This window comes from Metopolophium dirhodum, chromosome 2, assembly GCF_019925205.1.
Source record: "Metopolophium dirhodum isolate CAU chromosome 2, ASM1992520v1, whole genome shotgun sequence".
Classification (NCBI taxonomy): Eukaryota; Metazoa; Arthropoda; class Insecta; order Hemiptera; family Aphididae; genus Metopolophium; species Metopolophium dirhodum.
The window spans coordinates 7,865,733-7,926,680 of NC_083561.1; the positions used below are offsets into that span (position 1 = coordinate 7,865,733).

Consider the following 60,948-nt stretch of genomic DNA (forward strand, 5'->3'; position numbering starts at 1 on the left):
ACCAATGTAAATTTAGTTCACATACACATACGTCATACATAGGTTTTTCAAATAGAACATTGTATTAGTATTATTATTTAATACATTTGCCGATTATTGAACAAGAAAATATAAATTATTAATTTTTTTTTAGTCATTGTTATTATTTCGAAATTCAATGTCAAGCGTGGACTCGTGAGTTCCTTCTTAGCTCTTTCTGTACAACGCAATCAGTTTCATCAGAGTGCAAATATTCTTCACATACATTATTTAGATACCTACTACTTTAGTATAATATATTCAGTAAACACTAATATTTTATTGTAATTTAACAAGTAAATATATGGAAATTTATAGTTTATTCACTGAATAAATTTATAAAAATAATTTGTATGATAAACAGTTGAACTATTCTTTCAAACTTAACGAATGAAATATTTAATTGAAATATAGGTGCAAATATATTCTTTATCAATTATTAAGAGACTACAGTGATGATCTGCAGATTATAGCCCTTTGGGATACGAAGGCTTATGTTTAACATAAATGTTTGGTTGAGATTATTTAGAATGTTCGTTTTATTTCTATAATATTAAAAACTAAAAAATGTTTCATTATTTTTATATTTCAGTAAGTTGGAGCGGTCACTATAGTACCTATAGGTACATAAATATGTATCTAATGAAGTAAAAATGATTAATTTTGTTTGACAACAGAGTATACTGTATTTTATTTACCGAGGAAACAGCGAAACACTTAAACTAAAGTAAAGCAGAGCACAAAAAATTGAATTCAAAATTATACCAAATAACAAAATATAAGAAAGGAAACACAAAATTTTCACGTATTACGATCGACACACGAAAAAAGGTGAGTCATACGAAAATCATCAATTATAATTATAGTTTGTCCCGGAAAAAATTAGGGCACGTCCTTCAGATATAGGCTTGTCCAGGAATAGAAACACCCAAAACACACCACTCGAAACATTTTTCTTACCAGACGACCGACAAACGCCGTTGCCAATAAAAACGACACGCCAATGAGATTATTTGCGCAACGCACAAATTGTTACAACGAAGTTGTTATCGTTATTATTTACCTAAATATAAACATATAATGTTATATTGTAGTATACAGATTGCACCGCGGTGGCGTGGTTCTGCAGCCTACGTGTCCTTCGTCTCTATCCTCCGCATAAAAAAAAAGAAATAAAAATACAGTAATAAACCAAAAACAAGCACATTTTTCTGACTTAATTAGACGGTTCTTGACACACGACAGCGTACCTAACATTATTGTGAGTGAAATATTGTATATTATAATATTATGTGGTCCGAGTGGTTAGGTGTTCTCTAGTAGATAAAACAATCGCGTCTGAGGAGATCCTCCACTGCCGCCGTATTGGCAATCATCGCTCGCGACGCAGCCATACAACTGAAATCGGGTCATCCGGGCGGGCGCGCGAGTTGTATGAAATAAAACGTTTAGCACGACTACAAAAACTACACTACACGGTCTGTTGGCACAATATTATTATTATAATGTATTCTTCTGTCGGTAAAAATTAATTACTGTTTTACCGAAATGACGAAAAATAGCCCATGCGATTATATTATTCATAGATTCAGGACATAGCATATATGATAGAGTCGACCATTTTTAAATATAATACCGCATAATAATTATATCGTAATTTGTATTTAAATTGTCGAAACTATAAGCGTAGAAAAACGTTAATGTCTTCTATACAGTCGTATTATAGCATTGTCATTTCTAATACAATGCAAAAACCTTTATTTATGGATTTTGGCCCGTACACAATACACAGACGAGCAAAACCATAATAATATGCTGTAGGTAGGTATAGTCGTTTGACTATTTGAGTGCTGACGAGCGGGCAGGGGATTTATTCAGCTGTAAAAGTAGATGACCTATAAACTTACTCGTTAAGACTATCTTGTTATATTATATAATGAGTTCCAAAATCCTCAAAATATGTTCGCTATTTATAGTAAGAAGTTTATTTTCAAATTGTGTGTGTCACAAATAGTGAGACTGGTTTGGTTAAATTACTATGTGATCCCCGCAAGTTATAAAAGACGAACAAATATTACTAATTATTAGTATTAATACATAAAATACATATAAAATAAAATAATAAATGCATAAAAATGTATAAATACGTTCATGAATTGATTAAAGTGTTGTAATAAATGATAATATCGATGATATTAAATATTTAAATTATTTCTTACTCCTTACATAATTAAAATTCATCTTAATTTAGGTTAAAAAATTTAAAATAGTATATTCTGAGGAGTAGTGGATATGATGTGAGCATTAAAAAATAGAATATTAGAATATTTATTCGAGAATATTAAACTCAATTTATACATTATAAATGAATACTGTAACACAATAACTGATTTAAATTTAAATATAAGTTACATATCATTTAAGTATAAATTATTTTTATAAAATTGGTAAATATTTTTAGTTACAAGCCCCACAAAGTTATCAATAACTATAAAATGAATAAAGAATAACTTAAATAATAAAATATTGTCATCTAACATACTATGTATTAATATAAAAAGAAAAATAATGATCAAGCGAAAGTTGAGTGCTACATATAATTCTGTGGGAATATATTATTTTAAAGCATATTATCATAATATTATACTTTCGCCTTGGCTCAGTTAACTACTTCAGTATCGGCAGTAAAAATTAATACATTTTACGATACATTAAATAATATAACGGAACGTGTAAAGTGTGAGACTCAACCAGTGGTTAATTTTTGTCTCAAAAAACGTCAACACAGAAAAAAGTCTGAGAGAAAGAGGTAAACGTAAAAATATATAAAAAAAACAAAGTGAATTATAAATAAAAAAATAATAATCGAACATTTTTTATACGAGTTTTTATAAACTAAAATATACCAAAGTTATCATAAGTCCAATAAATGTTATCAAATAATGCTGTTTATAAATATAATATGTATGACCTTGGCAAACGTTAGTTTGACTTGTGGTCAATGTTTTCTAATGTTACATTTTTAGTATCGTATCCTATGCCAACAAAATGTATACTCACTAAACAGCTGAAAGAGTTCGTCATTTGTTTTGTTCTGAATCTGGTATACATAACTATAAGTTGTATTCTGTTAAGCAAACCAGATGACTTAATACATGATTTAATAGTCGTACACATTATACTCAGCCAAGAACGTTTTGTTCAGTTACACCGTGAACATGTTTCTTTAGTTCAGGGGCGTATTCAGGTGGTGATGAGGGGGATAAATCCCCCCCCCCCAGAGCCATTATAATATACATAAACCACTCACCACTTTACTTGAAAATTTAGTATTTTGTGTGTAAAAAAAATTATTTTCCGCCCCACGACGAATTCCTATTACGCCACTGTTTCAGTACTATCAACATCCAGTAACTGATGTAGTTATGTGCCGTGTGTACAATATAATATTGTGTATACTTCAGCACCTACCTATATGGTGTGTGATTTTTAGATGACATTTGGATTAATTAACTTGACAATAAGTTTAAAATTTAAATTTAATCTATAACAGGAATTTCATTTCTGTTTTATTTATATTATTTATATATTTTTATCAATATGGACGTTAGCATTAAGTCGTGCTCTTTATATACACGCTGCCTCGAACTTGCTGCAGGTCTTATTTTTTTCCCTCACACGGCCAATACTCGACAATAACAAACATTGTTCTCTATTCAGTCGTTGAATACAACAGTACTTATGCACTTATTTATTGATTTCGTAAACGACATAAACGCAGTTCATAATATGATACTGTACGATCACGTTTCGTTTTAATATAACACTTCCACGTGCAATTGCTAAAAACGATTCCACGCAGTACCCGTTGAAAATCGTGCGTGACATTGTGTACCATATTATTATACCATGTGTTAATGTTTACCTATATATTTTTGATTACAACTCTAGAACGACCCTGAATAAAGATGTAAAATAACATACAAACACTGTTTACCTAGATTCGATAAAAGAATATTTTTTTTTTCTTATTTCCAGTTACAATGATGAGTTGGAACAACGAATAAATTATATCTTACTTATTGCTGTTCGTATTCTATTCTAGTAGGTATACTAATGTGTACTGTCATGTTCCCAGACTTCTTATAAATTATAATATATTAATATATTTAAACACTTCACAAAATGATTATTGATTATTATTCAATATTCGTTATTGTTTTTCGATAAAATAATGAATATCTAGATAGCCAGATAGGTTAAAATATAGCCAATGGATAATGACTATTATTCATACATTATTTTTTATTAAATTGTCTAAGCAAACATTTATTAACAATTTGCTGAAAGGTATTATAGCACCTAACAATTTATAATATATAGGTACTACGCCTTAGAAGTAACAATAACTATAATCATAATTTTATTTCAAAAATATAAAATATAGCTATAAACCTTTAGCACTTAAGAGGATGTCAGCGCACTATTGGTTTTCTCTCTCTGGCCCACGCGCAATATAGACAAAACGCATTTGTGCAGAATCGTTTTTTCTATGTTTTTAAGTAATCTTAGAGTAAAATCACCCATTACAAAAAAGATAGAGATAATATTTTTGAGGGAATGTCATATCAATTTCTCTAAATATTGTTTCAAAACAATTTAAACATCATTTAAACTTACAACATTTTTTTGTTTATTTTGAAACTCAAATACAAAGTTAAATAACAATACAATCTAAAATCGATATGACATTCCCTCAAAAATATTATTCTCTATCTTTTTTGTAATGGGTGATTTTACTCTAAGATTACTTGAAAACATAGAAAAAAACGATTATGCGCAAATGCGTTTTGTCTATGTTGCGCGTGGGTCAAAGAGAGAAAACAAATAGTGCGCTGACATCCTCTTAATAGGTGTATAATAATATTTCAAAATTGAAAATTTATTAAATAAATAATTTATAATATCTTATTAAGTGTATGTAAAATACAATATTTAGTTAGATACTTATTACATTCATAAAAAATGCAGGAAATTAATCAATTAGAAGTTCTTTGAGGAAAATTATATTATAGAATATACACTACGTGGGTTTTTTTTTTATAAACGATCTACTGTCTATAAAAAACATGATTTCCATTTATAACTTATAAGGAATGGAAATAAAAATCACAATGCATTTGGCCAAAATATAGGAAAATGTAAGTATAATAATATTATGTTCAAATAGCTACATTACTTGCCTTATTATTGTTCATTTATTATATTTAAAAATAAAATAATTTATTACAAATATGAATACTTTTGAATACGCAATTCAAATTTGTTCAAATCAAACCATTGTTATTTGTTTTACTTTTTAACTAGCTTGATGTGATTACTAATAACTAATGAGTAATGACGGTTAATTGTCCTATTTAGTAGTAAGTACAGAATAAATTATAAAATTTGACGATAGCTAAACTATTATGTAAAAGTTGTAAATGCGATTTGTAATCTATATTAAAGGTATCCGAAAAGATGAAATTATATATTACGGCACTCGGTTGATATTTTAATAACTGCCCTACTTTAACGACCACAATGAACAAATGAAAGGAAAACCACTTCGTGTTCAATATAGTACACAATAATTTTAACTATTTAGCAATGATTTAAAATAAATTCAGTTTCAACAATTATTAATTGAATGTATTAGCAATAACAAATTTATTTTATAATCTAAGTCTAACTTAAAACACAGATTTTCCGTCATTTAATGCACCTAGCCTATGCCTATGATATACATTTTTTATTTAAAACCGGTATTTTATAATTTTACACTAGGTCAACGCACATCCACAATATGTATTCTCTACACGGGTAATGATTTTATACTGCCATCCAATTATTAATTATAGAAGGTGAGATAATAATTTGTAGGTACCTATTATTTTATTAGTCTGTAAGCAAATTTCATTCGAAAACGTGCAATTTATGCTGAAACACTTCAATATTTCATAATTGTGTAGGTATCTAAAATTCGAATATTAATTAAATTATGTAGATATACCACATGGATTTAACACTAACCTACTTTAAAAATGATTTTAAAATAGCTATATACCTGCAGAAAATGCCTGATTGAAGAATATGTTATATAATATTAATTAGATTTCTAAGTTTAATAATAATATTATATGACTTTTCGTGCTTGTAAATTAGTTGTTGTCTAAATAAGACAATCTTAAGCATAGATTAATAGCTTAGGTACCACTATTTGAATGACTTATTAGTAGAAATATGTATATTACACAAAAAAGTAACTGCGTTTTTTAAAATTCAATTACATTACGAAAATAATAAATACAAATTATAACACTAAACTTAGCCCCTACAAACATTTTAACAGCCCCCCACCCCCCCCCCCCCCCCAAAAAAAAAAATATTCAATTGTTATCTAAAATATTAATTAACTTTTTAAATTGTTTTTTTTTGGAAAAAAATAAAACTAATTTTTATTTAAAGTTTATAATTATTTTATACTGCCTATGATAAATATGATAAATACTAAATATCATTAGCAGTATGCCTATATTTGTTTTTAAGGAAACGATTTATGACAGTACATTAGTACGATTATTATACGTAATTTTAAAGTATATGCATTGCACTATAATGTATAAACAGAACCTATATTATTATAACGAAAAATGAAACTTGAGTCACTAAATATTTTTTAGATTCTGAGCGATGAATGTATTGATTTTACAATGATGTGTGTTTTTTTTAAATTTTTTTTTTTTTTGTCTGCAGTCATCACCTTTTAGGACAGTAAAAGTGCTTGGATTTTCTTCAACAGTAACATTTCTAGTTAGTACTTTGGGGAGTCAAAAGTAAAAATTTCCCAGTAGTTTTCAAAAGCGACATGAAAAACAAAAGAAAAATTATGGGAAAACTGGAATTTTTACACAAAATCTGTTTTCGAGAAAATCGATTTTTTTTTTCTACAAATATCAATAAAATTTTATTTGTTGGGTAAAAAAGTTTGAAAATTTAATACAAGACTCCTAATATATTGTTACAATGATATTTGAAAAATATTAAAAATCCTAAGTCACAGTTTTAATTTTTTTTAATTTTTTTTTTTTTATTGGTCTTGAAATTTATAAAATTTCTGCTTAGACAACTTGGTCATTAGCATGTTACTATAAATAATAGATACATAATATTTATAGTGGGTAACAGATCAAAGAATTAAAAAAAAAAGATACAGTAGAAACAGTTTTAGATTAGTTCGTTTGGTAATTTGTACACGAAAAATGTCTACAAGAAAGTCAAATTAAATTTTTATTTTGATATTTACTCGATTTATCGTGTAACGATTTTCTTATTTTGTTGTAATTAAAAAACGTATGACTGTAGATACTTGAAAATTTCACTGAATGTTTGTATTAGCATTTTCCATACACAATAAAATGTTGAAAATAATTTGACTATTTACGGACATTGTCAGTTCTAAATTTTTTTAGTTTTTTTTTCTTTAAATATCAATAAAATTTTATTTGTTGGGTAGAAAAGCGTGAAAATTTTATGCAAGGCTCCTGATATATTGTTACAATAGAAGTTGAAAAATATTGAAAATACATAGGCACAATTTTTTTATAAGCATTTAAAGTTCAAATTTTGACAAAATTTATCAAATTTAAAATGTAATAATTATTATGTAGTTAAAAATGTATAAAATGTTCAACTTTTGTTGCTAAGGATTGAAAATTTAGATCAAAGTTCAAAGTAAATAAGTAAATATATAAATTACTTTATTCACAATAATATCATCAAATATACTTAGTAATATCATATAGGCTGACTGACCGTTTTCGTTCAGAATCGTTTTTCTTATACCATGATATTATATCATTGAATTCAAATTTAATACTATCCATTACAGTGACCCACTTGTAACCTACTGTACAGCAGAGTGACATCCACTTACCCACCTTTTTTAAATTTATTTTTATATATTATTAAGTGTATATATATATATGGGGATGGGGGGGGCAACGCCTCACAGGTTACTTTTCATGTAATATTAGGGGTTACAGCCCCCCAATATTTTAGCCCTATAGTTACGCCACTGCAAAAATGGCAATGAAATGGTTCTATTTTAGAATAATTATTATAGATAGAATTTCGTGATTCAAATATAACACAATAATATTCAGTACACATACCTAAGTTAGTTTATTCGATAAGCACGAAGTCGTGTGAATCACGTTACAATCATAAAATTTGATGTACAGATTGCAACAAAATATCCTTTGACCTTACGTTGACATTTTACCCGTTACAACAAAAAAAAAATCGCCGTTAAAGTGTTTTAATTTCACGTATAATAGTAGTATACTACAAATAAATTAAATAATTATATAATGACTGTGTTATTTTACTTCTCTTAGTTCAGGGTCATCTCTAACAATGATTTTGAGAGCGCAAATAACTCATGTATATACGTCATGCACGACTTTTAACGTTATATACTATGTTATATTAAGTGTATCATCGATGGTAGTATAATACGTGATAATGACGCCAGATTTTTAGATTTTTTTTAAACAAAAATATATTATTATGTTTCATTATCACCGAGAACTGTTCACATAATAGGTATATACTATAATAGTATTATATATATTATATACTATAAAGTATATAAGTATATTATATATTATATACTATCAAGTATATAAGTATATTATAAATTACACTATACTGCGTATAGCCGTATAGGTACAACCGTTAAAACTGCAGTAGGTAGCTTGGTATATAGGGTCTAACTGTCTAAGACTAACCAGCTACATATTTTTATTTTTTATCGTATTACTTTGTCAATAGGGTGAAAAATTAAATAATTCATAGATCAAAAAACTAAATTATGAAAAATGTGTAAAAAATACTTGAAAAGTCAACTTCTAATTTTTAATAAAAAATGTAATTTCCTATATTTTTTTTTGCAAATTCATCAATTATATCGTCCGCATAAATTTGTAATGTGTTGTGAATGGATAACATTGCCAATCCATGCAATCTGCCAGCAATTAAAATTCTTATTCAGCCATTTAGGACAATATCTAATCAATTTCCCTTAAAACATTACAAACAGTCAACAAATTACGATAGTTAATAAAAATTTAAAAATGCATAAAACTCATAAAATACATTCCACATCCCCATATAATATTTTTAAAAAATAAACGGAGAGATCACTTTACTGATGAGTGAAAAGAATAAATTTAGTGTATCATCTCGTCCTTATGTATAGCCAGTATAACTGTAATATCTGTACGACTGTACATATATAGGTAACTATAGTGTGATGTGTTGCGGTGAATTCAATGATAAGTTATATACATAAAACGATGTTGAACAAAGGATACGTGTGGATTAATTTCTAAGGAAAATTTATATTATATAATATGTATAGGATTGTTTTCTTAATTTGGTAGGTTGAACGAATTGTTGCCAAGTCACTACCAACGTATATACCGTATAATGGTGAGATTACTTTCATGGTATAAATAGCTTAACATTTGTCTAAATATTTATAAATTTAATTGTGTATAGAAAATTATAATATCAATAATATTAATGTTACATTTCAACTTACTACGATTAATATTTTTTGAATTACAACAAAATAACTTCTTTTTTTTATTAAATTAAAGTTTTCTGACATGGAAGATGATCAATGATTTTTTTGACATTATTCAACAATATATATAACAATAATTATTTACAAACAATTACAACAATTTAGATAACTGAAAAGGTTCATTTCCCCAGCTCCACCATATTGGAATTTGAAATTTTTTTCATTCGATTGTGCTACGCGTTAGCGCCATTTGTTCCACTTGGTGCCGAGTTTGTGCCAAGTCCCTAACTAACTTCGTTAGATATTTTCCGCCCTAAAGTGAGCATTTTAATGCTGCTCTTCTTTACCGATATTTATTTAATTTTGTTGCCTTCGATTTCTTTTAAATTGTATGCCGTCCTAAATCAATGCATGACTTGCTTGTGCCTAAGCGACGGGCCTGTCCCTAACTCAATGAAATCGAATTTTAAGTTTAAGGAAATGATGGGATTCCAGTTTATTATAGGAATAATATAGTAATAGACAGAGCTGGGGAAATGGAACTGAACTGAAAAGTAAACCGATGCGAAGATATTGATTACAATAATTGATATAAAATACCTATATATTATATAATGATAAATTGATAATAATAAGAATAATTTAATAATAACAAAAGAAGTAAAATATGTGGTACTAATAATAAAAATTAGAATATTAGATAAAAGTAGGTATACCTAGCTATATAGTTGTTTTTCATTTTTATTAGGTATTGTTACCTATTGTGTAAGAACATTACGGGGGCGTCCTCGTTTGAGCCGACAGAGAGTAGACTGTTGCTTAGGTGATAATATTGGGTACTGCTTATTAGTTATTTCCATCAGTCATTTAAACGATTACAATTTGAAAATGAATAGATTAAAGAAAACAAAATGGTTTAAGTTTTGAGTATATTGAAACCATAATGACTAACGAGTATCAATAATAATCAATAGAATATTTAGATTGGGGGACGGAGTGGCCGAGCGGACTAAGGCGTCGGCTGCGGGCGGAATTTTTCTTCGGGCAAGTCACGGTGTCCGGAGAACAAGTGCCGCCATCCCCCACCCGTGCATGGCAGATACCTACGGGTGCCCAAATTAAAAATTCTGCCAAAACAAACACCACACGTGTAAACAATTTTACAGTACCCTCCCCTACAGTACCACAGGCTAATGACCTAGTAATCGAAGCCTTAACCCTAATAAAAAAAAAAATTTTAAAATATATTTGTTATGTTTATAGTCTATAATTTTTTTTAACCAGTTTGTTATACTAAAAACTATTTTAAATTACGTTATGTGTATATTATATAGTTGGGTTTAGATGTTTTAGTCCAACTATGGACGTATACAATTAATTTTGATACATATAACGAGTGGGGTGTGTACAGTGTATATTATTATTTTGTACATTTTATATAGCTTTACACAGTTAACTATAATAAAGGTTAAATAATTAAATTGTATAATTTAAAATTGTAGGTACTATACAAACTATTGATCACACCTGTAGTGTGCGAAATAATGTGGGCTGCTTTTACGCGTCTGATTGTAAAACGGATTTCGGCGTTTCACTGCCACATCGGCAAATAAAATAACAAAAACACAGACAAATAATAACATATAAAAAATACGCACCACGCCCGCTGTTCACGAAGGTCGCGGTCATTGCGGCGCAACTTCATCGTTCGTCCCGATATGGAAACTTGCTTCCCCTCGACAGTCAGCACCAACTATCGCCACATCCTTTGTCACGCGAGTCAAGTCTGAGAATTCAAATTTTTTCCGTTAAATTCCGAGTCATACGGGTACAGTCCACCTACGAGTAACAACGTTTTATTGGCGCGTTTAGTGCAGCCAAGTTATGTCATAAATAGTGTGCGGTTATTATTTTATTTTTTAAGAGGTCAATCAATAGTCAATAGTTCCGTTAACTATAAGACACTCTTACTGGCTCCAGGGCACTTTCGGTAAGTATATATATTTATATGCAAAAGGTCATCGAGATTATAAAACAATACAATTGCAAAAACGTGCAATAAAGTATTTCACTCCCTAAGGTTTATATCGATAGTTGAACAAATCAAGCGTATAACAAACAGCCAATAGGTCGTATTATAGGCTTCATTAATTTAAACTTTTATTCGATTTTTTTATGTTTAGTAATAGTTTTAATAAGAAATAATTACCTTAAGACATTTACTTTACGGTAAATGTATAGTTTGTTTATATTTAACTTTCAGGAATACTGAATACTGATATATGTAGTGATATCGGTACCTACTGCATATATATTATAACCATAATCTTACACATTTATGTAATATTGAAATACATAATATATATGTAATATGTTTCATGTAATGATGTATAATATAATACATGTATAGTGTATACCCTACTTTATGTCACTAAGTTTTTTATTCTACTTGAAATTACAGAACAATGCTCATACGTAATATATATATTGATTAGGTATTTAATTTATTGCTATCGTATTGCTAAATTATACAATTGTCTATAAAACAACAAATTATTTATTTTTTTTTATGAAAAACTAATATCTTCTAAAAAGGATATTTATCTAGCTTTAACTATTTTTTAAAGTGTTTTCGAAAAATGTGATGCCATAGATAGAGATAATATGTCTATAGTTGGATCTTCTATATTTCGTAATTTAAATAACGGTTTTATAATATCCACTATCTAACATAAAATTATCAGGAAAAATACCTTGTCTTAGATATAAGTTAAGTAGTAGTTATATGTTCAGCATTAAATTAAGTTGGTATAAGTTTTAAAAGTTAACGGGTATTTTTATCGAAATCACATGTTGTTTTGTCTTAAATTTTTTTCTATTATACTTAAAAGTTAAGACTTCTGATTATTCTATCTGCTTATAATAAGGAACATATAGATAAATCCTATTAGCTACTATGTCATTAATACAAATTGACTTGATGTTTTTATATTAGTCATAGACTCAGAACGGATAGCCCACATGATTGTTTTTAAATGTATTACCAAGAACTTAACCAACATTTACAAAATAATCATGTAATACATTAGGTAGGTATGTAACTATGTAAGTATCATTATGTGATAAAAATATGATTACATTTTTAATTTATTTCTATCTTCTTCATACAAATGTTTAAATCATTGATTATAAATAGGTACCTACTAGTATTTTATTCTCATAAATCCTTTTGTTTTTAAATAAAAATATTTACCTATCTAAAAAGGAAAGTTAGGAACAATAAAAATTGAATCGACCAAATGAGTCATAACCATGCGATATGCACTATATTGTATAAGATATATATAGTAAATATACTAACAAAAAAGAGTTTTAGTACCTAGTACCTATATATTATGTACGACGTACCTACATTATAGTCTATAACTATAATAAGACTTATAATGGATTGAAATCGAGGTCTATACAGATTTTTTTTATAAAGTAATACTATTAAATGTTAAGACCTAAGACTATTATTATAATAAGTTAAGTATAAGGAGTAGATAAAATATTTTAATATGTGAAGTGGTGAAATGTTAATGGTTTAATACTATAGGTATATGATGAAGATAAAATTCGAAAGTCGAAAGCGTATTGTGATGCGGGAATATGTCATAATAATTAACCAGTTACTTAAGATTCATTTGAATTTAGTTTAAAGTGTTTAAAAATTAAACTAATAAGTTATATTAGATACCTAGAGCCATTTTTCGAGGGCATACGACAGTAATATCAATAAGTTTCTTATTCACTTTGTTTAATGTTATAAGTCGATGGTGTGGAGGTGGACTGGCATTCCAGAATGTGGTAGGTATTCTCTTCACCTATAAGTGCATGTACATTGTACACGATCACTTTATTGTTACAAAAATAGATGACTCGTTTGCCTTTGCATGTTAGTGTCATTTATAATGTCAGTAATCAAAAAGAAAAATAAATATAATTTATCAGTATACCTACCTAGTACCTACACCTAGCAGTTACCATGCACATTGCACCGTGGAATGATTGTGTAAAATTGTTGATTTAATATGAAGCTCCTTTAATAATTATGTGATGATTTATGAGGTCCAAAATTAAAATACGCAGATATATTATTTTACATTAAATTGTTAGTTTATTTATTTAAAGATGACAATAAAACTTTATGTATGAAATTTTAATATCTTAGTCTAAAGTCTGTATACACTATATACAGTATACACTCTACAAGTATATTCTAGATCTAGAATATTGTGTATTAGTGTTTCTGTGTTAATGGCTTACTATTATATTAATTTCAACTATGCGTCTATACACCATAAAGTTAAAATTATAAAATATTAAGTTCGACAATTACGGAAGTACATTGTATATTAATAAATTACTCTTCAAAATTTGTTTCATTGAATCAGTTAACGTTATACTGACACATTGTTAAGTGTCAATTTAATATCTATAGTGAATAAGTAACTGTATACTTTTGTGGTTTAATTGAAAACATATAAGTATTGAAAATCAGATAATTTCAATATAATATGAAGCGTTATTATAATAATATTATGTTTGGACGACCGGTTGTAAATACGATACTCGACAAGTAGGCGCGTGGGCAATATTCGATGACTGTGGGTTTGCAAAATGGAAAAAAGGTTCTCCTACGTCTCAACTTGTTGATCGTTACATTATTTTTTTACCAGGAGAAAGTCAGCTGTTAGCGTAATAGATCCAATGTAGGTATCAATTATTTTGGCATACATAGCCGGGCGACCAATGACCCGCATGGAGGTAGGTACTGGTTATAAGAATTAAATATTTTCATCATACAATTATGAATTAATTGATACAAGACTATTTAGTCTATTGCAGACTTCAGGGTTACGAAGTTTCAGGAATTGAATGTAAAAATGGTGAGAAGTAAATTAAACTGCTTGCGAATTTCCATGACGACTTTGAATTTGAAATTAATCATAAGAACAGAATAATGATTATACATATACATTTCACTTGAATATTTTATGTTATTTATAATATACCACTCACAATAAAACTGTAAACATAGCATTAATTTATGCGATGAGAAAAGTTTCACACTAATCGTATTTTTATTTATAAATATTTATTGGTATCTACTTAATTTTGTTTAGATGTGTATTGTATATTATATCTATTAGATTTTCTTCGTATAATTAATTTCATTACAAAATAGCTTATTCATGTATTATTCGTCTAAAAAAACCAAATATAGGTACAAATAAACTATAGGTAACTAAGTATTATTTAATAAATTTATTTCAAGTTCGTATGTAATTTATAAAAATCTTAACCTCTTTAGCTCTTTATATCGTGTCTTGTATAGTACCTATCAATATATTATGTTATTAATATGATAATATTATATTCTCTTTGCGACTTGTATTGGTTTTATAATTTATGAACATGCTAATTGAAAATAAAAAACACAAATATCCCGCTAAGAGTAATAAAACGATTAGTTGTATAACTTATATTACATATTAGTCGAGATATTGTAGGCTTTAACTATGTTTTAATATTTATATTATTCTAAGATACATTTGAATGTGTAAAATAACAAATACTAATTATATAAAACAATTTAAAGGAATTAAATAAATATTTTCAAGACAACTACTACCTTTTTTTATTTTAGAGTACCTATATATATTATACCTAAGCGAGAAGAGAAAACTATCGATAGTAATTTACGTTTTACAATGATATTGTAGTAGGTTGAGTTTGTCAACACTATTTCTAGTTGAACAATTTGGACGGCTTGGGGGTATATTCGAAATGTTTTTTCGGGGATATTTTAATGATATTAATTTGGGGCTCAGGTGCTCAGCATAGGTGAAACTACAGGCCAGTCCAGGCCAGTGATACCATGGCCTGACCTAATGTATTGACTGGATAACATACACTGACATAGTACAATTTAAAATTTAAATTAATAGCTAATTTTGTAATAAGAATTGTTTTCATATTTATCATTTTGGCCTGTACTTACTAATAAAACTGTCTGTTTTCGCTAATGGGGCTCAGAGTCATTTTACTGTCATTTTACAATAATATACCTATTGGTATTATTTAATTATGAATATGCCAAATAAAGTGTACAAACAAAGAATAAAAAAATAAGGAAAAGTACTTATTTAATAAAAAAAAAGAAACTTACCTAGTGACAAAATAAATTTCCCAAAAACTGTTGTCTTGACAATTTTTTAAAAAAATGGTGATAATGTGATATCACAACAAAAACACTTTGTTGAACTCCGTGTAAAAAACAGCATAGTAAAAAAATAGATCTTTAAGCACGTGATATCATAAATAAATGCTAAGTAAATTGAATTTAAGTACATTTATTTTGTTTCAATAATTTATTTACTTGGCGAGAAATTATATATGTAAATATATAAATATCATAATGTACATTTCTTCTCAAAATAATTTCTCACCAAGTAAATAAATTATTGAAACAAAATAAGTGTACTTTAATTCAATTTATTTGGCATTTATTTATGAATTATGATATCACATCTTTAAAGTGCTTAAAGATCTGTTTTTTTTTACCTAGCTGTTTTTTACACGCAATTTGACGAAGTGTTTTTGTTGTGATAAATAATATAGGTACCTATAATCATTAATCAATATTCAATAATACATTAACAATATAAGTAATTAGAATTTATTACTTACTATTTCGGTTATTTTTCATTGTTATTGACTTTATACAATATTAATAATATTATGATTTCTGAATTATAGTTTATGATTATGATATTAGTTCTCAAAAATGTGCCATAGTATAGTTATTAATTTGCATTGTTTTATAATATGGGTAAGTAGGTAGGTATATAATTTCCCTATACGTACCTACCTCCTAACAAGAAGCAACCGACATTTATTTTTATAAACAGTAAGGTACCTTAAGAACTTCACTAACGTACACTAGATGTATCTATACAATTTTAGTTTTGTCACTTTTGTGTGACTTTGTCCTTAGCCTCTTCGGCTGTTCCGTTGTTTTCGCCCATGTAAATTATAATTAAAATTGTCCCGTATTTTAAAAAAGTAAGCCTCAGATCCCTAAAATATGTATAATATTGCCTATTGGCTATTGGTGTTCCGGTATTCGTAGTCGAACGGTAATATTGTTACGTCTTGTCGTTGTTGAGTATTCGGTGTTGACAAGCCACGGACGGACGCAAACGACACGAGGTGTTTCGATCGACGGTGGCGCTGCGAGCGGCCAGGATCGACCGCGCGGTCGATAATACAATATTATTATGATATAACAAAATCGCGCGGTGGTAGGGATTGCGCGAAGAACAAAAGAACAGAGTGTGCTTCACGATCGCGGACCTCTCGTCGTCGCTTGCTGTACTACTACAGCAAGTAGTCCGTCTGTTCAGCGCGCGGGCTTAGGGTCGCGCATACACGAGAAAAATACCAACGAAAATAATTTATGGATCTTCGAAATCGTTATATTATATCCAAAGCATTTATATAAATAATTTCGGAGTACCTAGTGTACATTATTGTTGTCTATTAACTTACTATTATTTCGTTTTTTTTCTTCCGTTCGCGTATTTCGTTTTGATGTACAACGGCAGTCAGCGGCGCACAAAGTCTACCAGAACAGAATTCTTTCGCAGTGCCGGGACTCGTGCAGGGGACTGAGGATACAAAGTCAAGGTCAGGCCGAGTTTTCAAACCAAATAAAAAACAAATAAATATGTTTAAACACACTTCATAATATAATTTAATTATTTTAACTATACTTCCATAACACTGACTGTTATTACAAATTGTCGATGGCTTTAAGTGTGCGTCATTCCCTGAGGGACAGGTTGAGCTAGGCTATTTAGGGTTAAATTCGTCCACAGGATACTACGAGAGATTCGATCCTCCAGGGCTATAATATACGTGAATGATAGATATTACAAACAGTGGCGCGGTGAGTAATATTTTTAGTATGGGCAAAACGATTTTATTTTTAATCATATTATTAACTGTTTATCTATTCAGTTTAAAATATTATAATTTATAATGTATAGACTTAATCTTTTTTAATCATATGAACATATAGGTACTTTGTCATATACAATGCGGTATAGACCGTGTCGACTGTAGATGACTCTGTAGTCTGTACAATAATGCTATATTGCTATTATAACAATAATATTACAATTCATAAGTGCAGTCGCTACTGCGACGTTATAAACGTACATTAATATTAAGACAATAATTAGCCAAATTTCTATTAATAAATTGTACAACATTGTAGCTTTTATCATTTATTTAATAAACGGGTCGTAAACTATATATACCTATAATATTACTTCAGTTTACTTATGCAAAAGGAAAATTGAAAATGCGATAGGCTTAACACGACAACACGTACGTTATAATACTATTCGTCGTAGATGGTTGCGCGTGGGGGAAGAGGACGAACCACCGCCGCCGCCTCCGCCACTGGGTCACCCGCCGGCCATCACCACCACCACCACCTCCTCTCCCCTATGGTTCAGCTGTTTTTTATTTACAAACACGACAACGGGCCCGACGGAACAATAACAATAATAACTACACGACCCGCTCCGGTGCGTGCGAGCGCTTGGACTGGTAGGTGGTGAGGGGGAGGGCGGTGGCGAGCGAGTAGTATTATTACGTCGTAATTCGATTACGCGTACAACTTATACTATAATGTAACACACCGCCGCGGTTTTCGAGGTCGACGAGATTGAAAAACTTTACGAAAAAACCTAATATGTTATTATACATTTATTATTTTATATTTGTTTATATTTGTTTATATTATTATAATTTATTTATTAGTAATTATTCATTAGTATGATGACACTCCATTGCTGTCGGACACCGAGTTACCGTCCCCCAAAAATAAAAACAAAGTTGTTGCCAACCATTTCTAAATAATTTCAATAAATATCACCGCATCAGCATCGCGACCCCCGGTAACCGTTCGGTTCGTGGTCAGGACTTTGCACGGGCACCGCGATTTTACGTGGACGTACATTCGAGAGAACGATTTTTACCCACCACATCTAGACTAATACTTGTCCCCAATTGTCTACCCACAAATTAGAATACCTACCGTTTCGTTTCTCCAAGAATACCGACCAGATGATATAGGTTAATACTTTTAAGTTATAATATACTTAATATGGATCAGATCGAGGATTTATCTACACAAAACGTCGGTTTGCGTCGTAGATCGTTTTTAATTTAACCACGCGGCATTAACAATATTAATATTATGTAGAGGTCGACAATCGTTGCGCAACTGTTTTACGATGAATTGATGAACAAATAATAAAACATTGTGAATATTAATAGATTTTTGTAACTATTACGTTACCAATGGATAAAATAGTAGGAGTGCGTTATTTACATGTTTTGCAACTAATTTATTTGGATATAATGAAAATCACTACTAAAACGTGTTAATTGTTGTTAATGTGTTATTATAATTTAATTTTTTGATTTTATATTCGCGTTTAATCAACACACAAAAACATTACAAAATAATAAAACAATATACTTAATTATTGTTTCGACTAAGTGCCTATTTATAGTTGATAATAATTAATAATTAATATTCAAGAATTCAGTTGTTCGTATAAGATAAAATAAAATAAATACGCAGTTATGAATTTAAAAAAAAATACACTGCAGTAAAAAATTGTAAAAAACTACTTTACTATATTTACGTAATTTCGGTAGATTTCGTAAGAACAGGATTATTTTACGGTGTTGGTAATATTTGTTACCAGCTAGGTATTATATTATTATGTTACTATGTAATATGTTACAATATCGTAATGCTCTTGCAGCTTAGTAGCACATTATTATTTTTAATGTAAAAATATGAACGTATTGATACCTACTTTCATTATCAGGTTTTTATAAAAATGTATTATGGTACAAATTAAATAAAAAGGACATTATTAACATACATTTTAACGTTAGGTGTAATTATACCAACAACAAATAATAGGTAAGCTTAAATAAATATAGTTATTAAAGCACGTCTAAAATATTAAATTGTAAATGAAAACATTTGCAGAATTGTGTATAGAAGCAACAAAAAACCAAAATTTACCTTTAGAAACCATCTCTAATACCTATGTTATCACAATTCATTTTAAATTTAAGTTCATAATAAGTCCACTCAATTAATTAATTTCTTCCGCTTTTAATGTATTCTTGTTTCCTATAATTTATTATCTTCATTATCAGCTCTTATAATTCCTTCATTGATTTAATTTTAAATATAATCTTTCAGATACAATATTGTAACCTTTCGCAATGTTATATTGTTCTGTTATGTAATAACTAATAATAATATTAATTGTAATAGCTATAAATTATAATAGTATTTATTAGTAGGCAGTAGGTAGCAAATAAAATTAAAATAATAGCAATTAGTATGTTAAAACTCAAAATTATAGTTATTAGTATTATGCTGTAAACATCCCAATCGAACAATAGCTTCTGTTTGTAGACAATTTAGATAAGATAAATCATAATAATGGATAATAAAAATATATAATTCTATAATATTTACACTAACGCGACAACGTGTGTCAGTGAGTCACTTATAAATCGCCTACAATACAATTATTAGTTATTAACTAATTTATTATAATCTACCTATTATTATTAAAACTACATAAAACCAATAGCAACCATTTATAAACAAAAAATAATAATTATAATAATCTCAAGATCCCTTTTTGAGAATTTCCCCGAGTGAACCTCTTATTTACCTATTTTCATAACAAAATGTAGCTTATCTTCTTCCCCGAGGTCTAATCTATCTCTGTACCAAATTTCATAGCAATCGGAATTCGGATGAACGGTTCGAGAATGCATAAAGACACAGTCAGTCGCAAACATTTTTTTATCTTATATAGATTATATTAGTGTATATTTTAGATTCTGAGCGGAGCGATGAAGCTAATAGTTTTACAATGGTGTTTTTTTTTTTTATCCTGTATACAAAATTTCTATCAGAAGGAGTACTTAGATTTCAACATATATTACCTTATCTTTTAGAAAATTGGATCAAGATGGTACTTTAGAGAGATCATTTTTTGATTTTCTCAATAGTTGCTATTGATATATATTGATATATATAATGCCACGGGAAAAACCACCTTCAAATTACGAAAAACCGCTAAAAATGGGATTTTAATTTCCAACGTTTTGTCTATCACCATAGAAACCATAAAAAAGCGGGTAAGTGGATGTCGCTCTGCTGCACAGTAGGTTACAAGTGGGACAATGTATAATTGATTGTATTAAACTTGAATTCAATGATATAATATAATTGTATAAGAAAAACGATTCTAAGCGGAGACGGCTTATCAGTCTGGATTTTTAAATTTTTATTATTTATTATTATAGCCTTTATTGAGAAAATCGAAAAATTACCTCTCTAAAGTCTAAAGTACCATTTTGATCCTATTTGGTTCTAGTAAAAATTTTGTGTACAGGATATAACACAATGATACAATAACATAATAATACAATGAATTTATAATATCAATTAAAAAAAATCATATGTATTTATACTCAGATATTCGCAGTTATACTTAAATGATTTTTCAATATAAAAAATAATACCTACCTAATAACATTTTATTAAAAAAATAGTTTATAAGGTATTATTATGATATTTTAAGACGTGTATTTAAATTTTAAGATCGTTACCCCTGTAAATAATATCTGACTCATCTTACATTATTGTTATAAATGAATGGAACACGCAAATCAGATTGTATACGGTTGTTTGAATTAAGAATTGAGTGACACTTAATTAAGGAAATTAGTATTTTATGATTCTTAAAAGAATTAACGATTTACACTGTCTGAAAACAATATATTATAATACACCAAAATTAAGAAATTATTATTTTTCTTTGTCAGTAAGATATCATTATACGTATGTTTAAACCGCTTTGAGACAGCCATGCTTAAATATCAAACAGACAATTTGTCACGTACTCTACACACATATATATCTATGATAATTGGTTAGAATAAAACAAAAGACTCACACCGTATAGAAAATCAAATAGTTAAAGTACATAAAGTGAAATTAAGTTTTCTTACCTATATGTAAATGTTTTAAAAGAACATTATGATTCAAATAAATATTTGAATAAGTAAAATACTTTAGAAATACGCACAAGCATTAAAATATTTTATGTAAGGTGTAGGTATCTAAATATATAGAACGAAAATGTCAATCAAGATAACACTAGTGGGCTTTCTTCGTGTTGACAGTATGTAAAATGAATAATATAAATACAAATATATTATAGTAAATAATCCGCACGATTAAGAAGATTATCATAATATAATATACAAATAGTAAATGCAAGTCATATAACTACATTTCATTCATTTATTTTATAAAAAATAAATTAACAATGATCACGAATTAAATTTAAATACAATAAGTAAAATTGCATTTTAATTGTAGTATAGTAATAATTCATTTATAAAATATTAACGATTATTATCATACATTACATCCTATTCTTGGGCGTCATTGTAACATACAATAAGTAAAATATTATCATTTTATAATTTTATCATAATATTACCTATATTCTTTTTTAATCACGACAAGTTTCCCATTTAGCCATCTAAGGGTACGGTTATGTATAATTATTAATATGGTTTCAAGCATCGTTGATTATTTTACATATTTTAAGAGTATCATTGAACTTATACTGCCATATTGCTGCATCCATTTTATTTCAAAAGTGGATTAGTATATTTCTCAGCCACTAATTAATTGTAATTAAATAAATGTAATGTACATTATGTGAATATAATTGGTTTTTTATATTATAGTCTGTGACCTATTCATACATTAGTGTCATACAATATAGAAGTGTCCATGCGCGTATACATGACATGTATTATTTTATTTAAAACATGAACTGTGTTTGTAAAATTCCAACTGTCTTATGTGATCTAAATTCAATATGGGTATATATTTTTTTATTTCTTCAAGAAGATAATGTACCTCCTGAACATGATTGTATGAAATATGGTAATGATTTTTACATATCGTTATAAATTATATCTTATGGTGATTACTGATTACCTACTGATTAGAGTAATATTTCTCCAAACAGTTATTTGTATTTTTATGTTGGTGTGGCTATACAATAAACATTAAAATGACTATCATTATAATCATACTGCAGCTATCGTATATAGGTAGTATTGTATTATGTTATAGGTATAAAAAAAAATAGTAGTATTCTAGCAGGCACATACTACTACTTATACTATATAATATACGCTATACTAAATATATTTATAGTTTACAACAAATGTGGAAATGTTTATTCATTACGTATATACTGCTTTAATTGTAAATGATATATTTAGTTGATAATATTATATTTTAAACTCCAATGGTTTTGTAGTGGAAGACTAGAGTATACCAGATATGAGACACCTGTATTTTATTCTGTCCTATATGATAAGATATATAATATATATATATGTGTGTGTGTGTGTGTGTGTAAAAAGAGAGACAAAGAGAAATAGAGTTGACACGTGGAAGACGAAAGTATAGATACGGTAACGGACGTGCGAGTTCCTTTTTTCCATAGATAATATAAGATATTATATTATCTATGCTTTTTTCCAACCGGCTGGGTGACAGACCTCCTTTGTCCTACACACAGGCCAAGAACAATACGCGGTGGTATGAGGAACCGTTCTGGTCAACGGTTTCTCCGTCAGTATTATTCACGCAAAAAACTGATGTAACGCTATTTTTTTGGAAAATTTAACATGATTCGGTGAAAACTAATGTTTAAAGAATAATAGTAGTTCATATAATAATATAATAGATAGAGACTACCTGAGAGGTACCTGACTTGTGAGTTGTGATACTATTAAGTGTTAAACCGTTGAATTGAAACGCCCAAAGTACAAACCATAATTTAACCGAACGCACGAGTTTTTTTTATTAAATTTCAATAAATAGGTAGGTGGAATGATAGCTATATAAAAGTATCGCAATATAATATTATAATATCTAACTATATAATATATTGGTTGCTATTGGTTAATCGGGCATGTTTGTTAATTTGTATTATTATCTTTTGTCAATAATCAATATATATATATATACATATATGAATGTTTGTGGGTAGATTAGACCTCTGGGAAGAAGATAGGCTAATTTAAAAAGGGTAAAATTTGGTTTTTTTTTATTCATCGGATTAGGTATTTTATAGGATTTTGTATTAATTGATTATATTAATCCACCGTAGGTGAAATTAATTAAAAACGACAAACTTGGTATAACTTTGATACTTTAGAGTTAAATCATACACTTACGTACAAACAGCACGGGGTCCGCGATCTACCGCAGGTGCAATCTACCTGCTAATGTACTGCTGCGAATCAGAATTTTTATACCCGGCAACAGAAAAATTAAGTTAAACTTTGAACACCATACACCGAATATTAAATAAACAACTGAACAAAGTACATTTAACGGGCAACTAAGTGCACGGGATCAGACAGTATTATTTAAGTTTACAATTAAAGTACATAGGGATTGTTAGCTAACAGCTATCAATATGAATGTATTGGCATTTGGTATTGATTGATGTAATATATTTGATTGCCCCTTTCATAATATAATATTATTATTATTATCTTATTTTTTGTTTAACGTATGAACTTAAAATGAAATTTCAAAAACTATAGGACAAAAATGCAATGATAAAAAAATAACTATAAAGTTGTTTCAGTATTTACAATTTTTTTTTTTTTATAGGTACCTCAAGTACCTGATTATATTATATAATGAAATATGTTAACGTGTTAATCACGTTGTATTCATTATTATTAAAAATAATTCAATACAAAATGTAGAATAATATTATGATAAAATAATAAACAAGTAAAACTCCAAAATCATGTTTTTATTATGATCTTATTATCGTTTTTATTTTTGTTCAGTCCAAGAAACCTTTTTAATTTTTGAATGTGACCCTATAGTCCAAAATGGTTGCCAACTTCTGTTCTGTATATATGAATTAACAATAGTAGATATTGGACTCAAAGAATTTCTTTAAAATAACGTTCGCATATTTACCGTTTTATTTATACATCATAATATACTGTAGCTATACCTATACTAAGGAATCTGCCATTTTCAATAAATCAAATTTGAATGGAGTACAACTTTTGAATGAGTGAATTCAATATATTAAGATAAATTAATCAAATTTTGGTTGTATATCCTATATAGTGACAAAGAAAAGTGCAGAGGAGGACAGACGTATAGACCAATTTAATATACAAGACTTGTATTTAGTTTATACTTGATATACAGTATACCTAAATACATTATGAACAGTCGTTTAGGTACACATAATGATGCCATCTGGCTTTGACTTATACAATGACAACTCAGGTTCCTGACCCGATCACAGGTCGTGTACCTTTCCGGGTTTAAGAGTAGCATAAAAGACCGAGTTTTTTGAAATCACGATTTTGTTCATATTATACGCGTAGGTACTATACTACTATAGTGTATGCGATTTTAGTAAATATATACATTACCTATAATCTATATAGGCAGTAAAAGTCATAATATGAATTCTGATATAGCGGAAAAATACGAGGATAAATATGTTATAGGTAACGAATAAATTAAATGTTATTTGAATATATCATATTCTCATGCTAAAGCATTACCAGTTCGTTTAATTTTTTTACGTATAACAGACTCATATACTATTAGGTTATTACACAGATTATTATTATTACAATTTAATTTAGGTTTAAGAAGCTTCTTTAAAATATAGGGCGAAGGCTGCAAAGTTATACGTTTATAGGAAATGAGTAGGTAGGTACAATTTTTTATTCTAACGGCTTTAAGTTTGTAATACTTCAAAATTGTATTGTACAATTTTACCATTTAAAATATGGTGAACAAAATAATTTATTTTATGTATAGGTATTATGAGACTAATCTATATTGTGTGTCATTTGAATGTAATTATGTAGATTTAATTTTTGAAAAATCGGGGTTCTCTGCATTCTACCATACCATTGATTATATATACTTAATATATTTAATTAATGACTCTACTGTACAGTAAGTGGTGAATTTACCTTTTTATTGAGTTATTCCTGTAAGGGTTGTCTTAAATTTGAATTCAATGATAAATCATAGCATATGAAAAACTATTCTGAGCGAAGGTCTTTTAGTCTGTATTTTTCTAAGGATATTTTATTATATATTTATATTATTATCTGTAATGTGGTGTGAAAACTAATTTTGGTTAAATTTATTAAGAAGAAATCTTAGGTATATTATATTAATATATTGTAATAATATAATATATAGTAATTATTATAATATTAGGTAGGTACTAACTGTTATTAACTTATACATATATAATTATAAGTTAATAACAGTTATAAATTATAAGTCAATACCGATGTACGGTAGACTGGTGTGAATACGCTTGTGGTATAACTTATACAATTTTAATATTTTTAAAATGTCTTTGCATTAAACTAATAACAATATACATAGTGTCAAAAGTTTCAAGTTCCTACAAATTATAATTTTGGAATTGCTACTAAAAAATAACATTTTAAATAATATTTTGTTGAAATTTGAACTTGAAATTTTGAATCAATTATTTTTAAAAGTACTGAGAATTTTTTTCTCTTGATGAATTATGACCCTTTCAAATAACCAACTAGATCTAATTTTCTACTGGAAACTTCCCTCGAAGTTGAAAATTGAACCATTATTACAGCTCCCAAATGTGACGTAAGACATGAAAAATAATATAAAAATAAAAAACCTACATTGTAAAACCAATCTATTCACCACTCCGTTCAGAACCTAAAAAAACAAAAAAATGTATTAGTAACAAAATGTATAAATTGTTACATTAATGGCATAACGATACTACAGTGTATACTAGGTATACTTTTAATTTTAAATATTTTAATTTTGGTTAATTCATTAAGTTAATAAATGATTTGATAGGTAATATGTATAATAGAATACAATAATATATACGTAGATTTATAGGTATTTATATGAGAGAGTGATAGTATTTTTAAATAATTATAATCAACATTTTATACAACAGCCAATATTATGTTTGACCAATATTATTTTGAAATAAAACATAATTGGGAAACATACAAGTATTATATATATCCCTAAGGTATTAATTATTATAGTTAATAAGTAAAAATATGTTATAATATAGGTATATGTATTATGTAAAATTGTGAAATACCTACTATGTAAATACTATAATATATATTATTACCCATAGTAATATATATGTATGCATAATGTGGATGTATATATATATATATATATATAGGTAAATTAAATAGATATAAGTATATAACTATGCACTATGCCAATTTATATACATTACTAGTTACTACACATAACGCAGTCGAAATAGGTTAGCATGAATGAAATTCTGTGGTTGTATAAAAATTATGCACACTACAAAAAGACGGCCTTTTTTTCTAGTCCCTTCTACTTACTTGTTTCGACAAGTCGAGTCGTAATAGAGATACCCATACGGCCATACATTATACTTACATAGACTCATAGAACATATGTACAATTGATTATACATAGTAATCTACCATACGTCCATACCTAATATATATATACCCTATGTCCGTGTGCACAATGGACGTGAACTAGCCGGTCTCGTACAACCGGTTCTGATTTACAACCACTATGACAATTCTAACGAAAGCCTTAGTAACTTTAATCTTAAGTCATAGCTCATTGACTCGTTGAGAGCCCCTCGTGAGTCTCAACGCAAATATGCTATGTATCCATAATATATACATTCACATACAACTATAATAATAAATGAACCACTGGTTGTCGAGAAATTAGTTTAGAAATGTAGGTATTTATAAATTATAGTATCACTGTTTTTATAATCACTGAACAACGGTCTTACCAAACTAAAATTGTAAAAAAATTAAACTTACCAACTTAAGCTTAATTTTTTATGTGCTCCTAAGTAAAAGTTTTAAATCAATATAATAATGCTTTGTGCATCATGAAATGTACGATATTTACCAATATAGTGTATATCAAGGTTTGGACACGGACCATCATCATCTATAACCGGTTAGGTCCAACTTAAACACTTATTTAATCCTAGGTTATTAGGTTTATTTCAGTATTAGGTTAATGTTGGTTGATCGTAAAAAATAAAGATAATTTTTTGTAAGGTCGTTGGAACAATAAAATACCTTCCAAATATTAAATCTGCGATCTCCGTATGATCTCTCTTTACAAACTGTATCAATAACATCTTTATACATTTTTACTGAACTATTTTAAAAACTAATTAAAATACATGACTACCTATATTACACAATTTAATTATCAGATCCTTGCCAATTACATAGTTGTTGAACACAAATTAAACAAAGATATTATTTTGGTTGCAGGATATTTAAACGAAACAGGACGAAACAAAAGTTGTTGCCATGCCGTCGCTTTTAGAAGCGATCGTAGAGAAGTACGAATGTTTTGAAGATGATACATTCGATCAGATGCCTATAGCAATATATGTGCCACGTAAAAATCCCAGGAATATGATACCTAATTTATTGGTTTTAAATGACTGTGACATTGATTCGGCTGGACAAGAATCCGACTTGAGAGATAAATGTCATGGTGTTGAAGAATTGGATTTAGCTCAGAATTGTTTGTCTAAATGGAGTGAAGTAAGTCCTACATATTTTGCATAAGTATAATATATAATAATTAATAAATAATAATTACATAGTAAAGGTTACCTTTTCATGTTTCCAAGGTTGCAATGTGGGTGGGTATTACTGTACATAATATTATACTTTTACTATTGGAATGCTTCTATTTCTTTTTAATTTTTTTTTTTCGATTTACGATACGATACTATGTTAAAAACTAATTCTTGACTATGTTTAATTTTAGATATTCAAAATATTACATATTATGCCGAGACTGAAATTCGCCAATCTAAGTTTTAACAATTTAAGTTCTGATATAAATAGCGCTATTGAGATTTGTGACGACACTGGAGAAACATATCCGTGTTTGAAGAGTATCGTATTGAATTCTACGAATATTACATGGCGCAGCTTTAGGCACATATTGAAACGAATACCCATGTGAGTTTAATTCAATTTAAAAAGATTGACAATTATATTTACATCAAAATACTCCTATAATAGGGTCGAAGAAATACACTTGAGTATGAATAATTACGACGTTATCGACTTGAATGACGACGAACATTGTCAACATATTCAAATGCCCTCAGTGAAAAGGTTACATTTTACAGGTACTTATACCTAACTTTAAGAGTCCTTAATATGTATTCTATAAGTATGTACTTATTAATTACAATATAATAATTCCCTGTAATTACTTGTTAAATATAAATACAAAATTTAAGCAATGTAACGTTTACAGGAAACCCTGTGTCTACATGGTCTGAAGTGTGTAAACTAGGTCGAGCATTTCCAAATCTTGAATCGTTGGTGCTTGCTGAATGTCCCTTGCAGTCACTTATGACTCCACCACCTTCGCCGGATTCTCACCTAGGACTGTTGTCCTACCCAAGACAAGGGAGTGGATTTTGTAGTGAGTTTTAAGACAAAATGTGCGAGATTTTATTATAATCATGGCATTTTGCTCTAAAGATATGACGTTGGATTCGCCACACGATGCATTTACACATCTCAGATTCCTAAATCTAAACAGAACCTTAATTAGAACGTGGGACGACGTTGACATCCTGGGACGCTTTCCTGCATTAAGATACCTAAGGATACAAGGCTGCCCGATATTCGAAGTGAGTGATATATTATATTTTTTTAATTTCTTAAATGAAAATGACAACTGATTGTTTTTATTTTAGGAAAACTCTGAAAGACAAGAATACACAGAACACGAACGCAGGCAGTTGTTGATTGCACGATTAACGTGCATACAAACTTTGAATGGTGGAGCAGAAATTACAGCTGATGATAGAGAAGATGCTGAACGGTTTTTAATAAGATATTACATGGATAAGCCTGAAAGCGAACGACCAGAGAGGTAAAAAAAAGATAAGTTACTAAATATTAAACTCGTACATTTTGTTTTATCGGTACAGATTTTAATATCTATAGTTATAAAATGTACAGTCTTAACAATGAATACTAATAAGTAATAAACGTATTATTCCGTAAGTATTTACTTTTCGGATAATCTAAGATAGGTACTTTTAAATATGTGATTTATTCTAACATTTTGTACTTCCGCCTTAGGTTTGTTTTTAGTTTTATGTTTGTTATTGAGCATTTCAACCCACTTTCGACTTAAGATTTAGAAATGGCAACCTGCCAACCTATATTTTTAATCTTATAATACCGATTTATCAAAATATTTTTGTGAAATTGGTCAAATAATAATTACTTTCACATTGTAATAACTAATTACTATCAAATACTATAAATTTAAAAGAAGTCATAGCCTTATAAGATGCTATAAGTTTTAACTTAATGTAATGAGTTAATAGTGTATAGTTACTAGTTTGTAAAAATAAAGCTAAACATGTGGGCAAATAGGTAACTCTGCTGTATGGTGGGCATCGAGTGAACCTCGTTATTGAGTAGGTCACTATAATGGATTTATTAAATTTGAATTCAATGATAAAAGATTTATATCTTTGCATATTATTCTGGGCGGAGACTTTCTGTCAGTCTGCAATACTAAGAACATTTTATTATATGAATATTTATATTCCTGTATTAAAGTTATTTATTTTATTATTAATAATACATTAGATTGAATACAGACTTATCGTAGAGAAGTATGAATAGGCTCATGTTATGCTAATTTGTAGGTACATTTCTTTTGATATCCAAACAAAAATTATCACTAACTTTAATGTAAAAATGTTTCAGGTATAATGAATTGGTTCAAGTTCACGGAAAACTTGATCCTTTAGTAAATATAGACTTGACACCTGAAAGTAAAGTTCAGGTCAAGATTATTTGTGGTGACAAATGCGAACAACATATTTTAGATGTATATCAGACCGTAAACGAACTCAAACAAAAATTTGAAAAATTTTCGGGTATACCAGCACACCGTATGCGAGTGTTTTATATGGATCAACATGTATGTTCAGTTATTGGTCCTGAAGAAATGAAGTTTCCAAACAAGAGATTATACAGTTACAACATAGTTAAAGGAGATCAGATAATAGTCGATTCGAAAAAATGAAATCTTTTACGAGCACACGCAAAAATACTGTGATATAAAGATATTAAATATATATGAATACACAATATTATGATTAGTTCTATAATTTTTAAATTAAACTTAATTATTATTTTTATATACTAGTCAGTAGAAGAGAGTACAGGTTCTCAATGTTGGAGATTTAATATTTAAAAATGATAATCTTACTATTGTAATCTTGGCAGCTTGTACTTGTTCTGCTTAAGTACACAAAAATATGTTTTAATCAAAACCTATTAAATATTTACAGTATTTAAACATTTGAACAATATAAGTACCATTATATGTATACTTTTAATTCAAGACTTAGTACCTATAATAATTTAGTTTTACGATTGGACTTTAGTGTGTAATACTAATACTAGTTATAATTCAATTTTTTTAGAAAGATAAATAAAGACTCATTTACTTAATTATAAATTATAATTAACAATTAAATTGAACTGTATTTTTTTTCCTGCATATACATTTATGAATATTTGTTTTCGTGGACGAGAGCTGATAATAATAACAATATCAATCCTTTGAAGTTTTATATATCTGCTTATCATCTAAATTCTAAAATCGAAATGCCCAATAATTGTACTTAATTTAATAAAGTACAATTAATTTAACATTAATCAATCCATCAATAAAAAATTGTCTTTTTGATGTACATTTTTCCATATGGGTTCACTTAATATATAGTTTGTGGTTGATAGTGGAATGGTAAAGTGTTTAATATGTCGAACAGTGTGTTGAGGAGTTATAAACTAATAAACACAGGAGTGTGAGTGTGCCGATTTTTCAAGATAGAATGTTCTTTAGAAACTGGAGATCGAGTATGTCTGCGAGATGTTAATCCGAGTCTGGTAGCTATGGGCTTATAATCATACTGCGCATGACGGACGCCCAATAAAGAATCAGCAAACCTTCGCTGAACTGCACATTACATTATATAGGAGAGACTGACTAACTGAGGTAAAAAGATCGAATATTTCTTAGAAAGCCAGAAAATGAACAAATTGTATTACTTAACACTTCTGAATACACAATTCAATATCAAATAGCTCTCTTGCACCAAAAATTGAATGAAAAATCGTTACCGAATACAACTCCAGTAGATAATCTCTATACATATTTTAAATAATTTGGGACAAAGGCATATAATATCCAGAACAACAGCACAATGCAATCATAATACCGATCCCTAAACAAAATAAAATTTAGAAAAAATTATACAGTAGGAACTCGCGTTTAAAAAAGTGGGTTAGTGGATGTCGCTCTGCTGTACAGTAGGTTGCAAGTGGGTCACTATAATGGATGGTGTTAAATTTGAATTCAATGATATTGAATAAGAAAAACGATTCTGAGCGAAAACAGTCAGTCAGCCTATGATATTACTAAGTATATTTGATGATATTATTGTGAATAAAGTAATTTATATATTTAACTATTTACGTGGAACCTTGTTTTGAATTTTCAATCCTTAGCTATAAAAGTTGAACATTTTGTAAATTTTTAACTGCAAAATAATTATTAAATTTTGTCAAAATTCGGACTTTATATGATTATAAAAAAAAATTATGCCTATGCCTTTTTAATATTTTTCAACTGCTATTGTAACAATATATTAGGAGCCTTGGAGTTAAGTTAAGTTAATATGGCACCAATAACAAAAAGTTGAAAGTTAAAAGTTAATTTAACTAAAGGTTAACTCAGTTAAGTTAAAAGTTAATACACACTTTTTGTTAACTTTTTATTAAGTTAAAAAAAGTTAATTTGTTTATACAACGCTAGCGTACTTAATTTTTTTCCAACCCAAAACTAAATTATGGGATAAAGTGTAAAATACTTCATACACTATTTCTATATAAGTTAGATTCCGATGATATACATTTTTAACTTTAAACAATTTACGATACATATTTTTTGACATGAAAACGAAATGGTGAAATATTATAAAATTAAAAACAAAATAAATTAATTTAACTTGCTTCTAAAAATTAAAAATGAACTCATTAATTTCACGTTAATTAAGAAAGAAATTTAGTTAGTTAACAGTTAAGTTAATGAAAAGCCAAAAGCAACTAGTTAATGCCCAGCCTTGGAAATACTAATAAAATTGGAAACTGAAAATGTTCCTTAATAGTTCAAAACAAATCAAAATATTTTAAAATTTTATCGTGTATAAAAAATGCAAATATAAACAACCAAGGAAAATTTCATGTACATACGTTAATTTGTTCTAGAGTTACACCAAAAACCAAAACCGATTTTGCGTAAAAATTCCCGTTTTTCCTTAATTTGGATGTCGTTTTTCCAGGTGCTTTTGAAAACGATTGCACCAACAATATTCACTTTCCCATCGAACAAAATACTGAAGTTGAAAATCGAAGCATTATTTCGACTACTTATCGTGTACACTTTACATAGACACCAAAATAAAAAAAAACACATCATTGTAAAATCAATAGATTCATCGTTCCACTCAGAATCTAAAAGCAAACTACCAACTCCAGATTCTTAAACAGAAATAACTATTCACAATAATTAGCTCATTAAAGAAGGATTATTCTTAGGGAACCAGGTTATCAATATTCAAGTGTATACAAAAAAATTACCTTAAGTTAAATTCATAGTAAAAAAATTGAAAGGGAGGTGTGGGTGCCTGCAGGCAAATGCACTTTAGGAAACAAAAAAAAAATTTAGATGGCACCTAGCTGAATGTCAATGTTTAAAAAAACTATATAATAAGATCAAAAAAAGTCAAGTTTATAAAAAAAAAAGTTGAAAGGGGACGCGAGAGCCTGTAAGCAAATGCATTATGAGAAGTAAAAAAAAAATTAGATAAAATGTAATTCTTTTAATACACTTACAAGCGTTTGACCGAGTCTGGCACGCAGGGCTTTTATTTAAGCTGAAACTCATCCTACCGTCTACTTATTATCTTCTACTCAAGTCCTACCTAGAAGATCGTTTCTTCTCGGTACGTTATGGTTCATCTAATTCCTCACCAAAACCCATAAATACAGGAGTCTCCCAGGGCGCAGTCACTGCTCCTCTGTTATTTAATATTTTCGTATCTGATCAACCCACGCTGCAGCCCACTAGCCTCATCGCTGACTTTGCCGATGACAAAGCTATTTTAACCAATAGTCATGATCCATCCATTGCTTCCTCGCATATCCAATAACACCTATCCCTCCTCGAAAAATGGTATAAGGAGTGGGGCGTGAAAATAAACGAATCTAAATCCATACAATGTACCTTCACTCATAGGAAGGGAATATGCCCACCTATATTACTTTAAATGAGCAAATCTTGCCAACCGCGCAGAGCACTCGCTATCTAGGTATAATTATTGATCAACGCCTCACATGGTCTCCTCATCTTCGCAGCAAACTGCTATCCTTAAACAATCGATTTCGCCTTTTCCGCTCTCTCCTAACCTCCAACCACATAAAACTACCAATCAAGCTTCTAATATATAAACTTTATCTTAAACCAATGTGGACGTACGGAATTCAATTATGGGGCCCTGCAAAAATTTCAAACACTTACCGTATTCAACGCTTCCAATCCAAAACGCTCCGAGCTATAACTAAAGCACCTTTTTACGTGTCCAACAAGACCTTACATAACGATTTGGCCATCTCACCCGTCTGCGATGTAGCTAGAACTTTTTATAGACGATTTAACTTATCTGCTAAAAACCATGATAATCCCCTAATCAAAGGACTTGCGTCGACCAAACATACCCGACAATCCTAGGAAAAGACTAAAAAGGCGGTGGTGTCGGGACTTATTAATTTAGTTAATTGCCTAATTTTATTTATAACTTTATTGTTAACTTATAGAAATGTATATAAATAGCTGACAAAGTGTCTTCACTGGAAGGCTTCTTAAATCTGTCCTTTCCTCAAGCCACTTTTATTCACTTATCTATTTTACTTATTGTTCATTTTATGTAACAGATTGTAAATAAAAAATTAAAAAAAAAAAAAAAAAATACACTTAAAAAATATATAGTTACGAACTAGAGACTGCAGTCTATAATCTCCAGGTTTTTTAATTATATAGTAAGTACACAACTACTCAGTGTACTCCCAAGCATAGCCGGTTTATACTAACGAGCATAAATATATATTTATAAGTAATTTATAGCCGATAGGCAAACCTAAACTCCCTAACCAGAAATTTTTTTTGGCTTACAGTCTTTATATTTATTATTAAATAATTTTTGTATATAGTTTTAATATTTTTTTTTTTTTTTTAAACAAAAATTAGTTACTTTTATGATTGGTGACAATATAACGTATAACTGATCAGTTTAAAAAATGTCAATGAAATATTTTAATTTTTTCGACTTATAATGCTCACTTTGCCCGTACGCTAAAAATCACTGGGTTAGTGTTGTTACTTTTAATATTAGATTGAATAAAGCTTGTAAAAAATATCAAACTTGTGAAAAAATGTAAAAAAAGGTCAAGTTCCAAACTCCCTTCCAAAATAGTCGGCCTATCAAAGTAGTGAAATCTACATTGTGGCAAAATCTGCTATTTTTTAATTCATAACCTCACTGCACTCCTACATTAAAAAGAAACACTCCTCTTTTATTTGTATTGTTTAAAATTATAATAGATAAATTAAAAACATATTAATATTCTTATTGAATTATATAATTTTGATAATAATTGTTAATAATTCGTATTATATTTACGCGCGGTTTTCAAATGAACCAATGAGTGTGGGTGTATTCCATATGGCGCCGTGGCACTATGGGGTTTCATAGAATAATGATAATACGCCACCCGGGTGACGGGTACTTATAAAAAAATAGACACAGCGTTTATAATTTATAGGTAGTTGAAAACTTGAAACGTTATTGAATATAAATGAATTTAACTAATTTAAATGCTAACATAAAGATTCTATTATTTAAAGTCGTTATAAGGTTATCATTTTTTGTTTAATTACAAAGGAAAATTCAAAATTCAAAAATATTCTATATTTATATAGCATTATAGCAATAAATTAAGTCTTGATCATAATATTTTTAACGAACTAGGTTGCAATAATTCGAGTATTTCAGAAAGACCTCATAAAATGGTTTTGATTAATGGTATAAATAGATACTTGAGTGATAGACTTAAATCGTTTGGTAAACAATTCACTGGATCGGACATGCATAAATACTATTAGTAAAAGGCATACGCTTAATAAGCAGATTTTATAGTAGAGCGTAGTGTAGTGTAGTGAAAACCATGATAAATTATAATATATTAGGTATATAGTATATACTATATTAATATATTATACACCTAATTTATCATGGTGAAAACTACATTAAATTTATGAATTTGTAATTATGTTTATGTTATCACAATAATATTGATAACAGATTGTAAACATTGCTCAACCCACGTTTTAGCTTCAAAAACCCATACACAGTAGAACGTCATGATATCATGTTATATCATGCACTATGCAGTAGAATATAGAGTCGGGCATCAATTGTAATATTATTAAATTACCTAAGGTTCATTTCACACTTAACCGGCTTTACCGAAATTGTCGGTAAAACCATTGTCCATCTACCGAGGGCTACGAACTTGGTGAGTTTAACAATTTACGATATTTCATTAGACCATTTGAATCATATTATTGTATCATCATAGTCAGTACATTAATTTCAAAGATGAAATTAAATATATCACCTACTAAAATGTGACGAGGTTTAAATTGGTACTTGTGACTTGCATACAATAAACCAATGCTTCTAAAAATGTTTAGCACAGAGACCAAAATGTTCATCTGATAATCTATTGCGGCCCACATAGTTTATACCTACAGTTAAAAACCTAATGTACTATTTGTGACGCCTCACAAATTGACTTGTCCACCCAACGGTTGAGAAATGCTACAGTATCTATACAGACATAAAATGAGATGAAATAAGAATTTTATTAATGATTGTATTTTTCACTAAACATAATAAATTGATAGTTGATACCAAAAATTCATCTTAAACCTTTGTCAACCAAAAAAAAAACCAATAATATGGGTGTATCTTATATAATTTATGATGACATTATGATCTAAAAGTATAATACGTTATTATTATTATTTATTTTAAATGTGCAATTAATAAAACTTTTTATTTTATTTTCAATTTTTGTAATTTAGATCAAATTAAAATGGCAACATTAGACTTGGATGAAGAATTACTCAAAGATGAAGAGTTAGTTGCAAGCATTCAAAATTTGGACCATTCAATTGTAGATATTGAAACGTTACTAGAATCACGAATGGATTTAGATTACAACTCTCTGTCAGTGGAAGATAAAATTAAGCATGATCTACTTATTGCATTTGCATTGAATAGTTTGTATTGGATTTACCTGCGATTGGATGGTGTTGATCCAACTTCTCATAATATAAAAAGAGAATTGGATCGTGTAAAATCAACTATGGATATGGCTAAAGGTGCTATGGCCAAAAAAAATATGCTAAGAGTTGATAAAAAAGCTGCTGAAAGGTTTATCGATCATGCTCTTTGGACACCAGAAGATAAGAAACGTAGGTCTCATAATATGGAAAACCCAAATAAAAAAATAAAATTTGATGAAAATGGTGACCCAACAAAATAAAATTATTTTAAATAACTCTTTTATTGTGATGCTCTTTTTTGTATTGTAAATTTACAGTAAACTAAGTTGTTAAATTGTGTCTTAATGTTATATTTTTTTTTTGTGTGTGTTTTGGCACTTTTAACCTTGTTAAGGTTGATAAAGGAGACAACTATTATAACAAATGGATAAATGAAATCACTAAAATATACACAAATACACAATGTATTAATCTAATTAAATTTGGTAATTTTGTTTTTATTTAATACTTTTTACTATTATTTTTTTAAATATTTGCTCAGTTAAGATATTAAATGTAATAATGTTTTAAAATAGGAAGTTTTTGGAATTGAAAATTCCCGTGGTGTCTCCTGGGTAACGCTAATAGACTCTAAAAAATAAAATAGAAAAAAAGTGTACCTATACGTATTGGTACCCAAACGTGGTATTATTTTCAAAACATGATGTACCCAAACGTTGTATTCATTTTTGGTTTCTGAAAAAATGTGTACCTACCTAAACGTGTTACGTGTGTTCCCAACCTTTAGACCAATTTCAATGTAAAAATATCTTTTTTGTTCCAGCATATATTTCGACGTTTATTTTTACGAATAATCAGTACCTTTACAGCTGTTGAAAAATTGCCTTAGAGGTGCTCTTTTTAATTGGTTTCACATTGACAATATTTATGTTATAATTTGTATTCTCATTTTTTTTTTTTGCTTTGCCTCCCCCCCCCCCTCCATTCCTAAATCGCCCACTGGTCACTGATAATTATTATAATTTTTTATTTCCTACTAAAACATGTACGTAGTACTTACCTAGGTAGTAGGTATTATTGCTATCAAAATAGGAATAATGAAAATATGAAAAAATAATTTTTTTAAGTGACTGAATCTGAATGTATATTAAATATAACTGGGAAAAATAAGGTGAATATAAATTTATTATAAAATATAAATCCATATTCATTATTCAATTACATGTTACTATTGTTAAATAGTCAAAAATATTAAATTTGGAATATAATAAAGCTAAAATGCTACAACTAAGCTGAAATGTAGTATTCAACATTTACGAATGGGGCCCGCGGGTCTGTGTTGAGTAATTTTGCACTTGGAACGCAGTTTTTGAATTGTTAGATTGAGGCGGTTGAGTTCCTCAACTTCATAATTCCCAATTCGAGCGAAGGCCGACAAGTACTGAATGCAATCCATATAATAAGATATCGGTCTAATAAAAAAGATCAAAAGTACTTATGGATTATTGGATTAGTAAGAAATAAATGTATTCTATGATTTAACCGAAAATGCATCAAATCGATCTTGATTCTTGACCAAGTACTCCTCTGTACTCCAAATGGAGGTTTCACTAGGAAGTTCAGTACCTACTTAAGTACTTCGGTGCAACATAAAAAAGTACCTACGTCAATCACTCGGTCGTTTAAAAAATTGGTTATGGTATATTTTTGTTGCAAGACTTGACACTTGTATAATACTGGTCTAAGAAAGCCATGTCGCCATGTATAATGTGTATAAATGGGCGATAATCATTATATAGGTATAAATGGTATAATATACTTACACACAATATTATATATTATGTTATAACTTATATCATACAAGTTATATGTATACCTATATATGTTGCGATATACGTCGAATAACAGCTAGGGCTGACGGTATTTTCGGTATACCGGTATTTTAAAATTATTTTGATAAACGGTATACCTAAATACCGATATGGTACGGTATACCGAAATAATAAATACAATTTAACTAGTATCGATATTTTTTACTTTTATTGTTTCACATTATATACTTTATTATACACTATAATATCTATAATACTACAATTTATAATAGAAAACAGCACTAAAACCGTTCATTTGGTTTTTTACGGTATACCGTTTACCAAAATAATTTTAAAATACCTTCAGCCCTAACCGTACCATTTCGGTTTTTCGGTATACCGTTTCAAACCGATATTGAAATCAATACCGTAATACCGAAAATTATTTTCAATACCGTCAGCCCTAATAACAGAATATTGAACAAGGTACAAATGTACAACTATCATTATTACACCTTTTTTTATAGATATAGGAATAAAGGATTATATCATGACAATAAATATTATCATTGATGTCATCTATCTGAAATCCAAATATGTTGTTCCTCGCTCCTGCAGTAATAATATAGGTAATGTGTGCACGCATTTCAATTTACTGTGATAGATTGTGTAATCTAGTGTATATTGTATAGTTAATAACAAAAATAATTATTAATATTATGCCTTTAGAATTTATAAAAGTGAAAGAGGCAGCTGAAATATGCTAGTTCATAAGGCTTTTTTAAGTCATTTTGAAAGTAAAAACAACGAAAACAGCTATTTAAAAATTTAAAAAAAAAGTAAAGCCAGAATACATTCAAATGAATGTTTCATTTTAAATAATTTACCTAGATTTCATGTTCATTTGTCCGATATTGTCAACATCGAAACTAAAAGATCAATAGGAAATTTAAAGGAACTTGCTACGAAAACTACATCAGGGAATAAGGATAACTCATAAGTCATAACCCATAATTATTTTTTATAGTTTAAAATCATTTTTAAGAAAAATTACGAAAAATTATTTTTTTTACATCCTAATTACATGGTATTATTTTATTCATATTTTATATTAATTTGAAATATATTGTATTACAGCATAACAATTTCGAAACCCATCAATTGATTGTACCCCCAACAATAAATGAACGTAAAAAAATCGGCTATGTCGCAATAGTAACCAATAGGTAGATTTTTATTATCATTAAATTGTGTTAAAAAGTTAATATAATTAAATAATTTTCATTACATATATGAATTATCTTGTAATAATATATTTTCTTATAAAATTTAATTAACATAATATGATCATACTAATTATATAATTAGCATAAAACAATTATAACTACTTAGTATTTAGGTATTTATTTTTTTGTCGTTTAATGATTCACAAATTAATGTGTTATCTGAAATTGGTAAATAAAGCGGATAAATTATGTCAAACTGGATGATTAGGTCACCACGTTTTGATGGATCATTCATATCAGGCATACCTTCATTGTGGATTACTTTAACGTAATCTTGCCTAAACATTTTGAAAAATAATTAATTTTGAGGATGTAAAATTATTGTCTATTTGTCTATTGAACTCATAGACAATAAAGAAATGGTTAATGGATAGGTCACGACTATGCTTATCTCAAGTGAGGTCGTGTTCATGGAGGGTCGTGAAAGGGGAGGAAAACTGAGGCGAATTATCACTTATTCTTTATTCGTTATATTGTGTGGTTATACCTATAATTATACTAATTACCGAATATATATAATAAAAATCGCCTCACTTTTTTATCAGTCTTGAAACATCTGGTGGCCTATCCATTAAATTACGTGATACCCGTATGCGTTGTCTCCGTCTTACAAAATATGTAAAACATGGCAAAAAAACTGTTTTGCGCGGGATAGAACCACTCCCCCTTGGTATTTATAGTAAAATTACCAAAATTCCACAACGCATAGGGAACAATTTTATCTGTCTCAGAGCGTTTTTATTTTTTTTTAGCATTTGCCAATAGTTTTTAATAATTAAATCAAAAAAACAAAAAAAATCCCAATGTTCTCAAACTGATAACTTTAATTTTATTTATGTTATCCAAATAATAAAAACGCTACGACCCAGATAACGCTGTTCCCTATCCGTTGTGGAATTTTGGTAATTAAATACCAAGGGAGTGGTTCTATCCCGCGCAAAACAGTTTTTTACCATGTTGTACATTTGTAAGACGGAAACAACGCATGTGGGTATCGCGTTCTCTTAGGTACTTTATTATCTATGATTTAACTAGGTAGGTATAATAATTAATAGTTAATTTAATTTCTTACGTTATGACTTCCGTGATATTTACTCTTAATACTTTGTGGTCTAATGTGTTAATAACAATTCTTATACCAAGTAATAATTGTTTCAACAAAACCTTTTGAACCATAATTAAATTCATATTATCTCGTTTGAAAACTTTATGGGGTAAATCCTCCGTGGTAAATATGTATACAGCTATTCAATACATTACTCAAAATTAACTTATCGTCCATTCATTTCACATTTTCAGTCATGTAATATACAAATATACAATACTTTTAACATTGTTATATCCGATGTCTGGCCTTGATACCTCAGACTTTATTGTTCCTCCTGTGGGAAATCCACGTGGTATATTTATTTTCAGAACTTGCAGTTTATTTGATATCGAATCACAAAGAGTACTAGGGTTTCTTTTAAGCTCAACTAATTTTATTGATCCATTAAAAATCTAAAAAATGATTTGCTAATTAATTATTATATACAAAATTTAATCAAGTTTTTCCAAACAAAATTACTTCGTTCAATGTTAATTGAAGGCGCAACTTTACAATATCCGGTCCACCTTTGTCTTTTTTTAAATCGATAACTACTGAACCATTTGATTTAATGAACAAATTAGTTATTGGATTATTGAGTGTACAATACTCTCTACAATTGTACATTTTGATAAAATAAAGTCAAATATATTTCATAAATGTTGAGAAACTAAAATCATCATAGTCACAAATTAGGGGGCGAGGCTTATCCATAAAGGTTAACTTCCCCCACTACCCTTCAAAATCAGCTGTACACCCGCCACAAATCAAAAAAACCAAGTTTTTTGAAGATATTGGGTCTAATATATCTATATCTCAAATCAAATTTGCAGATGTTATTCCAGTGAAAAGACCATAGATTTAACTTTTAAAAAAAGGGTTGTAATCAGACTGGGGTAATGAATAAGAGAAGGGTAGATTAGATGTGGATTTGGCCAGATTATCGGCAACATCATTACCATGTACCTAACCCAAAAAATACCTACCTATTACAATAATAAAAATAATAATAATATATAATAATTGGTACAATGTTTTTGGCAAAAATTAATTCAACCATTCTCCTAAAATATTAGTTGACTGACTATCTTTGCTCAAAATTGTTTTTCATGTTCAATGAATTGTCATTGAATTCAAATTTAACACTTACATTACAGTGACTTACTCAACACCTACTGTACAGCAAAGCTGCTACCTACTTTACCCCTTTTAATATTATGATTTTCAATTATATACATATAGACAATATTAACAAAATACAAATAATAGCAATAACAAGGTAGTTTGTATCAAACCAGCCACTGTCTTTAGAATATAATTTAAGCAATAAGTGTTGGGGTGCATTGCTATAGGTTTGTTTAAAAAAAATTGTAGTTCCTCCTCTAAATATAAAACTCAAATTGCACCTATGAATATCACACTTGCATAGCCAGGGAGGGTGCCGAAATGTTCAAAAAATGGTCTATGACAATTACATCAAATACAAATTTATAAGCTGTACAGGAACCGAAACCTAAAATAAAACTTTGACATCAGTATTCTAAACTTATGACTTACGGGAAACCCTAGTTAAACCAACCCTGTGTAAATGCATTAACAGCCCCCCCCCAAAAAAAACCTGGCTATGCCACTGGAAAATCTGACTATGTTACTTACAAATATGTACTTTTCACATCACAATGGTAGGTCCATGGACCAATGTACAATTCATTGGTATTTACACCTTTTTTAATTCCCTCTTCACCATATTCATCATATATAGCTCGGCGAAATGGGTCAGATAATACCTCATATGCTTCACACAACATAACCAAACAACAATTTTGAATTTGACTATTTACTAATTTGCCAAATCTATAAATTGTAGTAAATAATGTTAATGAAATTGTTTGTAAATTATAAATTAGCTAACTCGCATACGCTCTATGTATGTCATCTTTGGTACAATGTCTTTTTAAATTTAATAATGAATAGTAATCGATATCCATTATTTTAAAATAAGTTATATACTTATATTATGTTAAATAAGAATTCAAAAAAATTAGTTTTTAATTTAATAGCTGAATAATAAACAATTGTTACTATAGATATTTGTTGGTTTATTACAGCTGTATAAACTGTACGTAAAAATAATCTACAAGGCATACATTTTACATTTCTTTACAATTCAAAGGTTCATATTACACTTCAACAATTTAAAATTTGAAAATTTATCTCTGATTAACTAATTTTAATTTTGTAAATTCTTAGTAATTAGCGTACAGGAACCCATTCCTTGAATAATTCGCCAACTTTCTTGCGTTCTGGAACAAAAAAGTTTTTATTAGATATCTGATACTTTTTTTTAATGTATCACAAAAATGATTTGAGGAATATGCAAGTTTGAGTAATTTATGACATAATATTTTTATATAATAGGTATAGTTAGGGACGGCATTGAAGAAAAATTAAGGCCAGGAAAATGTGTTACCCAGGCCACATATCATGTATACGTCATAAGCGTAATTATTTGGGTTTTAGTGGGGGAAGATCATATGTTATACCCTCCCCCACTCTTACAATATTTTTATAATCATTCATTTATCTGACCTTTTAGTTTATATTATATGTTAGAGGTATATGGTGATTTTTTATCAAATTGTATATATTATTCTTTAACATTTTCAAAAAAGTCCAAAAATTCCAAAAATTGCTTTAAAATAAAAAACTTATAAAACTTGCCATATTATGATGAGCCATGAGCATGTTATTTTACCTTAAGCCATTATTTTGAATTCCAGTAAAATGAACTTATGGGGAGTCTTGTTTAAATTTTGAAGACTTAGGTATAAAACAAAATATTTTATGAACTTTGATGTTGAAAAACATAATAATTTTACTTTAGATCCTAGGTACGAAAAACCTTTTACAATATAATTATTTGAAAAAGAATGGTTATATGTGGAATATACCAAACTGTACACAACATTTTTTAAGTCAAATTTCGATAAATTAATGTCCAAATTAGTTTTGAACCTGTAAGAACTTAATACCACAAGATGAAGAATCCAAACTTGTTATAAAAATCCATATTTTGTAATTAGATTGATCATTATGTTAGTACGAAAATAATCTGTTTTGAATCCCTGTAAGTGTTATGTTAATATGTCCAAAAACCAGGTGGCACATAATTTGTTTTTCGGGTGGTAATTGACTGAATAGTAAAAATTACAAACCTGGAGCTTGAAAATCTTCAGAGTGTAATTGAATGTAGTGTCTGTACATGGCATCTTTGTCTGCCAAATATGAAGTTCTATATTGTTTGTAATAATAGAGGGCAGTAGCGCCAACAATTCCAGCGCCTAGCTTTACATGTATGCCTATACAACAATTATTTATTCAATATAAATACATATAAAGTTTGCGTTTAATATAACAATAAGACTCACCAGAATAAAATGGCCTTCTATTAATTGTATAGGTGTACCAGACTGAACCCGCACCCAATACGAACCCCATGAAAGGAAACCATTTGTCTTCCAACCATGATGTGTGGTATTTTTGGAAATCAATCCCTGGTGTCAACAATTTTATTGGAGTTGGATCTACAGTGGCTGCCACTTCATAATCCACAATGGGCTTCATTTTTAATCTTCCCAAAAAAAAATTAAAAACTTAGCAAAGGTAAAAATATGTATTTTTTATTTGACCTCTTATCAATGTTATCAACGATTTTACAGTGCCCGAACGACCGATTGACTTACCAGTATTGCCAATCGCTTGTAGCATAGAACTCCTAGAAGACTAGAATATTATAAGGTGATCAAACTCGTACGGCTGCCTCATAGAGTAATATTACTCTATGGGCTGCCTGCATGAAAAAACGTACCGAAATGAGTGGCACTATTAAACGGCCACAGGCTGCGATGCGTGCGTCAGGGTTGCTATTGTTCTATGCTTCGACCGTATAAACTATAAACTAGTATTATGGACTATGGTCGAAGGTTCTATGCACATCGTGGTTCTATGGTTGCTACTTTAAACCGTCTAGTACAAGAATCAGAAATTGTTCATCTTTTTTGGGTTTTTTGGAAAATATATGCATTATTTTAAACCATACCTTTTATTTTATAGCTTGTACGATTGCGCATTTATACATTTGCATAATATATGTGTATATTTCATAAATATTTTACTTTCTCAATTTTTAATTGAATTAAAAAAAGTCTGATTTTTGAAAACTTCAAGAGTAAAATCCAGGAATAATATGATACAATAGTACAAAAATAAATTATTATATTGAACTTATTAAAGAAGGGAATACATTATGTTGAAAATAGTGATAAATAATTATTGATTAATAAAATAGAATATTAATAATTCTGATAATTCATAGAACAAATTGGAAATTTGGAATATTTAGTTATATATAAAGTGTTTTTTTCCCCAAACTGCTAAAAATTATGAGGTGAGTTTCATCAGAATAGTATGACTCAAAGCCAGAATTTGTATATTGGGGGGGAGGCACTTAAATTAAAAACATTTTTGCAATGCTGATTTTTAATAATTAATGAAAAATGTTAGTATATTTTTTTTGTGAATGTGGAGGTGGGGTGCCCTTGGTACAACTCAAGTATTAAAAAAGGTTAACATTTTATAAACAGACCACTCAAATTTTGAATACTTGAAAAAAAAAAGCTTTCCGGTTCATAAAATGATCCATTTCTACACTTTCTAATATACAATTTTATTTATTCCTGTTGTAAAAAAATATATACATACAGTTATTCATTCTCCAAAAATTAAAAATCAAGGAAGTGTAAATATCGACCCATACTTGACAAGCATTGTACACATCATGTACTATATAGATTAAATAATACTAGTTCAAGTAAAACTATGATGTATATGGACCCATTTTATTTGGCAGTTAATAAATAATAAACAAAATATATAAACAAACATTAATAATGTGCAATGCTTTATAACTCAATTTTCACCATTTTCTTTTTATCATTAGATACTTCAGTTTCTGGTTCAACAGGTGGATTAGTATCTTTTTTTTTATTTTCTTCAGAATATTCCTCTGTTTTATCTAACATTTGAGTTTGAAATGGAGTATTAATTTTTATATTTTCTATGTCGTAAAGTGGCTTTATGTTGAACATTCCATATTCATCCATTGGCCCATTAATTAAATCACATAGTGACGGTGATTCTATTGTCAAGATGTATTTACATGTTTTTGGCTCCAACAAATAAAGTGCTACTGATTCTTCATTATATCGACCTTTGACACATTTATACCGTACCTAAAAAAAATTTAAGCATTATGATGACAGTTGAATAGTTAATACTTAATAATATTTATTAATTACCTCAGTCTCTCGTTTATCACCAGTTTTTTGACAGACAGATCCTGAAGAGTAAAAATGAGATATAACTTGTTTCTTGCCGAAAGCATCAAGTTTAGGTTTTTTCTCTGGATTTTCAGATACCCATTTTATATGTTCATCTATATTAAACATTCCCAAAACAACAATTTCATCCGGTTTTCCTTTTTCTTTGTGCACTTGTCGTATGTATTTATTGTAACATATTTCATATTTCCACCAACCAGAACCCTATAATAAATATACATTATTACTATTGAGACCATTGCACAATGTGTTTCTTATGCTGTTTTTTGCTTACTCCATATAAACATAAATCTCCATTCACATATTCTTCAATTTCATTGTTTGGTGTTTTGGAGTGCGTTAATAAAGAATCTTCTTTTGACAAATTTAATTCTGATTCTTTATTTGGTTGTATTTTAACCTGTATTTTGGTTTCTCCGTTCTTGAAAAATAAATAATTAATAATATATAAGAAAATATTACTATTTTAATATCCTATTTTATAAATAAAATTCAAAATGAAAAATAATCAAGAACAGAATGGAAAGCGAGATAATTTAAAAATTAAAATATTAAACCTTATCTATTGAAACAGCAATTATGTAATTTTCCTTTTTATTGACAGGATCCTTTAAAAATAATAAAATAAAAATACTTTCAAAAATAAAAAATAATATATAAAACATGCAACTGGTAAGCAAACTGTTCAAAATGTATACTAAAAATAAAATAAGTTAAGACTTACAGTTAGCATTTTTATTTGCTTTTTCAATTTAGATGTATCAGATTGAAGGACTTTCAAGTTGTGGGGTTTACTCATTGAATCACCGATTGGAAGGCAATCAATATTTAATTCATCACTGTTTGGTGGCCTATTTAAATTATTAAAAATTAACTTAACATAATAGCACAGAAACATTAGTTTTATAAAAATAATATTGAATACATTATTTATTAATTTTGAATAATGGATACTAACTTGTACCAAGGATGTGTGCATAAAAAGGATGTTAAAATGATTACTTCATATTGGCATGTGGATGTTTCTTTTACTGAAAACACATTATGTTTACTTTGAGGATAACAAACATACAAGACATTGGTTTGTCTTGGCCGGCCACTGAGGTCACAAACTGTGCCATCAGACATGCTCATTTCAAAATAGGGTAAGTTTACACCATCAACTTTTCTTGTCTTTGTTGGTCCTGGATAATTTAAATTTGCTAATCTTTTCAGTTCCTCTTCTGTAAAACCACATAATTTAATGAAGTAACTTATCACAATATGTGTGACTATTGGTTATTTTTAAACAAATATCGTATTACACCTTATTCTGGTAATACCATTTTCTGATTAATTTGTCTAATTTCAAATTATTTTGTACATTAGTTTACCTAATTTAAGACCATCAAACATTTTCCATTTTCCCAAGTAGTACTCTTGCTCTTTTTGTGTCTTCCCCTCGCGTTCGTTATGATATTGACGGACATGCCGCCCATGGCATACCTCATAAATCCAATAAGTATCAACCTGTTAATAAAAAAATTGCAATTCAAATATTTTAAATTGTATACTCTGTTCCATCTAAGGGTGAACCACTCGGATGACCAAAACACGTTTTTTCCACGCATCCCCAACACAATCCGGACATTGGTGAGAGCTTTAACATTGGTGCCCAACGACCGACAATTGCTGGCGATGATTGTCCGCCAATCACAGAACACATAGCCATTGCAAGGGGGGTTAGGCACTGTTTGGCGGCTCAGTCTGCGTGCGCAAAAGTGGTTAACTCTTAGATGAAACTGAGTATCGTTATAGAATATATCTTACTCTATAAGAGCAAGCTTGTTTTGTGAATAATGGTGATAACAGTTCCAATGGGCTAGGTCCATTATAAGTTGTGTCGGATTCTTTATTTACTTCATCTTGCTTTGGTAAAAAACACTGATATGATTCACCAATTGCTGTTATTACATTTAACGTGTTTTCGTCTTGTTCCTGAAAAATGAACAGTAAGTTATCGTCATCAGGTGTTAACATGTCAGGTCACTGGTCATATGAATTTAAATTAAGGTGCCTGGTGCCAATGTTATTTTGTCTATAAAAATCCACAGAACGGGAATAATAATCCTGTCCTGTAGTCAACCAAATTTTTTTTTATTATTAATAGAGGGTAATATTATACAGATCACATTAAACTTTGTGTTTCAATATTTTAATTTCAAACTTTATAATATGTCTTTAAAAATAAAACTATTTTAAGCTATTTTTTCAAATTATTTTTTATTTTAAATAAAATAAAAATCAGACTTCAAGGCAGTCTGTACAAGGTCTTCTGCTTTCAGATGAAAAAATATTTATCAAAATCCCACAATTCTACAAGACCTGAGAGTTTACTTGTGAAGTCTTTTTTATTGTATCTTTTACACTGTATCAACCCCTCTTAAATATGTACCAGGCAGTAGATAATAGATTAGTAGATAAGTATTATAATTAAGGTGGCAACTAAAATATAAATATATGATTTTCAAATTATAAAGAATTAACTCAAAAATAATATTTAGAATTGTATGTGTAGTGGGGATTTCAAGAAAATTCCAAAAGATCTACCTACTTCTTAAAAAATTACTCTTGCACATTTTTTAAAAAATGTTTATGATTTTAGTATTGTTCTCTGAAATGAAGTCATTATACAGGATAGGTGGACCATAGATATGTCACAACAATTCAAATTTTGTTGGGGGCTAGACATCAATCAAGAAATAAATAGTATGTTTTCCAATAACATAGAATTTATATTTATATTGTTTATTCTTAATTACAACTGTGTATTACTAAAATATTTATTTCAAATTTTCAAATGTTTAAAACTTACCTTCACCAATCGGTCAGTGACATCTTTACCTGGCCAATTTATTTTGTACAGTATAGTGTCATCGAATCCTTTAAACTCTTGCGAATAGCAAAAGTTTAACGAAAAAACAATAAGCAATTTCGAATAAATTCTATATGACAATATCATAATATTATAATATAGTTCAAGATGAATTAATCTAAATAACAACAGTCGAAAATTCAAATGTAAGTATGTTCAAATAATGTTTTTTACTGACGTTCGATTTATAGACTTCATCATTGTATAATATACGAAACAGATGGCAAATTGGCGAACATAAAAACACAGCAAAAATTTGTAAAAACAATAAACTGAATAAACATTATTCACTAAACCAATATGCAGTCGAAATTTGACCGACGATACAATAATACAATATCGGTATCTACTATCTAGAAACACTATGGTGATAACGATAACCTTTATTCTTTATCAATTTTATTTTATTCTGTGATATTATTATCATTGAACACTACGGACCAAGATAGGTTCACTCAAGATCACGATTTAAGATATACCTCAAATATCTTCTAAGACCGTGTCTTAAATCGTGCTCATGACTCAACTACTAAGGTGTATTGAATAATATATTATTTGTATCCATAGACCAATATAGATAATAATATGGCAATATGCGTATGCCTATCTTTATACCTACTTTATAGGTCTACTATGATTGTATAAATACACCCTTGATCATAAACTTATAGCACAGAATCGATTTAATTTAATCTAGTCTGCGCTCGCTTATATTATATTCCTTGGAGTTGCATACACTTTTTACAGAAATTATATCACTCAACCAAGATTTACGATTATAGTAAATAGATATTCTGATATTATATTTTTAATAGTGCCTACGTGTCGTAGCCATAAAATTGTTCATGGGGTGAGATACTGAGGTGTGAGAACTGAAGAGCACTTTATTTTTCACTAGTTTTTGTTATAATCACGAATTAATATATCTATTAATACTTTATAGTATGTATCTATAGAATATATCTTAATTCGTGGCACGATTTAAGAAATACTTAAATCATGATTCGTGGTTACAAATTACAATACTATAGAATAGGTAGGCCTATACTTATCATCTACCTGTTACTTTATGACCACCTTGTTTATAAACAATATAAACAGTAAAGTGTAAACACACGACGTGTACTTTTTTCTTTTGACGGTACAACTTTGTTACCAACTGTAGTATACACTTAACATAAAATTATTTTAATATTTTAATATTATTGTAAACATTTTATTCAAATATTATTTATTAACACTGATAAAATATTATGTATTCAACCTAAAAGCCCGATGGAATTAAAGACTAAAGAATAAAAGTTCGGTTAAAAATCCAATATTTATTTTTGTAGTACGTAATAGCATTGATTATAAATACTAGAATTTACAATCAATGGTAATAGGTACGCAGGAAGGTATTATTATTTTTTTAAATTAACATTTAACTTGTATTTTACGTTGCTTAAATACCTACTTATATGGATATATGCCTACTTATATGCAATATGCTTATAATATGCCTATATACATAAACAAATAAAGTAATATAATATGATCAATACAAAAAAGGTGGGTAAGTGGATGTCAATCTGCTGTACAGTAGGTTACGAGTGAGTCACTGTAATGGATGGTGTTAAATTTGAATTCAAATATAATATCATTGAATAAGAAAAACGATTCTGAGCGAAATCGATCAGTCAGCCTATGATATTACCAAGTATATTTGATGATATTGTGAATAAAATAATTTATATATAACCTATTTACGAGGAGCTTGAGAGCCTTGTTTTCAATTTTCAATCCTTAGCTATAAAAGTTGAACATTTTATAAATTTATTAAATTATAAATTTGATACATTTTGTCAAAATTTGAACTTAAAATGCTTATCAAAAAAAATTGTGCCTATTTTTAATATTTTTCAACTGCTATTAGAACGATATATCAGGAGCCTTGTATTAAATTTTCACATTTTTTACCATACAAATAACATTTTATTTATAATTATTATTTATTATAGAAAAAAAAAAACTAAAAAAATTGAATACTGAAAATGTCCGTAAATAGCTCAAAACGAGTCAACATATTTTTAAAGATTAATGGTATATGGACAATAAAAATATAAACATTCAGTGAAATTTTTATGTATTTACAGTAATTCGTTTTTGAAATACAATAAAATAAGAAAATCGCAAGTTGAAAAATCGAGTGAATATTATAAAATGTTAAAATATGAACTTCAAACACTCATAAAAATTTAATTTGACTTTCTTGTAGACATTTTTTATTTTGATAAAGGTAGACAAATATATGAGGAATCTTGTATTACATTTTCGAATCTTAGATTTAAAATTTTTTATGTATTTCTAAACTCAAAATAATTAGCACATTTTCGTGATTCTTAGGTATTTTGTCTTATTATAGGTATTTGAACTTTAAATGCTTACAAAAAAAATTGTGACCATGGACTTTTAATATTTTTCAAATGTCATTATAACAATACATTAGAAGCCTTATATTAAATTTTCAAGCTTTTTTATCCAACAAATATAATTTTATTGACATTTTTAGAAAAAATAACTAAAAAAGTTCGGAAACAGTTCAAAACAAATCAAAATATTTTGAAAATTTTATAGTGTACCTATAGAAAACCAGTGAAAATGTCATGTATATACGTTCATTTGTTTTAGAGGTACACCAAAAAACCAAAATCAATTTTGTGTAAAAATTCCCGTTTTTCCTTAATTTGTATGTTGTTTTTCTCGGCGCTTTTGGAAACTATTGGGAGTTTTACATGTTGACCTACCGAAATACCGAATGCACCAACTAGATTAATTTTCCCATCGAACAAGATACTGAAAATTGAAGCAGATTTACTATCCCAAACAGTGGTGTGACACAAAAATATAAAAATAAAATAAATAAATATACATCATTGAAAAATCAGTAGTACCTACCTACTTACATTCATCGCTCCGCTTATAATCTAAAATTATAATACTTGTATGTTTACTATACAAAAAATTATAATTTGATAATATAATATAATTATTACTATATATTATTCAAACAATATTTGTTTTTACCAACAAAAAATCTTACAATACATATTATATTAATTATTTTATAATAAACTTTATACTATATTAGTCAACAATCTATTTTTCTACTCCCAATACAATTTAAGAGTTTAATCTCTCATCAGTCATCACTCATCAGCAATAATTGTCGACCGAACATCTAAGATATGTTTTAATCAATTTTAGTTTACTAAACGTTCTTTCGATTGATGCAACAACTGCTACGGGAGAAGTCAAGGCCAAACGACAAATTTGATTAGTACGTCATGGTAAAATATGATTCTGCATTTTTCAGAATTAATTAATAATGTTTTATCCATGACAAAATGTAAATCTATTTTGTCATGGTTTTATCTTCTTGTAACAAACTAAATGATATTTCTAGATTGACTGTTTGAACTAAATAATTACCTATCTTGAAGATTTGCACCTACACTTCTTGGTGGGAATGAAGAAATAGATTTTTTTACATAATCCAATGAAATATTGCGTTTATTAAATGATTGAGAAAATAATAGAAATAATGGTTGAATAGAAGAAATACATGATTTTAAATTGTCTGTTGTTGGTTTAAAAAGGTTATCGAGAACTATAATAGACGCAATGTTATAATTCAGTTTGGGCTGTTGCATTACAATAGTTGATTGAATCAATTCGTAAAATTATAGAAGCTAATATTTTGCGATGATGGTTTTTAAAATCGGCTTCCGAGTCTGCTCCAAGTGAGTTGGCAAACTCTTTAGTACTATTAATTAAATTGTCCATTGCGTGATCATCAGAGTTGATTTCTGTCAACGTTTTCATTGTGCTATCAATTACAGTTGTTGCATCAAATTATACATACATTTTTTGCTGCACGAGTTTCAGTACCCCTAAGATACTTCAGTTTGTAGTTAGTAGGTACATAATATTTTTCATAATCGATAAAGAAACAAAAAAATCAAAAGAGAGTATTTAATTTTGAATAACAAGTGTTTTTGATCTTGTATCTTGTTCCTTTATCAAAACATACCTACTATATATAGTTTAATGAATGAATTTCATCAAGACGTTCAACCATAGCTTTTAATAAATTCTCTACATCCCTAACTCTTTCAGCACAAGCAGTCCACCGGGATTTTTTTAATGGAATTTTAATTTTAGACATTATCTCATGAAGTAATCCATATATCTAAATATCTTATTATTTGAAGGAAAAAGACATAAACGTATAATAAAATACATCAATATACCTACCGATATACTATTATAGTATTTGTGTTGGCCAGTTGGCAATCGGAAAATTAACTTGTATACCTTCATATTATTATAAATTATAATATAGGTACCTATGATGACATTTTTGTATTTTCGTACTTAGTGATTTTTATAAAATTATTTTAAATTTTAAATTTCCAAGTGCCTACTCAAATACTCAATGTATCAATATGCCAATTGAAGCATAGGTACATTTTAACGAATGAGGGATGGGACACTGGGACACCCCCTACACCTCCCGTTCATGATGGCTCTGTTCACTCTTCTGTTTACTCTTCAGATACAAACATAAAAACCTACATCATTGTAAAACCAATACTTTTAATTTTCATTAGCTTAGTAGTTCAAAGTTGAAAAAAGTACCCATATTGCAAATGAAAAATCATTACTCTACGTCTGTACAATTTATTGCATACCATTTTTATTTGGTTCAGCTGATATTATTGTAAGATACAGTCAATTAATAATTGACTTAAATATTAAAGAAATAGGACTAAGGCTAAAATATTTCTTACTATTATATATTTAAATGTATTAATTATTTTAATATATTACAAAGCTTTAAGCTTATATACATACTTCATTTCACAAAAGGTATATATTAGTTTTATTTTAATTCCCCAACTTGGTACACGTATAATTATAATGAAATGTGTGGGTTTAGATTTTATATAGGTACCAAACTAGTAAAAATTACTAATCATGCTACACTGCATATGAATGTATCATTATATTTAATAATATAATAAATGTGATGTTTTTGGGAAAAATTAATTCAATCTACCATATTACTTATATCAATATTATATTAGTCTCATTTTATCTTATTTACTATAGATAAATATATATATATTGTAATACTGACTGTCTCCAATCTCTGTTCAGAATCATCTTTTGAATTTAATGATTTATCAATGAATAATAATTTAACTCATCCATCACAGTGGCCACTCAATGACAAAGTTCAATTCAACACCTACTAAACAGCAGAACAACTGTCCTGGTTTTTTTTTTTAAATTTAAAAATTTGTTAATCTAATTAATTTCTATAGCAGTTAGTCTGGTTAAGAGGATGTCGTACCCACTTGTTTTGTTTTTGTCTAACACACTTGTAAAATATCACCGATAATTTACTTTCATAACAATTAACCCTGTTTACCCGGGGTTTTCTGTTTCCAACCATAATTGTTAAGGTGTTAACCTTACATAATATTGCAAAAATCAAGTACCAAAAAAAACCACAAAGTTAATAAATTGGATGCAAATCAATAAAATTTGAATAAAATATATTGAATTGATCTTTAACAACCCTAGTTATATTAAACCCTAAACAACTGATGGTTTAAAGTATTCAAAATCATGTTAAAATAATATTTTTTATCTATTATAATTTTTAAAATTTGTTTTTTGATAAATTACAATAACACTTATAATGTAAATGAACCTTAATACATTTTACATAAATATATAAATATGAATTTAATATAAAAAAAATATGGTAATTACACATTATACTATAAATAAAATTAGTGTAATTCCTGACCCAATAATGACAGCTGTTCTAAGAATTCCGGTGCATTGTTCACTACAGTTGACCCATAGACAATTCTTAATTGTGGTATACCAGGTGACACAGTTTTATTTCTTACATACTCCAATAAATTTTGATATTCAATGTAATTGCCTCCGCCAACTATAAACACTATAACCTCACTAAAATTATTTTTGGACTTAAAACCATCAGAACTACGTAGCTGTTTTGGATCAAAGTAACGAAATTCATCTGATGTGCCAGATGACTGTTTATTTTCTAATAATTCATCAACAATTCTAGTCACAGGAAATGTGTGTCTTTTAACTACTAAATTTTTTACTCCTTCCATAACAAATGAGGAAGTGTGAGAAAGTAATTTTTCAAACATATTAACAGATTTAGTACCACCTCCGTACTGATTTGGTGTTGATGTGATATTAGAAAACATTTTCCATCTTTTAATGTATTTAAGTGGGCTGAGATCACAACCTTGTTTCTCTAAAGCTGATGAATACATATCTGTGTCTGATTCTGTTATGGAATGTGTATAGATGTAATAAATTATAAAAAGTCTCATTTTATCTTCAGCAGTTCCAGCTTCTGTATCATTTATAATATCTAATATTTGCTTATCTAAAGATGCTTGGCTCATTACTTTTTCCTCAAATTCAAACAGCAAATCTAAACGTCGCGATTTAATCACAGATAAAATACTCGTAGCTAAATCTGTATGCATGTCTATTAATCTTTTCTTTTCTAATAATTGTGGTAAAGAATTAACAGCAGATGTCAGTTTAGCAGTATTATCACTCATCATGGCCAAAGCCACATCACTTTCGCCGTCTAAACCCATAGATTCTTTCAACTGTTTTACTTCTTCTTCAGAATTCTTTAAATGCTCCAGTTCAGATTGAATTGATTCTGCTACTGTAGGAAAAGGGCTTCCTTTGTGAGTCGTCCAAAAGGAATCTTTTGGATCTAGATCAAAAGTTTTTGGTTTCTTTTGCTCTTGAGCTACTGTAACCCTATTTAAATTTAGTTTTAAAACATCATGTACTAACGCTTGATAAGTCCATGTGTGATGTAGAGGCGTTGCCATATCAATATTCCGGTCAAGTACAACCAAGAGAGGTCGTTGAAAATTGTAAATTCCAGAGTTCTCTGATGAGAATAAACTATTTCTAGTATCTCTTAAATTTTCCCTTAATTTTTTGTCTAATTTTTCGGCTACCATTTCTGCAGCATTACCACGAGCACTGCGAATAATAGGTAATGTTCCAAGAGTTACAAAAACTGAATATAAGCCATCAACAGTATCATCCATCATTACTTCTACATCGGTATCTTTCGCATCTGCACGGTTTAATGCATAATATGATACTGATTGAGCATTTTGATTGCTTAATATAAACAATTCATCTTCCAAAGAAATAAAATTTAAATATTGGTCATAAATTTTATGTACATGGCTTACATTTTCAGTTTGTAATGCTGAACTAGCCAAATCCTCTAGTTTTTGACGGCAAATAGCAGAGATAAAGTTTAAATAATATTTTTCATATACATTATTTTGAAAGTCTTGAGCTATTCTGTCGAGATTATCTTGTTCTGGCATACAAAAATAAATAGCTGCTACATCAGGAATGGGATCTCGTTCAGAATGAATGCTTAGGTGCAATGTTACACCACATTCTCGTAGTTCTTTAATTGGAATTAATGGTGATAGGATATCTTGGCCACGGCGATCATATATAAGTACTTTCCATACTGGTTCTGAACCATTATCTTTATATTCGGGACTATTTAAGTTGAGCATTTGCTTCAACGCAGCAATTTGTTTATCCCGAATTGATGACGTCATAATTTTAGTTTTATTATTAATTCGTTGGCGTTTTTTTGTGTAAGATTTTATTCAAGAAATATTGATAACATTACTAAGTCTTTTGACCTATTATAATCTTGCAAACATGATACAATTATAGACACATTTTATTTTGTAAAATAGGATTCCTTATTAAACACCTAAAACAAAATAGAAAATACAAAAATTCAATTAATTAAAAAAATTATATAAAAAAATAATTTTTATGGTGATTAAGGACCAACCCTGTTAAGTCTTAACCAATATTAAAGCCTATTAGCCTACTATAAAGTTGTTAAGTTATTTATTACTTTCTAAATTAAGATATACATGTTTAAATTGTTGTTATTTCACACATAAAAACCTAACTAATGTAACATGAAAATGGTACAAAAATATTTTAATCATTAACTTGTATCTGGAGACCATAAGAAATTTAATATCCTTTACTTATTTTAAAAATGGTTTGATCATAACTCAAAACATTTAGACATGTTGTTCATAATATATAAGAAAGAAAAATGTTGGCATTTTACTCAATGGATTATGAAAATAAAATGTAGGTATATATATAACCTACGTTCAATTTTTATTTACTGCATAGATTTGTCATCAAAATTATGGGTATGATATTAATGATTAATTTTAATGTAACATCAATGCCATAATTATTTTAACAAGATAATATTTTTATTCAAACCTAAATTGAATTTAGAATTTAGTGGGTACCTTTGTACTAAATAGAACACTCACTTTTAGTTAAATCCAAATTTTTAAAGCCAAAAATACATTTTAACACTTAAATAAACATATTGAGTTAGTTACCAAATTAATAAAACTTCAATAAGATCATACAATTAAATAGTTTTTATACAATTTAATGAACATTTTTAATAACATAAAAAAACTATTAATTATATACCTTTTGATTATTATCAATTAGTTTGTTATCAATGTAGTGTTGTCAGTTACCACGTCAATTTGATATTTAACCACGTACAAGGTAACATAGTTGCGTGATCGACTGACATAACCATAAAATAAAATGTAAATAAAAAACTTCACCGAAGTTACTTTAGTATACTACTATACTGTCAGGTTTCCTTAGTATAGTGATTACTGTGTGGTCTTGTTTTTCTTTTCGCTTCGCCTTCCAGAAAGGACTTCCTCGTTTAACGTGAAAATAGCCACTGCGTCTACTGTAATGGCGTTAAATTTGAAAGTGAAAGTACACCCTGTTGTGTTGTTTCAAATCGTGGATGCCTATGAACGTAGGAATGTCGATGCTCATCGAGTAATTGGAACATTGATGGGTAAGTGCATAAACTAAAATAAATACAAATTGGCCTGTCATTAATAATTTCTTACATTCCAGGTACGGTCGACAAAGGTGTAGTTGAAGTGACCAATTCTTTTGGTGTCCCTCATAAAGAATATGAAGACACTGTTAGTACATTCTCATAAACTCCTTTTTGATTGTTTAACTTGCAATGCTTTATACATTTTAAGGTTGAAGCTGATATTGTATATGCAGCAGATATGTTCAAAATGAATCAAAAGGTCAATAGATCTGAACAAATTGTTGGATGGTGGGCTACAGGTAATGAGGTAACTACACATTCATCAACCATACACGAGTATTACTTGATGGAATGTAACAATCCAGTACACATCACTTTGGATACTACATTGAAAAACGATAATATGGGTTTGAAAGCATACGTTAGGTAAGTTATTGATTTAAGTTTAGATAAAAAAAATATATTAATTACAACTGAATTTATGCTAGCAAGTGTGAGCGATATGTTGATATTTTAATTTTTGAAACTGTATTTAGCTGTTGCTATTTTGTGTGTACATTTAATTAGGTACTTCAATTTAATTTATTATATTTTATTACAGTACTCAAATTGGTGTTCCTGGAGGTAAAACTGGGAATATGTTTATTAATGTACCAATTGAAGTTACATGCTATCAACCTGAAACAGTTGGACGTATGTCAATATTTATACACATTTGTCATTTTTTTCTTATTACCTATATAATTAAAAATATCTGTAGTACCAATAGTAATGGTACTATCAATATCTATAATATTGTAGTGGTATTATAATTTATAAATACCAATATAAATTAGTGAGACAGTACCTATTTCTCAAGTATTAAATTAAAAGTATTATTGCCCGAGTAAACTCAAAAATTATAATAAACAATTAGATTTTTATTGTACAAAACTACCAGCATTACATTTCCTTTTCATAATTTTTGCTGTAATATTTATTTTTGTTATAGTAATATTGTTCTCTTTTAGTAAGCTTGTGCCAGAAAACTGTAGCTGTTGGACAAAAATGTCAAGAACCAATCGCTGAGCTGGTACAAATTGAAGAGGCATCATCAAAAATCTCAGATCTATTGGAGGTCGTTTTATCTTACATTGATAAAGTGTTGGCATCAAGTGATTGTAATGCAGCGGACAACAGTCACATTGGTCGTATATTGCTTGACCTGATGCACAGTGTACCTCATGTGACACCCGATCGATTTGAAGAAATGTTCAATTCCAATGTTAAGGTAATCATTTATATTCTTTGTTTAACTATATTTTAATAGAACTAATAATTATATATATATATGTATATTTATTTTGTTTTAGGATTTGTTGATGGTTATTACTTTATCTCAATTGACCAAGACCCAATTAGAGCTCAACGAAAAACTCACATTACTCAGTTTGTCATAAATATACCAAATTTACTAACAGTACGAAACAAAAACATCATTCTATAATCATTAATGATGTATAATTTAGGCAATTTATGCCATAATGGAATAATTTTTATGAAGATTATAAGTATATTTGAGAATATATTGTGTTCTTAAAACAATCTTTCAAACATTCTTATTGCAATTATTTTTCAGTTTAATGTAGGTATCTTCCTTAGTTATGTAGGTATCTTCCTACATATTATAGAATTGATTTTATATAATTCAATTTTGATTTTTTTGGTATTTTACTACTAAATATTTTCCTGTAGGATGGGGTCAAAATGTTCCTAAAATAATACGGAAAACGAGGTTGCATCAGGTTAACAGCCTGTGTAAAATATGTCAAAAAATAAATAGGTCCAATTGATAATGTTATGAACCCAATCTACATTAAACCAATCAATATAATATAATATTAAAAATAATACGAGCAAGTGAAACAAAAAACTAATAAGTTGTTATAATAGGTGATGAAATTAATTTGACTACAAAATAATGTGCCGTTTTTATGAATAAAAATAATTTAGCTATTTAATATTTATTTTCGATATT

The 60,948-nt window shown here is 28.5% G+C and overlaps 8 protein-coding genes across 12 annotated transcripts; 3 read left to right on the top strand and 5 right to left on the bottom strand.

The window, feature by feature from the left end:
- The first annotated feature begins 11,522 nt into the window (after positions 1 to 11,522).
- Positions 11,523 to 31,497, top strand: LOC132938610 (tubulin-specific chaperone cofactor E-like protein). Of its 3 annotated transcripts, none has more exons than XM_061005539.1 (8): positions 11,523 to 11,639; positions 28,223 to 28,501; positions 28,731 to 28,927; positions 28,991 to 29,100; positions 29,232 to 29,402; positions 29,462 to 29,613; positions 29,680 to 29,858; positions 30,710 to 31,497. In XM_061005539.1, exons 2-8 carry the CDS (start codon positions 28,262 to 28,264, stop codon positions 31,029 to 31,031), a joined length of 1,371 nt encoding a protein of 456 aa, XP_060861522.1. In that variant the 5' UTR covers positions 11,523 to 11,639; positions 28,223 to 28,261; the 3' UTR covers positions 31,032 to 31,497. The 3 variants fall into 3 exon arrangements, with proteins under 3 accessions (XP_060861522.1, XP_060861523.1, XP_060861521.1); XM_061005540.1 differs by lacking the exon at positions 11,523 to 11,639 and adding an exon at positions 17,026 to 17,383 and having other exon boundaries at positions 29,232 to 29,399; XM_061005538.1 differs by lacking the exon at positions 11,523 to 11,639 and adding an exon at positions 17,028 to 17,383.
- Positions 31,498 to 36,473: 4,976 nt separating this feature from the next.
- On the top strand, positions 36,474 to 37,902 carry LOC132938726 (nuclear nucleic acid-binding protein C1D-like). The gene is made up of 2 exons (XM_061005733.1): positions 36,474 to 36,646; positions 37,218 to 37,902. Exon 2 carries the CDS (start codon positions 37,229 to 37,231, stop codon positions 37,679 to 37,681), a length of 453 nt encoding a protein of 150 aa, XP_060861716.1. The 5' UTR covers positions 36,474 to 36,646; positions 37,218 to 37,228; the 3' UTR covers positions 37,682 to 37,902.
- A 2,651-nt stretch (positions 37,903 to 40,553) lies between these two features.
- Positions 40,554 to 43,202, bottom strand: LOC132939167 (dnaJ homolog subfamily B member 1-like). The gene is made up of 4 exons (XM_061006198.1): positions 42,086 to 43,202; positions 41,844 to 42,018; positions 41,591 to 41,762; positions 40,554 to 40,796 (listed from the first exon to the last, which is right to left on the bottom strand). The coding sequence occupies exons 1-4, from the start codon at positions 42,230 to 42,232 to the stop codon at positions 40,628 to 40,630; spliced, it is 663 nt and encodes a 220-aa protein (XP_060862181.1). The 5' UTR covers positions 42,233 to 43,202; the 3' UTR covers positions 40,554 to 40,627.
- A 55-nt stretch (positions 43,203 to 43,257) lies between these two features.
- LOC132939169 (dnaJ homolog subfamily B member 6-like) lies at positions 43,258 to 43,593 on the bottom strand. The gene is made up of 2 exons (XM_061006200.1): positions 43,526 to 43,593; positions 43,258 to 43,459 (listed from the first exon to the last, which is right to left on the bottom strand). The coding sequence occupies exons 1-2, from the start codon at positions 43,591 to 43,593 to the stop codon at positions 43,258 to 43,260; spliced, it is 270 nt and encodes an 89-aa protein (XP_060862183.1).
- Positions 43,594 to 43,636: 43 nt separating this feature from the next.
- On the bottom strand, positions 43,637 to 45,306 carry LOC132939168 (NADH dehydrogenase [ubiquinone] 1 subunit C2). Its single transcript, XM_061006199.1, has 3 exons — positions 45,034 to 45,306; positions 44,821 to 44,964; positions 43,637 to 43,908 (listed from the first exon to the last, which is right to left on the bottom strand). Exons 1-3 carry the CDS (start codon positions 45,227 to 45,229, stop codon positions 43,859 to 43,861), a joined length of 390 nt encoding a protein of 129 aa, XP_060862182.1. The 5' UTR covers positions 45,230 to 45,306; the 3' UTR covers positions 43,637 to 43,858.
- Positions 45,307 to 46,489: 1,183 nt separating this feature from the next.
- Positions 46,490 to 50,260, bottom strand: LOC132939165 (endoplasmic reticulum lectin 1-like). 2 transcript variants are annotated; one of them, XM_061006196.1, is made up of 9 exons: positions 49,859 to 50,259; positions 48,814 to 48,981; positions 48,378 to 48,513; positions 47,963 to 48,227; positions 47,729 to 47,855; positions 47,562 to 47,612; positions 47,279 to 47,425; positions 46,963 to 47,208; positions 46,490 to 46,896 (listed from the first exon to the last, which is right to left on the bottom strand). In XM_061006196.1, exons 1-9 carry the CDS (start codon positions 50,003 to 50,005, stop codon positions 46,567 to 46,569), a joined length of 1,617 nt encoding a protein of 538 aa, XP_060862179.1. In that variant the 5' UTR covers positions 50,006 to 50,259; the 3' UTR covers positions 46,490 to 46,566. The 2 variants fall into 2 exon arrangements, with proteins under 2 accessions (XP_060862179.1, XP_060862180.1); XM_061006197.1 differs by lacking the exon at positions 47,562 to 47,612 and having other exon boundaries at positions 49,859 to 50,260.
- A 5,244-nt stretch (positions 50,261 to 55,504) lies between these two features.
- On the bottom strand, positions 55,505 to 58,559 carry LOC132937886 (sec1 family domain-containing protein 1). 2 transcript variants are annotated; one of them, XM_061004472.1, is made up of 2 exons: positions 58,384 to 58,559; positions 55,505 to 57,791 (listed from the first exon to the last, which is right to left on the bottom strand). In XM_061004472.1, the coding sequence occupies exon 2, from the start codon at positions 57,628 to 57,630 to the stop codon at positions 55,762 to 55,764; it is 1,869 nt and encodes a 622-aa protein (XP_060860455.1). In that variant the 5' UTR covers positions 57,631 to 57,791; positions 58,384 to 58,559; the 3' UTR covers positions 55,505 to 55,761. The 2 variants fall into 2 exon arrangements, with proteins under 2 accessions (XP_060860455.1, XP_060860456.1); XM_061004473.1 differs by having other exon boundaries at positions 58,360 to 58,559.
- Positions 58,560 to 58,673: 114 nt separating this feature from the next.
- Positions 58,674 to 60,496, top strand: LOC132937888 (eukaryotic translation initiation factor 3 subunit F-1). The gene is made up of 6 exons (XM_061004476.1): positions 58,674 to 58,943; positions 59,006 to 59,076; positions 59,140 to 59,357; positions 59,533 to 59,624; positions 59,942 to 60,201; positions 60,284 to 60,496. The coding sequence occupies exons 1-6, from the start codon at positions 58,835 to 58,837 to the stop codon at positions 60,368 to 60,370; spliced, it is 837 nt and encodes a 278-aa protein (XP_060860459.1). The 5' UTR covers positions 58,674 to 58,834; the 3' UTR covers positions 60,371 to 60,496.
- The last annotated feature ends 452 nt before the right edge of the window (positions 60,497 to 60,948 follow it).

Coding starts and splice junctions, on each gene's coding strand:
- LOC132938610 (XM_061005539.1), top strand. CDS start 28,262: ATGCCGTCGCTTTTAGAAGCGATCGTAGAGAAGTACGAATGTTTTGAA. Junction 28,502..28,730: donor GTTTGTCTAAATGGAGTGAA/GTAAGTCCTACA, acceptor GTTTAATTTTAG/ATATTCAAAATATTACATAT. Junction 29,859..30,709: donor GAAAGCGAACGACCAGAGAG/GTAAAAAAAAGA, acceptor AAAATGTTTCAG/GTATAATGAATTGGTTCAAG.
- LOC132938726 (XM_061005733.1), top strand. CDS start 37,229: ATGGCAACATTAGACTTGGATGAAGAATTACTCAAAGATGAAGAGTTA.
- LOC132939167 (XM_061006198.1), bottom strand. CDS start 42,232: ATGTACAATTGTAGAGAGTATTGTACACTCAATAATCCAATAACTAAT. Junction 42,019..42,085: donor TTCAATTAACATTGAACGAA/GTAATTTTGTTT, acceptor ATCATTTTTTAG/ATTTTTAATGGATCAATAAA. Junction 41,763..41,843: donor CGGATATAACAATGTTAAAA/GTATTGTATATT, acceptor TGTATTGAATAG/CTGTATACATATTTACCACG.
- LOC132939169 (XM_061006200.1), bottom strand. CDS start 43,593: ATGGATATCGATTACTATTCATTATTAAATTTAAAAAGACATTGTACC. Junction 43,460..43,525: donor AAAGATGACATACATAGAGC/GTATGCGAGTTA, acceptor TACAATTTATAG/ATTTGGCAAATTAGTAAATA.
- LOC132939168 (XM_061006199.1), bottom strand. CDS start 45,229: ATGAAGCCCATTGTGGATTATGAAGTGGCAGCCACTGTAGATCCAACT. Junction 44,965..45,033: donor TAGAAGGCCATTTTATTCTG/GTGAGTCTTATT, acceptor ATTGTTGTATAG/GCATACATGTAAAGCTAGGC. Junction 43,909..44,820: donor TGAAGATTTTCAAGCTCCAG/GTTTGTAATTTT, acceptor TTTTTGTTCCAG/AACGCAAGAAAGTTGGCGAA.
- LOC132939165 (XM_061006196.1), bottom strand. CDS start 50,005: ATGATATTGTCATATAGAATTTATTCGAAATTGCTTATTGTTTTTTCG. Junction 48,982..49,858: donor TCACTGACCGATTGGTGAAG/GTAAGTTTTAAA, acceptor TTCATTTTTCAG/GAACAAGACGAAAACACGTT. Junction 47,426..47,561: donor TTGCTGTTTCAATAGATAAG/GTTTAATATTTT, acceptor TTATTTTTCAAG/AACGGAGAAACCAAAATACA.
- LOC132937886 (XM_061004472.1), bottom strand. CDS start 57,630: ATGACGTCATCAATTCGGGATAAACAAATTGCTGCGTTGAAGCAAATG.
- LOC132937888 (XM_061004476.1), top strand. CDS start 58,835: ATGGCGTTAAATTTGAAAGTGAAAGTACACCCTGTTGTGTTGTTTCAA. Junction 59,358..59,532: donor GGTTTGAAAGCATACGTTAG/GTAAGTTATTGA, acceptor ATTTTATTACAG/TACTCAAATTGGTGTTCCTG. Junction 59,625..59,941: donor TCAACCTGAAACAGTTGGAC/GTATGTCAATAT, acceptor GTTCTCTTTTAG/TAAGCTTGTGCCAGAAAACT.